This window comes from Temnothorax longispinosus, chromosome 6, assembly GCF_030848805.1.
Source record: "Temnothorax longispinosus isolate EJ_2023e chromosome 6, Tlon_JGU_v1, whole genome shotgun sequence".
In the NCBI taxonomy this organism is placed as follows: Eukaryota; Metazoa; Arthropoda; class Insecta; order Hymenoptera; family Formicidae; genus Temnothorax; species Temnothorax longispinosus.
Window position 1 is genome coordinate 1,338,453 of NC_092363.1, and position 72,089 is coordinate 1,410,541.

Here is a 72,089-nt window from a genome sequence, read left to right on the forward strand (position 1 = left end):
AGATCGCGCAAGTAGCAAAGTTTATTTCAAAGAGCTATCGAGTCACGAGACGAGGGATAATGAAACCGTGTGTTCCAGGAATCGTGTTTATTTATATAACATGCACTTATGAGGGCGGCAGATAAATTTACGAGGCGCCTGAATGAGTAGTTGGTGGCAAAATATCAGGTGTTACCTTCACCGTCACGAGAGCCTATTTCAACGCGATTTATACCGCAGGCGTGGGCGGTTTGATAATTATTCAAGCTGCTTGAGTATTATTTCCTTATTCTGTTGATATACTAATAAATTGTAAGTAAATACTTGATCATTTAAAATCACTTGAACTTTAGTGCTATTGTGATTTAAAGTGGGACTAAAAGTTTCTAATAAAAGAGCGAGTATTGAAAGGCATTTGATACACATTTTTTCTTATCTTGTTCGACAGAATCATTTATCAACGTCGGTCCTGTTATGGAAATATATCGTTTGATATGTCAAGATTACTATTTTTAGAAACTAAAAAAACATAAAGTTAATAAATTAATTTTTTACAAATAATAAATATTAATATATAATTGCACCTCTAATGCAAGTTTTCTAAATTCCTTTATAAGAACAAATATTACAAGTTAGAAATTAATATGTAGGATAATCTCATGCCTGATGAAACTTTATTGCATAGCTCACGACATTCTTTACATATTTCCAAAATGACGCTCTTAGTTTTAAGCTTTAATAACCGGTTCCGAATCAATTCTTCGGCACCTACAGATTCCCCCATCACCCGTGAATCACTCCGAACCATTTAATCCTGATGGTCGATAGCCATGCGTTTCATTTGACGGTCGATGCGATTGGCTCCCTCGGACGCGACGCAATTCATGAAATTGGAAGCCATGCATCTCCATCCACTTATAGATCGCGCATTGCTCTTACATTTTTTAAACCGGACGTCATTGATAATTTCAACGCGGACTCAATAAATGCGGTGGTGTCGGATTAAATGTTTCGTTTTTTTTTTTTAACTTCTGTGCAAACTTGGCTCTTTTATCGATTGCATTTTATCGCCACGTTATTCATCGGCGAAAATTTTTACTCTTACTTCTTCGGGCTCGTGCATCACACATCGTCTACGCGCCAAAATGATACGACTGGCAGCGGATCAATAAGAACGAAGACGAACGAATTTTCCAGAAATACGATGTTTTCATCGTATTTCTGGAAAATTGAGTACTAAGAAGAGAGAGAAGTGGAACCATTTTCGTTTTACACAATGGGAACGAGGTCGCTGCAACTCCCTTAGGAATGCCACGTACGCCGTATAGCGATAAAAGCATTCCGCCAAGTGCGACGATAGATACGGAAATAGGTATAACATTGCCTATTTCTTTTGCCAGCGGCGATAATGAAATAAGTAGACAATCGCCATTTCGGGTAATTAAGTTCTCCGTAGTAGTGTGCCATTTATATTTATATAAGATTTTCATCCGACAAAACTCGAGATTTTTTTCTATCAATAGACAGCCGATCCCACACTATATTGATTCACACTTCACGACCGGTCAATGAATATATTGACATTTATACTTGCACAGAAAAATAATATTATTAATAGGTATTGCCTTCTAAGATTAATTTGTCTTTTTGTCTGGCTTTTCTTTTCTTTCTATTTTCGAGAAGCACCGTGCAATATTGCAGTGACTAAGCGTTTTTAAATTGTCACATTACGCCCTTCTTCCATACGTGTTTTATATAGCATTACTCAGCATAGCGCTGAATGAAATGGGGTCACTTTGAATAGTTAACGCCGAAGACACCACTCTCTCGTACAATTCCTACGGAAAATTTCAGTCTCAAGGATTTGCCCGGCTGGAACTTTATAACATCGAGTTCGTTCAATTCTTAAAGTACTTTTACGAGAAAGACTTTTTTCAATCTTCTCTATTGCGCACACTTAAATTTTCACCATTTCAAACTTGAAGATTTTCTCATCAACATTTACCAAAGTTAAAGAACATAACTCGATACAAATTGTTATTAGCGATAAAGTTGTAACAATGACAATTCAAAAGGTTCTCGCAAAAAAATCTATACCTTTGTTTAAAGAAGAAAAAATATGTATATTAGCGTGTTTAATATTTAACTTTGCTGACATATACACCGATACCTTCGTTATATAATTATTGTAATTTAACTGTTTTGCTGAGATAACAAAGCTACTGTCTCACTCGTTATCTTAACTAACTTAGCGATGTGCATTGCAATTTATTGCCTCCGGTAAACGTTTTGCAACGAACTTTTTTACGTTATTAATAATGTAAATTAATGACATCAAAGTGGAATTATACGCGATCCGCATGTCTGATTTAAAGCAGATTTAATTGACGAGACGTAATTTATATCGCCGTAATTATATTCATTGGCCGCGTTAAATAGGTTTTCCAAAGATAGAATATTGTACAAATATCAACGCAACGTATTTGTGTTGAAACGGTATGACAAGAGTAAAGTCATAATTCTATCATTGAAATTATTCGCGTGCAGTGTTTGCACGATGGAATAAATTTTAGTATGTTATTACGTTATTAATTGTTATTTAAACCGAACGTCGTCAATCTATATTTTAAAGTCGGTTGCTTGTAATCGCCGTACCTATATAATATAGTGAAATTAAATAACAAATTAAGCGCGTCATTTGCATTCATCTTGAAACGCTATCAGAAAAACGTCGTCACGAGGCGCATAAATTTCGCATCGATCTCTTCAGTGCTAGAAAAAGAAATTGCCTTGAAGAAATCGCTCGTTACTTGGAGAGGGAGAGGACGCGTAAGAACACCCTATGCTGCAGTTTGAAACTTCCTAAACGACATTGCCCGCGACATTCATGGCACCGGGAGGTTGCATTTCATTACATTATCAACTCGCTCGTGCAAAAAGCGTCTCTGCGCTCATATATTTTCTCGTCGAGTCGGCCGAAAAATTCAGAGATCGCAGAAATAAATAATCGTCCCTACGGCCGCGTGGAAGAAATTACGGTATACGCGAGCGGCTATACCAAGTCAAGCTGACAGAAATCGTTCCCGTTCGCTAATCTCACGAAGGTCTTATAAGTATTCATTCGTGAAGTTATATAGAGCCGCCGGCACCGCTCCGCCGTGGCAAAGCGGATTGGGAGGGCCGAAGGGTGGTAGTGTGCACCTCGCTCGAGGGCGGCTCGTGCAAGAGGAGCGCAGCAACTAGGTGGTGTTCTAGGTGGCGCAACCGCGACGAGCGAAAAATCGATACCCCATCGTTTGCCGGCGAACGAAACGGGCCGTCTTCCAGTACGCGGCTCGTGTGCACGAGATAAACACGGCCATCACGGATCGGCAATCGGAATGGAGTGACGCGTGAGAAGTGAGGTCAGCCGCCCCCCCTCCCTGATTGTCACCGGTCCGGTCATCAGGAGCAGCATCATGGTACGTCCGTGCGGAACGCTTGATGACTCGATGAACGGGCGCGCGCGACATCGACGGGTGCTGATAATCGCATTAATGATTGCATTCGAATTGCGAACGGCGATGACCCGCGAGGGTTCCGATCACACGTTGGAGATATATACCCCCGCGGAGTCTCTGTCAGCACCTGTGCGACGTCGAAGGCAAATGCATACGAAATTTACCCCCCTGGTGAATTACGATTATACGTCATTCATGTCTCCTTGTATGCGCAGTACGGTTTCGTGAATTACGCCCTCGAGCTCCTGGTCTTGAAGACCTTCGGCAACGAGACGTGGGAGACGATAAAGTAGGTAAAAAATAGATTGCCTGTTTCTGTTGTCTTTCATGTCTTTTTTTTCGCACGGTTTTCTATACACCTGCACGAACCCTCCCTACGGCGTTTTGCTTCCTATCGTCCGTCCGACGGGCAATCAAGTATTGACATAGGTCAGTTACAGGAAGGATAGTTTGTACATTGAGTGGAATAAATTTTATTATGAGCTCTATGTCGATATCTATATTCTATACGATGCCAATATTACATGTCATGTTACATCCACATCAAAGTTGTTGTATTCATCAAAGTTTCTATGCCACGTGGGAGTTTTCTTTCGCTATCTTAATATTGAGAATTATAGAGATATTATTTCTCTTGGACTTCCCCATTCATGTTACATATTACTTCTGATTTATGCTTAAAGCTTTTAAAACAAACAATTTTTAAATTTTTGACTTCTATAAGATATTTTATTTTGCAGAATTAAAAGATTACAAGTTCTCAACTTTTTCATGAACATAAATTTAAAAATGCAAATTACCTTTTTCATTAATTATCGCTCTATTTTAATAATAGTCCATAAACTTGCTGTATTGATTACATTCTAAATGTGCGTGATAAAAATATTCTAGTATATATACGTATTCGCATATATCTCAAAATACAAATTATTTTATGAGCAATATAGGGATCGTTTAAAATTACCTATGAGGGAGTCAATTGTCCGCCCCAAATTAAGTTTGTAATATTACCGGCAAAATTGGGTTGCAAAATGTTACGTAATATCAGGGGTATCATTTGGTTTTATAGCAACATCATAACACAATTAGAAAGTAACGTATAGCACTTGACACATGCTTTTAGAACATAAGCTTCAATAATGTTACTTAAAAGAAAATTGAACTATATATAATTGAGACATAAACTTTAATACGTTTGAAATTAATCAGAAGATGAATATAAAGATTATTATCTATTTTTATAACTAATATTAAAATCTGAATGACTAATATTATTTTAATTATTATTCCTATTATGTAGTTACATATATATATGTATTTATTTATTGTAGTTATTGTTATTATTTTCTTATAAGTATACTCCCTTCTGAAGAACTTTTCTAGGAGATAGTCTAAGTTGTTCCGTGATATGAATATTGGTAAAGCTGTTGCAGAAGCTCTCAAAAGGCGCTGAGGTAAGCTTCAAGTGACACCTGATATCCATATCAAAGAACTAAACTACTCTGAACACTTGACACGTAAATTGAATGACAGCAAGACCGCACGTAAAGTGTTTAACAAATTATCAAGCTTTCAAAATTTTTGTAAAGCGATAAAACACTTTTGGAATTTAAACCTGTTATGAAACAATTATTCAATTTCTATGCTAATATCGAATTTTTGCAAAATGGAGAATTTGGAAATGCCATAAATAACGGTTGAATTTTAAAAATGTCAATTGAATATTATTTTATAATTATTGTAGAATTATTTTCTTTTTATTATCGAATTCTTACAATTGAATTGATGATTTAGAAAAGATGCAGCGGTTAATATGGAAGGACAGTTTCTGGTGCGACAAATTTACGAAGACGAGATTACGTATAATCTGATATCCGCTGCTGTCAATAAGCTTAGTACGTATGCTTACGACAGAATCCGAGATAAGTCCGTCGTGCGGACTTATTTGTAAATACCAGAAAATTTTATTAGACATCTTGTGCTTTAGAACTACCTGCCAACGAAATACTCGAATTATTTGGTCGAACGTTCTTCGAGTTCTGCCAAGATTCCGGTTACGACAAGATTCTTCAAGTTCTCGGAGCAACACCTAGAGATTTTTTGCAGGTAAATCTTGAAGGTTGCCCACATCAATTACACAGATTTCTCTTATATGAATAGTTTATTAGTGCGCTTGGTCATACTGGTTTACCGACACGAAAAGTAGAATCTGTATCTTATATTCAACTCGATCCCGTTTACGCTTTAGAATCGCATTAAGGACAGTTTTAATACTCGTTAAATTGTACGTTTTCCGCGTCTAGTACGAATATCGTTATATACCGCAATTTATCGCTAAACCGTTTGCTAAACCAGTCACAGATAGAACAGGATATACATGGGTAAATATATATGAATAAATTAGAAAGCCTTGATATCGTTAAAATTATATTTATATAATTTTGTATATGTTCTAGAAAAAAGAATAAGTATATAGAATTAAATTAATAATTATTATTGATAAATTAGCATAAATTATTAGTAACATTATAAAAAATAAATATAGATATTACGATTATTTTTTGACACTGAGTAAAATTTCGATTTATATCGCTGAACAGCGATGCGCTGAATTTTATTAACGTATATTCAATTTCTCTTAATTATTCATCCCGTGTAACAGAGAGAACAGCGCGATTAAATATAGCGTGGTTTTTCTACTTCCTGCAGAATTCACATTATTTCGTTTACACGTTGCAGTACAATACTGAGAATTATCATGTCGCATAAAAGTGCTCAAACTTTAATATCAGCTGTTGTACATTTACATTTTATATTACCTACTCTTTAATTTTTTGTTCATTTTAACTGTATAATATTTATTGCCTTGTATTTAATAAAAACGGAAATCTATTCAAATATTACTTACACGGATCATATTATTGTTGTAGCATCGCGAGAATATTTTTATCGGAAATATATACATTTTAAATTCATATTCGATATTGGAAACAAAATACATGTGCGCACATATCGGTTATAGACGTATTATACGTCGGTGTCACGTTGCAGAATTTGGACGCGCTTCACGATCATTTGGGTACGTTATATCCGGGCATGAGGGCACCGTCATTTAGATGTACCGAGAGACCCGAGGATGGAGCGCTTATTTTACATTATTATTCAGATCGACCTGGTTTGGAATACATCGTTATTGGAATTGTTAAGGTATTCTATTTACTGCTGTAAAAATGCGATTCGTTATGCAAGACTCGAGAGATCGAAATCTCGCGGAACAAAATTTAATTATTCTTGAATATTATTTCTGAAAATATATTCAACGCTGAACGCTGTAAAAACTCTCGGCTCCGAAAAGTTTCACGAGAAAGAGCGCAGCGATGATTTTATTTAACGGGAATGTCTTAACGAATTGGATGGAAGTGATGGGAGACATTCCAATTTATTTTTGAAATAGACCGTCGCAAAAAAACTGCACGGCACGGACGTTGACATGCAAATAGTGAAGACCAAAAGCGAATGCGATCATGTGCAATTCCTCATAACTGACACATCAGGGCCAGGAGTCGTATCAAACCCTATGATCGCTGAACTGGAAACATTGTCTGTTGGTGAGTGGTTTATCACTGTTCGTTTCCAATAAAAAATATCAGTATAAAAAAATCATTTGATAGTAAAATCACAAATCACGAAATATTACATGTAAAAAAAAACTGTGAAGATATATGATAAAAAAGAAATAATAGATATATTTAACGAATTGCCGTAGAGCCGAAGGTCAGCCCAACGACGTTCTGTCGAGTTTTTCCGTTCCACCTAATGTTTAATCGGGACCTTACAATCGTTCAAACTGGATGTACCATAACACGTGTTATACCGGATGTTTCCAGCGGTCATTGCAAACTAAGCGACATTCTCTTAACTGTGAGTTGAGGAGCATCAAACTACAATGTGTTCGTTAGAATCTATAACATTTTTCTCTTGTTCGCTTCGTCGTAAATTCATGATTTTGTACTTGGATGTATTTTGTACGTGACACATATTTTTTTTCATTTTGCATCTTGTAGACTAATTAATCATTAGTCGTAGATCCATTTAAAGACGTGCTCTTAAGTGTTACAGCTTAAAAATTTACGATATTACGGATTATGAATAAGAGAAAATTTATTCGATAATATCGCTTCAGCATTTCAGCACTGCGCGAAGTATTGTCTGCGCCCGATATCGATTACTAATTTTCAATAAACCTGCCTAATTGTTCCTTGTCAAAGGAATTGCATTAGTGCATAACGCATTGCGCCTGCCGTTACATGCATGCCCATAAGCATGTGAATGTATATCAAATGCAGCTTATTGTGATGGACACAGAGCGTGTTGACCGAGCTAACCATTTAACATAATTTGCGTTATTGTTCATGCGTACAAAATGTAATGTTGTCAATTAGCTTACCATTATAATCCCGCAATTAAAAAAATCGTAGGCACATTGAGTGGTGCCATTACTGCGAATATTGCGTCACGTAATTTTGTTTAAAACAACCGCAATATCCAATAGATTTTGATATATATTATGTAAATCAATTTAATAAATTATTACATGCAATTGGGTTAATTAACTGTCATTTCGGATCTCCATAGGTCAGACCGCATCTGGAATTAACATTTGAGAATATATTGTCTCATATTAATACAGTATATGTATTGAGAACGAAAAAGGGAGTTATGCGGGTTGCCGCTGCCGAGGAATATTCATACTTACGTTTAAAGGTCAGTAATTTATAAAAATGAATCAAGAATGAGATGGAATCAATAGAGAACTCCTCAAAGTTTTTAATTTTTAACTATTCCAGGGTCAAATGTTGTATATACGTGAGACCGATGTGGTTATCTTTCTATGTTATCCAAGTGTTATGAACCTGGACGATTTAACTAGGTAAGATTTACGTAAGATTCTTTTATCATTATTAATCTTCATTATATAATCTATTTATCGGCTATCGCTCTTTTATTGCGCAATAAATAAGGTAACTATATAACACAGGAAGATAAGGATAGAAAAGTATAGTTTATTAGCATAAACTTCTCTGCGCAACCTCGTTGTAGCAATATAAGACTTAAACTTCTTCTTCCCGCTTTTGCGGAATACGTCTCGATAATCTCGTTTCCCTCGGTCAACTTCGGAATCTTTTGTTCGTCCGTGTTAAGCATAATTGGTAAAAGTTTTGTGTTGACATTACTAAAAGTTTTATATACGTGACGTACCACTTGATACGGCGAGAGGAGATGGTTTTTCGCTACCGCGCGTGACGAACATCTCCGCCGCCGCCGCGCCGTCGCGATATCGCATTATCGCCCCCGTGTTATTCTTTCGGCTTCAGGCGGGGTCTGTACTTGAGCGACGTCCCTCTTCACGACGCCACTCGAGATCTGGTCCTGATGTCGGAACAATTTGAGGCGGATTACAAACTGACGCGCAACTTGGAATTGCTCACCGATAAGCTGCAGCAGACGTATCGCGAACTCGACGGGGAGAAGCAGAAGACCGACAGGTAGGGGATTTCCGCCCACGGCGTTTCCCCGTCATCCGGCGAATCCTTGCCGCCGGGCTTGTTCGTCGTTTATCAGTTAGATAACACGATTATACGCGAGATCTGCGACTTCTTTTCCGCGCCGCGGAGCGCGCTTCGGGAATACCTTCCGATGGAAATTAACGGAAATGGATTTATAACGGGACGCGATACCGCGAGACGGGAGGGACTCTCGACTTCCGCTTGCGTTCGGAGGCGAGCAGAAATCATTCCTGAGATTTCCCGCAATTGAGACTCCCTCGTCGAAACTATCCAAATTTAATTTCTCCCGTCGGCGCCGACTTGCGGAAATTTCTCCGAGAACTGTTCGCGAATGTTAATCCGATTAGGCAAAACTAGCGTGCGCGACGGGAAGTTGCGCGACGCGCGACGTTGAATAAAAGATCATCTGTATTCACTGTAGGTTGCTTTACTCGGTGCTTCCTATTTCGGTGGCGAACGAACTCAGGCATTCACGACCAGTACCGGCGAAAAAGTATGATTGCGTTACTCTTCTGTTCTCCGGGATAGTCGGTTTCGGTGCTTATTGCGCCGCTCACACAGATTCTAACGGCGCTATGAAGATTGTTAACATGCTCAACGAGCTGTACACGGCTTTCGACGTGTTGACTGACCCGAAAAAGAATCCTAACGTTTATAAGGTAAATATCTGCGATAAATTTCATTTTTGCTATTAAGTATGTAGCTTGAAAACAGACTGCTAGATACAATAAATTATCGTACATAATTTTTTATACATAAAAGATATTTATGAATCTTTATAATAAAACGCTTTAAAAAGAGGAAATAAATACGCGGTATCGATAATACTCTCTCGGATATATCTCAGGTTTCCATCATTAATTCTGCTTTTCGATCTAGGTGGAGACCGTGGGTGATAAATATATGGCGGTGAGTGGATTGCCGGAACCCTGTCGTTGTCATGCACGATGCATCGCTCGTCTAGCGTTGGACATGATGGATCTCGCGGCGGATGAAGTGCAGATCGATGGGGAACCCGTGGTACGTACAAGCTGTCCGCACTCAGCTGATGGCTGTACTTTGTTACATGACCATGGAGCGAAACGCTTTGATCTGAGAAGAGTTGACAGTATAAGTCAATTTAAGATTGGACGTTAAACGTTGCACATCACGCTCTAACGGCTACATCGAAAGAATCGCCGTTAAAGGAGTTATCGAGACAGTCCATCCGTCGACTTTTGTAGAAAGTTGAAATCTTCTTCGTACCTTTATATAGTTAGATGTATGTATATATATATATATATATATATATATATATATATATATATCGTGTGCGCGAACCGTCTACAATTTCTCGAGGGACAGATGGCATGTCTCACTACTATTTTTGTACCTTTTTGCAAAGAGAACTAACTTCTTTCTTGTCGAGTGCCATAAAATTCTCACGTTACTTAAATATTTAACAACGGATCACAGTTGGAATTTACTCCGTGCAATTCGCGATTAAATTTTCAAGAGAAAAAGGATTGGTGCAATTTTAATGAATTTAAACTTCAGTGCTGCAGACACGTGATATAGAGAAAAGAAGACAATCATTGCAAGATATTTTACGCTTGTATTAAAAGTGTCCAATCTTTTTATGATTTAAATAATTAATACTCTTTGATAACAAAACGATTATACGTGTCACGGGAAAAAGAGAAAAACATATTCCTTTTTTATACCTCTTAAAAGTAATACTATGTTGATTAATTATTATCTTACAGAAAATTACAATTGGTATACACAGTGGAGAAGTTGTTACCGGTGTAATCGGCCATCGTATGCCTCGTTACTGTTTATTCGGAAATACTGTGAATCTTACGAGTCGAACGGAGACCACCGGCCAACCAGGAAAAATCAATGTTTCGGAAGACGCTTACAGGTAACTTACTTAAAATATTGCTAATATTTAAATATGTATGTACAAATTATTTTATACGATAAAATATATATTCAAAATTCGGTTTCTTATTTTTATAATTATGTTTTATACAAATGTTTCTACCGTACTCTCTCTTTCATTCGGTTCTTCTCAGATTGAAGAAAGTTGCTAATGGATCGCAACTTCGGTTTCCCGAACGTGTACATATTACGTTGTCTCACGACATACTTTCCGTTATTCTTGAATGTTTCTGATACTCGCACTCACGAGTGTACTCGTGTCCCTGACAAAGTATCTCTCTAATTCCCAAGATTCATTAACACAGTGCTATTATAAGGCACTATCACCCGACCTTTTAACCTGAATTTTTCTTAAACCTTAGACCTTAGACTTACTTGAATGTCTCGCGCGATTTCGCTCTCGTACATCAAAAATTCCGCTTAAAGTCCGACATACATTTAGATATAGGATTCACATCTATCAAAGTCTCCGTCATAGTTTCGCTTCACTTTCTCTATATATTTCGCCGAACTTCAATATCGAAGATTCGAACTTATACGGTGACTTTAAAAGACTTCGCCGCGCGCATTTGCTGAATTCTGCAGCCGAATCCGGTAGAAAGCGCATTTTATCGAATCACAGTGAATTTCTAAAACATACCTACATATGAATGTATGATAAAATACTTCTGAAATTCACTGCCGGGACAAAAAGAAACGGTCGATGCCGATCGTTTTATGACCACCGCAAGCGAGATTTTCCATCAATCCTGCAGTAGATCCAGATAACTTCTCAGAGACTCTGGAATCTGCAGTTTCTTGATTCCATGAGGTAGCGCCCAATTGCTATGGAGGGTCTCGCGGATTCGGCAACGGCACAGATGCCGGAGTTCCGCCGGACGAATTCCGCTACGTTCCGGAGGTACTAGATTTTGATTCGTTAGATTGGGATATTGCTCGTACAAAGGTACGCTGAAGATCCCGCTGTGAGCGGCGATGTGATCGGGAGTTCTGACACAGGCGGAGGTGACGGTTCGCAGTAGCAATTTCAGACATGTCAGCAAGTGCTCCGGGTAAACCACTTCCTCCTCGCCGGGATGTGCCTCGAACTCGCTGAGTTTCGTTAGAATGATCTCCATCGGCGATGGGGCCAGGTTGTCGGACTCGACCGACGCGCCGTAGCGCAGCATAATCAACAGGATGTCCGGCGCGCCGTGTTGGATCGCGACCCTCAGAGGCAGAACCTGTCCGTACGACTCCATGGGCACGTCGATGAAACGTCTCTTTATCGGCGAGGACTCGCAACGGTACTCGAGCCGGCCGCTAATCGCGTGATCCAAGAAGTACACCAGTGCCCGGATGTTTTCCTCGCGATCGTCGAAGTCGCACTTCCAGCCGGACAGAAAATGCGTTACGCGCGTACCGAAAATCGCCCCGACCAACAATCGCTCGAACGTCTTCTCGCAATAGAATATGTCGTTTAGCAGTCGGCTGACGATCACGTTGTTGTCGATATTCCAGTCGTAGCAGAGCTTCGCCGCTACGTACAGAACGTTGTGGAATTTGCCGAGCAGGCAGATCGACCCGTTCTCCATCATCGTGATATTGTGATAACGCAGAGCCGAAAAGACGATCCTCTCGCACACATCCTGCTTGTCGAGATTTTCCGCTGGAAGCACCAAGCATCGGGCGTGAATCATAGTCCCATCGGTTGTAAAACGGGCGAGTGAAAAAAGTCATGGAATTTCTCCGCGTGGAACGCGGGCGCGAGACGGAGATGCAAATTATTCTGGAATTCGTGGTGATGCGTTTGTATGCGCGTGGTATTTTTCACCGTTACTGCAACGGCATTGGCGAAACAACGAAGACAAATAGAAAGGATTAGGCACGGTTTAATGTAACGGTAAGATCATAATGGGCGGCGATATCTTTCAGGCGTGTTTCAGGCATTCTCGTAGCGCCGCGAGGACAGATAAGAATTTAGCGGATGCGCGTCGTTAATATCGTGGAAGAGCGTATCGTCTACAGGGAAATTTAGGAATTTTCTGTCGGAGATACACGGATAATAAAATAACGTTGTCATACTAATGGTTATCGATTCCCGACGGCGCGGCGGCGGTCCATTTGTCACTTTACGCTAGTCACGCGTAAATATGCGCATAATATATGAACGCGGATATCATAAATCTCGTTACCTTCTGCACAACTGTTTATCACATCCGTAAAATAATTGACCAACTCGCGACGTTTGTATCGCGAGGCTAAGCAACTGCGTTCCATTTCCGAGAATAGCCTGTCGAAATAACAATCTATCAATACCTCCATGGTTTGCGAGTGACTTTAATTAAAAGGCAACGCAATGTCTAGAGAATTCGACGGTGTACGTAATTTCAATGACGGGTAAATATCGCGTAACGGTCGTCGCAAACGTTCACGTTTTAATGATTATCAGCAGAAGAAACAAGCCAGCGCACGACAGGCCTAATTCGATTAGACGTAAAACACGCATTTTGAAGGCTTCTTCGATGCACCCTTCCTGAGAGCTACATCCATGTTAGAAAAGGCTGCTGCAGGCTTCTCATACTTTATATATGTACAAGAGAGGGGAGTCGAGATTTATTTAAATATAACAAATATTTCGTAAAAAACACAAGGAGTGATGACATATTTCTCGCATATTACTTTTTTTCTTTCAAAAATGGCTATTATATTAGCGTCAAGATTTTCACGAAAGCTTATACAATTTGTTGCAGGTATCTTTGTATGCCCGAAAATCAAGACCCGCAGTTTCTTTTGGAGTACAGAGGTCCTGTCTCCATGAAGGGAAAATCCGAGCCTATGAACGTGTGGTTCCTGTCCAGAGAAAGGGAGCTGACATCGTAAATTATCATTGGCAATGAATTTTATAGTTTCGCAGCAATAATTTCAAGAAATCAGTTTGAGGATTAAGCTAAATGTACCACGAAGTAATAAAATTCGTATATTTATTCAAGAAAAGGTAGCTAATAATGAACGTTTTAGCAATGAATGTATTTTGTTCAAGACACTTTTATGACCGTTTACCATATGTTTAATTATATGTAAAAAAGTTTATAAAGAGTTTAGTGTATCGGAACATCGATGTTCCCCACGATCGTTTTCAAGCGAAGTGTAAAATCGAGCGTCGACACTTCGTCTTCGAGCTCGACCGGCTGTTCCGCAATCATGAGTGTATAAGGCAATCAAATATAATCGTTATTTATTTGGCGACATTACGGCGGTAAAATTTCCTTTCCCGTTTCGCGCGACCCACGTCACCCGACGGGTCATCGATAACCGCTTCCAGCGTGGAGGTCACAGACGCGAAATGTCCTGCCCTCTTAGTTAGGAAAAAAAATGAACAAGAATAACCAGATGGATAGCCCACGCTATACTCGCAGGTAAAAGGTGTAACGGAACTTGTTCTAGTCCCCTTTAAGCCACGTCGCAAGGTCGATCTAATGGATTATACAATACATTCTATTTGGTCTTAGAGGCGTTAGCGATGCGTATTTCTTTATTATGCAACATCTTATATAAAATTTTAAAAGTGTAGTATTAATAAGATATCTTTGTAAATGATTCCATTTATATTCCTATAAAATTACTTAGTTTCTAGTAAATTATGATCATAACTATTGCGTTCTTGAAATTGTTGCTTTTATTAGCATTTGATCACAAGCGTGATAAAAAAAATTGAATTTTTAAAGCTAATACATACAGCTGTATCTTAATATTAACTAATAAATGAATAATTATAACTTAGACATCGGATATTTTATATGCAGATTGAGGTGGAAAGGAGCAATTAATAACTAAGATTACGTTAATTATAATGTCCAACATATTTATACCTAACATATGTTGCAGTATAAAGATGGTTGGATATTATAAATAACATAATCTTAGTTATTAATTGCTTCTTTCCACTAATCTGCATATAAAAAATCCGATGTCTAATCATTGCACAATGTGATCAGTTTTAGTGCGTGACGAGCATGATCTAATGAGTAGGCAGAATGCACCGTTATTATCACCAAATGATATGACGTTCTGAGATGTCCTTAATTTGCGTGCGATTTTCTTAACTTTCTTTAGCTACCTCCGTGTCATGGAAATAATTTTCTCTAACTTCTCTCAAAGCATCTATTAAAACTTACCTGCGTTATATAGATATATGTATAAATCTATACAGATGTAAAAAATTTTACATATCGCACCCCGAGAACAATACTGTCGCAACTCAAAAATTTTCAATTTTCAGGAGAGAGAGAAACAATTCAATTTTTTGAAGACTGCTGTGATTTACTTGTTAATTCACTTATGACACTATTCATCCAGCGATCGTAACTTAATTGGTTAAAAAGAATAACGACACTTCTACTCCCGAATTTTGCACATATATAGAATTTTGCACTATTATAGCATATGGGGAACACCTTAGACATACTTTGTATGGGTTTAATTCAAAATCAAAATTTTGTTTTTGAGTTGTGATAGTAGTTCCTCTCGGGGTGCGATATGTACAACGGAAATTCCTAGAAGATAAAATATTAGACCAACAAGACGCATTTATGCTAAATGATAAAGAAATGAGAGGACTATTGGCTACAGTTCAAGTAGTCGGCAACATTAAATGTTATCGTAAAATCAACCAAGCTTTCAATATTTTTTTAATTCACAACCATCGCCGATTTACCATCGGTGTCTACGCACAATGAATATTGCAACATTGTTAAATTATCGATTATCCGTGAAGAGATGTTTGGTAGATATTTAAGCGTGGACGGCGGGCCGCACTTTCCATTCACACGGCCATTCACTACAGGGTACAGGCGTGCGCGGGTTACGGCGAAAACGGTCCGGCGAAGACGCCGGGAGAGGAGAGGAGGCGCATTTCTGCAACATCGGCGGGTGACGGCGGTGAAATTTCGGCAGGTGCACACCGACGATCGTGCGCGCACGCACACCTACGCGCCGCGAAACGGCTTGTTTCCACGTGAAAGGCGGTGAACGGTAAAGAGTCAGGTATTTAAAATAAGGAACCGGATGATCGATCCGGCGGGTGGCTCGGTAGAGGACGCCACGACCACCACTTAGACCAGGCACTCCAGGCAGGTACCTGTCTGGCGACTACGGGCCGACTCGACGAGAACCCGTTCTCGAGGTTCTCGTCCTTCCACGGTTCTCGCCTTTCTCTCCCCCTCCCCTTCCTTACCGGCTCCGCACACCTTCGTAGACGGTTTTCCCACTCCCCGGCTTTCGCTGTGCCCATGATCCCGGGGCCCGACTTCAGTCCCCACCCGGACCGCGAAACTGCATGAGTGAGTGTCAGCGGCACTCAGTACAGTTACTGACGTTCCGTGCTGTGAACGATCGCCCGTCGTTGATCGTTGTCGCTCGTCATCGGCTTTAACGTTTGGAGTCGAGTGCAATCGAGTTTTACTATGCGCCGCTCTTGATACACATATGCGGTCTGTAAGTGGTGCTAATATCTTCTTCTTCACGGTCCCGGTCGCGATCCGGTCTCCCTCTCCTCTTCATCTCACGGACGATTTTCTCTTTCTCTTTTTGCGTGTGCCAGTCCCGTACGTTCCATCGGTCTCTCTCTCTCTTTCACGCGCGCGGCAGGTAGTCCGGCGATCTCGCATGGCCACAGGTGTGCGCAAGGTGCTAACGTTTTCTCGACGAACGGAGCCGCGGGGCCTCATGTTGCTCGGCCGATCGACCTGATTCGAGCGGCGCGCGGCGCAATTCGTCAGGCTCTCCCGTCTCGATCGTCCTTGCGCGCGATGGACCGAGAACGCGATCGACGAGTCACAGTCGATTGATGGAATTTGGCCAATTTTGCGGAGTGATCGGTGCTTGCCTGTGCACGGAGTTACGCGCAGTCATAGTTGTGAATCTCAGCAATTAATTAACGAATAAAATATATATTTTTTTGCGTAGTAATTGCAGTGCAACGTGATCTACTGCGATCGAATAAAAAATCATTTTAATTTTGCCGAAAGCCTGAAAATCGTGGAAACCTCACCGACACGTAGTAGCACCAATTAAAATTTGCTAAATTAATTCTATATGATTTAATTACGCCATGTGAAGTCTGCGATTCGAAGAGAGTCGGTTAAAGGTATATATTAATTTTTCTAGTTAACTGTTTAAATTGGCAATATCGAAGAAATAATATTAGTTCAATGCTTCAATGTATACCCTATGAGCACGAGTGAGCGAACGTGCTCGCGAACATGTCGATGAAAAGCGCGGTCCGTTCCAACGGCACTCGACTTTGATCGAGTGTTATATTGTACCGAATTGCCAGTTGTTTCAGGACGAACGGTCTACGTTGCGTTTGATGGTGAATTAATATCACTGTAACTCACGATAGATGCACCGTTTAAAACGCACGCGGCCATTTCGGGAAGCAGGTCCCATCCGCGCGATTAAAGTTCTTTAACGACTATTGGATCAATAACGTGTAAATTTATCGTACCCTCGAGAGAACAGTATAAGCGTTATCATTAATACGATTCGACCTCGTAATGAGGAGGAGGCCGCGAAAGGAAAGAGAAAGAGAAACCCGTGAAGAGAGGGGCTTCAACTTAATCCTTGACTTTCCAAATTCCACCGTCAAGGTGAAGCCTATCGAGTGAGCCACCGATGACTTTGTATGCACGTATGGATGAGACCGTCACGATGACCGTGCCGCCGCCACTACCTGCGAAGACACAGGTTCGGGATGCGAGCCAGGCCGCACGGCAGACTGTGTCAATCCGGACCGTTTCCCCTTCCGTCACGCCGCCTTTCGCCACCGGGCCCGGAGCAACGGTATTTGTCGGAGTTAGCGCTCCTACCGCCGATTCCGTGACAACCTGCGGGAGAAGAATCCCGGAAGTGCAATCGGCGAACGGCGGCTGCGAGGAGCGGAGCAACGTCGTCGAGTCGCGGCAGCAACAACGGTGGCAGCAATCGCAGCATCCCGCGCATCATCAGCAGCAGGCCGCGCACATAGTCAAGATCAAGATCAATCCGGATGGCGACAAGAACAGTAGGGTGATATCGACGGTACGGTTGACCCTGGACGAGAACGACCGGAATCGCGAGATCGAAAACAGTACCGCGCGCGAACGTTCGGACGGTGCGGTGGTGGTGAGTGCGACAAACTTGGTGAACGAGCGACGCTGCGCGAGTGCCGGTGTCGGTGAGGGCTGTGTGAGGATCAGTGTCTTCAGCGGCGATCCGCCGACCGATTCCGACAATCAGGAGCGCAACAACAACAACAACAACAACAGCAACGACAGCAACGTCAGCGACAAGCGTGGCCAGGAGGACAACGACAGGAGCGACAACAGAGACATGGTGCATCGCGGTACCGCGGAAACCCTGAACTCCTCCACCCTCGGTGGCGGCCGTTCGAGCGCCTGTTTCTACTACAACTCTTATCATCAGAGCCCGTTGAGCAGCATGGTGATGTCAAGCGGACAATGCTCGCCCAGCGACACTTTGGACAGCGGCACTTGCAGCGATCTCGACGGAACGCCGCCGCCACTGCCAAAGAAGAAGAACTCCAGCACGGTGATACTGTCCAACAGCACGCACAACCGGACTGGTAGCCTGACCAGCAGCGGCGCCGAAGTCGACAGCGACGACAATGAGAGCAACATCAGCTGCGACTCGTTGAACGGTGCCGAGGTGAACGGCGACGCGAGCGAATATCGAATGCACGAAACGTCGAAGGACGTTGAGGAAACGGTAGGCGTAGTTGAGAAATTAGGTCGAATCACGCTAACGGCGAACGGCGTTAATGAAGCGATCGAGGAACCGAGCGGCGTTCATCATCAGGTCTCGATAACGGAACTCGGTTGCGCGCCACGCTCGCCGGTGTCGTCGGCCAGCGTCTCGCCGTCGCCATCCGGAACGTCGTCCCTGTCGAAAGCCTCGTCGACGCCGCGGGTGAGGAGTCCCGATCCCGCGATCGAGCAGAACGGCCAGTCGCCGGTAATTAAAGCGTGCACATACGAGGAGAGGAAGCAACGGGAACAGGAGAGGATAGAGCAGGAGGTCGTCAATGCCGCTCGGAATCGGTCGACCGGTCACAAATATCTGTACGAGGACGACAGGTACTACAATTTCCACGTGAACGAGCTGCGCGATAATAATAAGAACTCGAACGGCGAACACGGGGTGGCCGAGAACGACGAGTGTTTCGCCGGTTACAAAATCCACGAGAAGGAAGCCATACGAAGTGCCAAAGGGACCGTGCGCGGTGTGAAGAACAGAGTACGAGCGGGCATCGCAACATTCCTGCAGTCGCCTACCTCCAAGGTTTGAATCAGGACAGAATAATTTAGCTTCCGATACTCTCGAGATTTAATTTCACAGAGCGCGAATTAGTTAGCGGCTTAATTTTATATTCGTAAGTTCTCACATATGCACGGAACATGGTAAAAAAAAACGGAACGTGACCTATTTTAGGAATATCCCAGAATATCCATTCAACAAAAAGCTAAATTAATAATTTAACTTCAAAGAGTGGAAATTAGTTTACTGCGTATTTGCGAGTTTTCACGCATATACAGAGCGGCAAAAGGAGAAAACACGATTTATTTCCGGGTATACTCCAGTAAAGAGCTAAATTATTTAAATCTAAAGAGTATAATCAATTTACAGAGTAATATCCGTTTTCAAACGTATACATGTATAAATGTATAGAGATTAAAGGAACAGTGCGTAAATTTCCAATGAAGGCTGTCGATGGGAATTAATTTAGAAAATGTTATACTGTATTAATAATGTGCGTGTCAGTGAATATACATGCACGTTAGACCTATCCGTATAAGAAGGTAACTAGCAAATAATAATGTTTTATTTATGGGCTGTGTAACATTCCTCTCCGCGCGTTTGCGGCTCCGCGCACTTAAAATATCGACCAATCGACACGGCAGTAGAGCTGAGCCCCGTAAACGATGAGTCGACTTGTTATGCAAATCAGGCGCTGGCAAGTACCTGAGGTGCGTATTGACGAGTCGGAATCGGTATCGAGCTGCGAGACGGGCGCAAGCCCCGCATCGGTCGGGTTGAGCGCTTAAATCCGTGTGCATCAAGCTGGATGCACTTGATTCGCATGGTCTACAGGTCGGCGCGAAGCGTTAGATTTACAGTTAGATAGCCGTAACGTCCTCCATCGTTCGCCACTTTGAATCAGATGGCATGAATTGGTAACTATATCGCGCGTTCGAATTCGCACATTCCACGCATCGCGCGTCTTGTGTAGGACGTAGTAAACCGTCTTCGTAAAGAAGCAAGTAATTCTTGATAATGATCGATTACGAGACGTATGATTGATATATTGACGTATAATTATTGACATTTTAAAAAAATTGTTGTTCTATAACTGTACAGATAAATGTCTTATTCCACCTGTAAATGAGGTGGAATCGGCAACATTTGCATAATGAATGTTTGTAAAGCTGTTGTTGAAGCGAGACTTGTTGTTGAAGCGAGAAAAGAAAAGAAAAATTAAGTGATTTATTTCCGTCTTTTTCGCATGGCAGTGCGTTGAGATTTTATGACCAATCTGAAGTCACCCTATAGGAACTCTCCTCCTAGCTTTCATACCTCTGTCATAAAATAAATAAAGGCGACGTCAATAGACAGGTTCCTCGACGGGGCTCGCAGGCAGCACAGAAGATCGTGCAGTGAATGATAATCTCCCCGCAATGTCCTTTGACAAATATTTACTATCGTCTTGTTTCTGAACACGTTTATTCGTCGGCGATAATCGGCTTATACCGATACCTGTGGCGTGTATGAGCTTATTTGCTGTCTACCGGTTATTCGATGCATTTCACATTAAATTCCTCTCAGTTCCTATAACGAGAGATCCCTATTAAGATCTCGCGAAATGGATTTATGGCAAGCGGCATAATATATATATATATATATACATTAGTGCATCTTTATCGCGAAGTTTCCGGTGTTGCTATGCGAGCGTCGTGCGTACGCGATGCTCATACCATCGATGCGGAACGGATCGACGTAACGGTAGATTCGATAAAACGATATTACGGCAACGTACCGAGAAACGCGACGTACGCAACGTACTGAGAAACCTCGGCCGCGAAACACAAGCCCGTGTAACGTCCCCCATGTACGTCTTGCCTCTTCCTAGTCTTGCTTGTATTCCTCTTTGTTATCACGCACCCGCGCTATGCCATCCAGCTCCGCTCTCGCTCGTGTGTGCGCGGCCGCGCGGCCTATTTCGCGAAATTACAGAGACCGAGGGTACCTCGGCTTGCACGCAAATGCGCTGGCAACGGCTGAGAAGTAATACCGCACTTCCTCGCGGCTGAATCTCCGCCTTTGAGACTTCCACGCCTCGATTGCACTTTTCACGTGCAGTCCACCGCGAACGTGCGATTATCTCTCCGTTCTCCATGAAAATCGACCCTCGCGACGCAAATGATGACATTTTAATGAGCTGCGTTCTATATCGCACGTCGTGATAACTACTAGCCAGCTAACTCCGGGCACTCTGCCAGAAAAATCCGTCTAGCAATGTTAAATCAATTTTCTGGGAATATCTTATGTCAAACGCTATCTTTTAATGTATCCAATAAAAAAATATTTTCACTTATTTCTATACAGAAAAAACAGAAGTGTTAAATCAATTATTTACTTATATTTTTGTATATAAGCAAGAATCTATAATCTTAAAATAAGATATAAATTTCGAAGATATTAAACGCGAAGAAAACTTGTTTGAAGGTATTTATATAGTTTAATGAAAAAAAAAAGTTGAAATAAAAAGTTGAAATTCTTATAAGAAGATTATAAATTCTTGCTTATACAAGAATATAAGTCTTGATTTAACGCTTCTTTTTTTTCTGTGTAATTTATTGAAAATGTATAAATTGTTCATATAAATCGATATTTAAAACCAACAATGAATGAATGAAAAATTGAATTTTGTGAATAAGGAAAATATAGCCAGTTGCGGGGTGGTGGTTGGTGCGCTTTATGTAGCGTAGCGCATTCTCTGAAATTAGTGACCGAAAGTAACACTTGCACTTTCGGAATGTTCGCTTCAAGCTCGGATAACGATTTGATTGATCACTATGGAAAGCCGCTGTATGCCAATAGATTTTTTTTATGTGATCGATATATCAACCGCGGCGGCAGTCAGGTAACCGCAATTTACGACATCGAAATGTTATGCGTGATTTCGCAGACCGCGCCACTGACCAGTGTAAGAAACTTGATTTCACATAAAAAAAAAAGAAATTAAGTAGGTGTACCAAGACTTCGGCCTGAAATCATAAACATCGCTCCGGGTAAACCACCGTGCAGAGCGTGCCCTACATTCGTCGTTGCTCGCTTCCTCATTGCACACGAAGGCACGCAGATTCTTCACGATACTCGATACATCTTGCCTGTATAGTATCACATAAAGACATCCTAACATTTTTTTATTTTCTGCTACTATTGATTTTGATAGAGACATCTTAATTGATATAACAGAAACAATTTGATATATGTACACACTTCTTTTTTTCTGTATGTGTGTAGAGCTTTAAACATAATTGACGTTTTTAATACAGTTTTATTAGAAGATCACTAATTAATTATTAATTCGATTGTTTTTATAAATATCTTTGATAAATGTGTTATATTATATATTTCGTTATATTAGATTATTATTCGAATACTATATTATTCAAAGTTAATGTATTTTTACGTAATTTGATTATTCTCTTTCATACAAGAAATATTTTTCCAAAAATATATATTTTATATACACATGATATCAACAATCATTTTTACGAAAATGCAACATCATTTATGGCAAGCATGTTTATAGCAGATATTCGCTCTGCGACAATTTTCTTCTATTGCTTAACGCTTTCTCTGCATAATAGAATTCTTGCGGTTGGGACAAACAGTCGGAATTGCAAATGTCGGAATATCATGCGAAATTACTTCCGAGTCTGAGAACGACTTCGTCGTTGTTTACATCATAGGGTGGCGATCTTGAAATCTTGCGAATTTCGATTACGCTTTCACGATAAATGCTGTGACTCTTGATTATTATTAGGCTATTTAGCTAGTTTCAAAAGGAAACAATGTGCAATAAGAAATGACAGCTCTACTTCCGTATAATTAACAGTTCAAAGCAGTTTCTAGTACAGTAAAATGTCTGACATAACCCGGCCGTATCTGAAACTGATGCTACAGCCATTTCTTATAGAACGAAATATACGTAATACTTGTCTCGTCATGTTGGCTGAAATTCGTGAAACGATTTTAATCAGAATTCCTCAATAAATCGAAGAAATGCGCTTCATTTAAATCATTTTAAGTAAACAAATGAAAATAATTGCATATATATTTTCGTTAAAAAATCCATATATCTGCACTTATAATTTATTTTACTTTTGATCCCAAAACAACTTTAAATATCTTGCTCTCATATCAAGCGATATAGGTTTTATTGCCGCGGTATATTATATATTTATTATCTATAATTAATACCTAGTATGAAGAAAATAATCTTTTGCCAAGTCGATATCATAATTGCATATAGAAATGTACACACCTTGCGCATTAATTGCATGTCATTTCAACGAATGATTATATATTATGGAACAGTATATAATTAAAACGTTATACATTTAACGGCCAGATAATCTGTTTAGTGAGTGGAGATATATACGCTTCGCTTAAAACTCCGTATTATGGAGAGTAGCTGGTTTTACTGCCGGCGTATTTAATTAAAGAATCTTCATAAAACCTTAACTGATAGCGCAGCGAAATAATTAAGTTAAATCTGGGAGTATTATTTTCGCGCGGAATTCAATGGAACTTATGATGGCAATTAAATTGGCAATTTAGGCATTAGACCGGGTACAAAAGAAGGAAGTTTATGAATTTTGATAAAACGTAATTGTGTATATTGAAATCGGCTAACGTATCTCATATTTATTAGCTAACTTTAACAAGAAACAAAACTTTCTTCTTCTAGAAAAAAAACTAGTCATTATCTTTCTCTTACTCGCCTACATATTTTATCAGTGCGTAACTAGTTACATAATTACCAGTTTTGTTACACGTAATAACGTATAAAAGCATATTGGACGCATTCAACCGATAATATAGCTTGCCGGAATTTCTCGGAAAATACAATATACTTTCTCATGAAAGTGGAACACAGTAATAAATTAACAGTAATTCGTAAAATGAAAGAATGCATTGCGAATTGTTCTCGAAATTATTATTTTGTTTTTATAACATAGTTAACAAACGTTTCCGTCAAACTCCGATATTACACATCGCCACGTTTGAAATCTCGACGTATCTTGCTCTCCGATCAAACCTATATAGCTTCATTGCTTCGTGCTTTATGCGCGCGGTATCGACGCACGTGTCTACGCATGCTGTTCGCAAGTTAAGCATTACTCTCGTTTAGCATTACTATAAATTTTCATGAAGCTGATTCACACGTGTATGCACGCAACCCAGTTCGGTATCTTAGCGACCGACTGTGTATGAAGAAGGTGAAATGATCGATGATAAACGCGCGGCACAAGTACGACCTACTTCGTCATCTGCCTCCGCGGGCCAACTTTCTTTCTTTCTCATTACGAAAATTATCCCCGCGAAATCATGATCATATTGATTGGGCTTTATCTGTCTCCCGATAACCGCACTGGGCTTCATCGTCGGGGCTGCTTCTCCCATTACGCGAATTGATTTCTGCCGCGCAATATACGTCGATCAAATATATAATTGATACGCTTCGCGAAATTAAATTAATCAATTAATAGATTCCGTCTCGTGTGCTGCCAATGAAATGTTCGGGTCGCATCCCGCTAAACGATAACAGTCTTTCGAAAATCACGCGTCTGCACAATCTTTCTTTATGTAAATATACTTTCGCATTTCTATCATCCGGAAAGTTCTCCAACGACCTAATACGTAAAATGACTTATGTAAGTACACCTGAATTACTAATATATCTCGCATTAGCCTTGCTAATGAAGCGATGCCGACGACACCGGACGGCTTCAAGACGCACGACCTACTTCATCTACCGATTTCCGCTTTTACGAGGCTGCCTGCTATTCCACGTATTCAAGAGAGAGATGGATTTGCCGGTAGCAGATGGCGGGAGGTCGGCTTCATGAATTTCCCGGTTGAAGAAAACGCGCTAGGCATGTCCACGAGACAAATCGGGTGGGAAAAGAGAAAGCGGGTCAAAGAGGCCACCGCGGCGACAACGGCAACAGCAATGAGTAGTTTCAGCCTTCTCTTGGATTCATTTAAGCATCTTCTCTTGTATTTTTTCGCAGTTTTTTCATCATCCATGTGTTGTCCCGTATTCCATTTATACGCTCCTGCTGCCCTGCTCGCCTCCCACGTATGTTTGAACTTTTTACAAAAGCTCTTTCCTCGACCAGTACGTTTATCGAGAAATTCGAAACCGTGCGGCGTGAGCGTGTCCTTTACTTAGCATCTTGTTTTTCAATTAACTAATAATAGGATCTACGCTATTGTCATGAAATTTTATGTGAACAAGATAATGCGGATATTGAATTTACGAGTGCAGGGTTATTATACAAGCAAATACTTGCAACGTACGTATATACAAATAATCTTGTAATAGTTTCATATTTTGAATTAACTTGTAACATAATATCTGTTAAGATCATTAATAATAATTTTGAGGTAGCATATCATGTAAAAAAGTTATTGATGATATAATTAGCTATTGTTGTTAAATAATAGGAAGTATTTCATGTTCATATGTATATATCAATAAATTATTTCACAGATTAGGAGTTTATAAAAATAAATAGAATTTACACAATATACGTAATATAGCTGCGCTTATATAACTATTAATATTGCTGCGTTTTTTTCTTTTTCATATAATATGTGATCTCTATCTTTGAGATTAAATAAAAAAGAGGCACACACAAAACTCACTCACAGTGAGTCGGAACAATAACCACAACCATAATCGTAATCAAGTCCAGTTCAAAACGACGTCTTTTTTTCTCGCAATCTTTAAAGATAACAACAATTTCTACCTAAGAGTAATCTAGAGCAGTACTCTATTCTCATCAACCATATGACTCGAACTACTTTGGATGATTTGCCTCGCGTGTTTTCGTCCAGCGAAGAACAGTAACAATATACAGTAAAATGTTCTTCATCAACGTTACTCGAACGTTCACGAACGTTACTCGATGCCTTATAATTTGTAGCCGATGCACCGTTATCAAATGATGAAAGAGCACAAGTGTGCATTTGCATATAGCGTGCTCGGACGCGTGACACGAGCAGTAACCTAAAATTTGGAGAATCTCCGTTTGATCGAAACCGGTTTTATCAAATCTTTCACGGATACCATAATATTCCAAAAATTGTAAAATTGTAAAATTGGAATCGCATATGCCACTCACATTCAGTACACTCTAGATGGACGTAAACATGTCATATTTTCCCGCAATTTATGTCACCTTGACCCAATATACATTAATATTCCGAAGTTACACATTATTTTCCTCTTGCCAGGAGATGGCATATGTGAGAAATAATGCACTGGGTAATGCACGGTATGTTAAATCGTGAAAAAAAAGAACGTGCCCCGTATCTCTGGCTTAGAAAATTTCTAATCCCGCATTTTTAACCTTTGCATGAAATGTGCGAGCCCGGAGCCGCAATCCATTTTCCATATATTTCCAAGGAATAATTCCCGAACCGCAGCGCGAATGTATACACGGATTCCGCATTTAATTAATTAAGTCACGCGCGCGTGTATAAATCCATGTGTAATTTCTGCCTGAATATATATTCAGGTGCAATATAAATAGCTAGTCTTTTGTCAAGGAAGCACTCCGGAAAATAGCTATTTCTGTGTGTGGGCTGCCTCGCAATTCAATGTCCCAGTGTCAGAAAAGATCTGCGGGAATGCTGTTTTGGATTATCACTTAAATGCTTTCCGCAACATCGGCGCTATACTTACCGCGGCGGTACTCACGATGAGAATGTCGACACGGTAATATGACGCTCCTTTCTAGTCATGAGATCGTTGACATTTCTGCGGCGGACGCGCGGTTGCAATCATGCATAAATAATTGACCGTACTTATGAAAGTGCACTTTCTTCTTCGGATTCACACCTCGTTCTGATGGACGTGCGGCACCCACCAACGCTTGCGAAACGATTATCGCCTCTCGATATACAATCGTAATGCAATTCTATTATCGAAGATGAAAATCGTAAAAAGCTGACTTCTCATCACAATGACGCGCTTTGTTTGATGACGCATAATTAAGCTATGTATCTCAAAATAGAAGCACGTACTAACTGAAGAATCTCGTTTCCATAGTGAGTAATTGAAAAACAGGAAATGGGAGAAGATTCCTTATACGTAGATATATAGTTGAATATATTACACAAAAAAAAAGAAGTGTGTTAAATCAAGACTTACATTCTTGAGCAAAAATCTATAATCTTCTTATAAGAATTTTAACTTTTTTTCTTCATTGAACTATATAAATACCTTCATTCAAACAAATTTTTTTCGTTTAACGCAATTTATATCTCATTTCAAGATTATAGATTCTTGCTTATAAGAATATAAGTCTTAATTTAACACTTCTTTTTTTCTGTGTATTTTGACGGTACATTTGTTTTTAACCGTGTCTCGAGAAATCTTAGTTTCTTCATGAATAATTGAAGAACGGCTTTTAAGATTAATATATTATTTTATTGCATATTATTGTATTATTAATTTAATTCTTTATATAAAAATTATTACACGATTGTTTAAAAATTACAATATTTTTCATAAAGCTCGTTCTATAATTGTTTGAGTAGAATTCACTTGTTATTAAACTACAAGTTAATTAATAAGATTTCAATAATAAAATTATGTAAGAAGTGCGCGAATAGGAAATTGATTCGGAAATTAATACGGAGATTACAAGTATTTCTACATTGAGCATGTAACAGGCAGTGAAAGCTTTCAGTTTCAATTTCAAGGAAATCAAACTTCAACTAGACTTGTCGTGTTCCAATTTGCATTCGCGAATGTCAATTAAGAGATCAAAAGGAATTATATAGCTAACTCTGTTCTATATTTCGATGTGACTTAAAATATAAAATGTAATAGATTACGTGGCTCGGAAGTGAGGGGAATCAAATATAAGAAACTTTTCATCATACTTGCAAAAGAGCTGTTAACTTTATTCTCTGCAGAATATGACTTTTCGTTTGAAAGTAACAAATTTAACATAAATTAAAAAGAAGGTATAAATACTGTGCGAAAAAATACAAACAAGAAAGAATTAAAAAGAAAGGGAATTCTTTTCAGTAAGATGGAAAAAGCATGGCAGATTCTCACAGTGTATACTATTTTATAGGTATTTAAACGAGCTGAAGCGCTTGTTTCGAATGAAATTCTTCGTCACGTGCGATTGTCTACGGCGTGTTTACTTTCGTTTGTATAATTGCTCGATTTTTAATTTCAAATGACGAGACGAGAAACGCGAGCGGCGATACTTATACCAGCTGATATCAGCGTAATGCTTCGCACGATTTACATTTTCGGGATAATCCGCTAATTTTATCGAGCCTCTCGCAACTCACGACTCTGTGGGCCAGTTCGCGACCACAATTACTCGATTTATTGATCGACCGGAACATGTGACGGTATAATACTCTCGCACAAAACCGCACGTAACCTCGCGTATGAATTCGCGATTGACATTTCGTTACATATGAGGTATGAGGTAGGTCAAGCCTGCGAGAAGCGTAGAAATGGCCAATTGCCTGCCAATATCGCGCATGTGATCCGCGGTGCGACAGGAGCGGCATTTCTGATCGGATGTGTTCTTGAGCGAGAGATCCATCGATCGCACGTCCCGCGGGCTTCGGCGGGAAATGCACGTGAAATCACATCACGCTCGTGTAGACTTTAATGAGAGAGGCACTTGGCGGAATGCATTCATCGGACGGCGGCGCATTTGCATCGATTATCCCGACAAAGGTCAGATCTCGTCTGACATCACCGCGCGCGGCGACGCAGATGCAGAATCGCCGCGCACAGCTTCCAAGTGCACACACACACACACACACACACACGTGCGACGAGGGAGGCCGTTCTTTCTTCGGTGCTTGTGTCATGCGAAGCGGGGAGAACGGGGCTAAAATCGCGTTGACGTAATAATACCTACCGAACGCGAAGAACGATAAAAATTTCTTTCTTTATCCGACGCGGAGTCACGTGCGCCGTTACATACATTCTGCCGCGATCGGAGCCGCGTAACTTTTATTATCCGTGCCATCCGCTCGCGAGGCTCGCTATTACGTAATCAAAGTGGAAGGAAAAAGTACGAGACACCCAAGATAGAACGTGGCCTAAAGTCGTACGTTTCAAGCGTGACACACAATTATGTGCGCGTTAAGCACACGCGTGAAAGTGTTTGTCTTTCGCCGACAGGATCATATACCTCAGATACCCGGCGGCGATACGCTTAGGCGGTGCAGGTGCACGAGCGCTTTCTCCTTTTTACACATTTGCCTCGAACGTGTGGTCAATACTCGAACGTTGCGTTATTACTGATCGCGATGTCTCCGCGAGCATGCCAATCGTCTTGTGCAATCGCGCGACCGCACGTGAGAACTTGAGGAGATCGCACCGCGTCTCCGTTGCCTATCGATGAAGCGCACACTCTACATACTAGTTTTGTATCCCTTTCCGTTATATCCCTTTCTCTTCGAGAGCTCGAATCTCATTCTCGTACGAGTGTGCCGTGAAAGTCGTATCGCGCACTTAGAGATCATTATTATAGAAATAGCTGAGTATACATGCAGCGGACTTCCATTACGCGATTACGCTTCCCACTCTAGGAATTGAATCGGTACTAAACCGGCTAATGATTGCGCCGCAATCGTTAGCCGCTCATTGTCGTCATTTATGTCACTGGTGCTGAGCCGCATTGATATGACAGGTAATAAGTATACGGATTAGATGATCGGCTTGAATTCGCCGACATAAAATACGCCTGACAATTACCTGAAAATGTTTACGTTAAACAGCTGAGGATGTTAAATAGATGGGGAAAAATAAACGTCTCGTATCGCATATTTATATCAGTATTTTGACGCCGCCGTGAGACTTCGTTAACTTAATTTCACGCTCGTTTAACCACCCCTCATAATGCGTATTTCTAGTCCGTGATGCAGGTTGCCACGCGTTAACGAGCAGAGTTTATTATCCGGTCTGCATTTATCGGGAAAAAATCTTAACACACCTCGCAGACGGGGTCTGATACTTCGGCCAACAGCGGGAAGATCCAATTGCGCGCGCAAATAAAAACGCTTTCATAAAGCTAATATAATTTTTGTATTTTAAAGTATGTAAACTTTTATATTTTACATTTTATATTTTAAAGTATGTAAACTTTTATACTTTAAATTTTATATTTTAAAGTATATAAACTTTTATATTTATGTAAATTTTTATATTTTAAACTTATAAAGTACGTAAACTTGTCTTTTGTCGTAATTTCAAACTTTTGAAACATTATATAAAGAAGAGGTTTTACATATTAACAGATACAAATAATAATTAACTTACGTTATGCCCTAAAGCGCAGTTTTACGCGTTCTGCCAGCAAAGTGTTAACACACTAAATTCCGGTCAGTGGGCGACCTGTTCTCTCTTAACATTATCCCAGTTACGGAGAAATCGTCTCTTTGGCGCCTCGATTTGTCTGCATTACCAGCTAGAGTTATTCTACCTCAATTAATCGCTAGTTCAAAGCGTACCGTCGTTTCGTATGTAACAGCCAGGTGCAACTTTCATTAAACACTCGTGAAATTATCTTGTATTTGAGTACGCGTACCGAGCTGCCGGCGCTGCCGTTGTATTATATCGCCATGAAATTCAGACTCATTAAATTACCCGTGCTACACGTATATTATAGTTATACGCTTGCATTATATTTTACAGTATATTGACGTTTAATTAATTATATGAGAAACATGTACATGATTGATACAGTTTGAATCAGTTTTAAAGCTAAAATAAAAATGAAAGCTATATACATTTCTCCTCTGTAGAGATTAATTACTTGATAAAGCAGAAAGAGAACTCTGAGAGTTATAGATTATGAAAAGGGTTGATTAATTTACATCCGATCAGTGATCAAAGATGTTAAAAAAAGATACGTATCAAGATTAATATAAGAAAAAAACTAAGGTAAAATTATAAGAGGGAAAGTAGAAAGAGTTTAATAAATTAAAGGAGAAAGTGTACTTATTTTTGCAAAAGAATTTATTTGTTAACAGATATTGTATGTCATTAAAAAATTGAAGTAACAATTTTTTAATAACGTACAAAAGCAATGTTACATATAAATATATATATTTTTTTATATTTATGCACGTTTTGTTGCATAAACTCATGCTATCTTTAATTATTCGACGATTTCATATACTTACTTTTTTAAGTTCGGCAAACAACTTCTCAAGATGCGGCACAAATGTTCTAGACAATCCAATTATAGAAATGATTGATGGTAGCATTAATAGTTTTAACAACTTTCGTTTTCATATACATTCTATTCTAATATACCATACAATGCAATTTTGCAAGCCAGGAACATGCCTTTTATGTTATGCCGCACTGTCCGAAGAGATCTCTATTGGATCGTAAGAATCACGGAGCGCGAATAATGTTGTGTGGGATCATCGCGACGTGCAAAAAGTTATTCACGTCGTATGATCCGCGCCGGCTTCACACGTCCTACAAGAAACCATGATGGAGACTATGATGGATAAATTATTTTCTTGCAAGCGTCCCTTTCTCGTAGGTCATGTAAGGAAAGCTGTGCTTTCTTCAAACTTCACATGTAGACTGAAAAATGTCAAAACGTTAAAACGCCCGTGACTGACGACCAATCATCTTTATAACAAGATAAGATCATAATTACTAGTAGACAAAAATATAATTAAGATGTAGCAATACTTTATATTTGTACTTTGTGATTTAAGCCAAAAGGAGGATAAATAATACAATCTTCTACACTTCTGAACAGAGCACGAAAATAGATGACCTTATCAAATTTTTTCACGTGTGGAAATGAAATCCAGTACTGCGACATTGATAGCCATCAGAGAAAGGACATGTTGAGTCAAGGTCACTACAATTCGTGCCTTCACTTTTTGAAAAGCATTCAATAGGGATTCGAGTTGTACGTGCACGGCAATTACCAATGCAATACGCACGTCACATCGTCCACTTAACATTTTGCTTTGTAAAACGGCATTAATTCTAATAGATGAGGAGTTACTGATATATGTACATATATTTGTGATTTTATGATTCATTATATGTACATAATTTATTTCTTTCTGAGCGGTGATAAGTTCTAATTATAGCTTTAATTTAATATTCGGAATGTACGAGAATCCGCGCGCGCGCGCACCCGCACACACACATGCACACACATGCGCAAAAAGTTTGCTTCCCAGTAGTTTATAGCTTATGATGTGAAGCACGGCACTTTGTTAGGCCATCTGGCTCGCGTGTACGTGGCTGTATTGGCTCTGCCTTTTTTAAGATGATATACAATTATGATCGAAGGCAATTACTATACGTGTCATTTGCGTACAGGGTAACGGGTATCGAACGGGTAGGAACAAGTAGGTTAGCAAAAAATTAGTAATGGTTAGCCGAGATCTTAGCCGTGCATACCTCCACAATGATAATGTGCTTTTATGGTGCTGATCATGCACCTGGTATGACGAGTCTGGTTTCCCCGTTGAAGTACGTTCATTAGCAGTCGTGTCGGGCAAGCACGTGGTGATCTATAATGCTGATCGGACGCGATCGCTCCGCATATGCGCGCATGGAATGGTCATATCGCAGCGAAAATTTTTCACACGCAATGATTAGTGGCGCCAATCGACTAGCGCCAGTAAAAATGCAAGTGTAAACACTTGATACAAACTGGCGCTAGTAATGTGGCGTTTACTGGCGGTTTATTGGCCAAAGCATAAAACCTCAAAATTTGAGGATATATACTTGCTGTCATTTACTATGTCATTTAATTAATAAATGTTAAATATTTTCCATATTATACACCAATAGCATCACTGTGGGAGCTTTCCAGCAAGCGACACAAGTCGACAGAAACGTCGTTCTATCTTTCTTTTTTGGCAATGAGTAACAAAGACAAAACGACACTTGTGTCGCTTGCTGGAAAGCTCTCTGTGTAAACACTTGTGTGCCAGTCGGTTTCTGGCGCCAATAAATGCCAGTCAGTTGGCGCCACTAATCATTGCGTGTTTAAACTCTCCTTCATATCGCAGCGAACGTTACGAACTACTGCAATTCGGTAAATTCACAACCGTATTGATGTTTTCACATAAAGCTATCTCACTGTAAAAACAGTTTGGAAAATTGTAATGACATTTCAGTCACATATATAAAAGTGAGATTTCCAATAAATAAATGTAAAAGGTTTTAATCGCGCTGCAAAAGGACTTTTGTGACGTGATAACAAATATTCTTCTAACAGCACGAGGACATTTTATTTGTTGTACGCTTTTATACCCGCAATAAATGGCAGTTTGCAATTTTTGCGAGAACAATAACATTAATGAAGATAGACAATTATTTTTATATATAGATATACGATATAATTTATTTTATATACTCGTACAAGTTATAGTCAAAATCATAAACAACACGTGATATTAAAATGCATCGATTATTCTATATAATATTTGATAATACTAAATGACGTGAATATTTTCATATTTGCATGACTTTACTAATCGTGCATTGTGAGTGCAAATACCAAAAATGGCAATTAGGTAAAGTGCTTTGTAGATGAAGAATTGTTGTCGGCATTATGCGCGACACTGAATTACCTCGCCACTTTTGCGCGGTGAAAGCTAATTTAACATAATCATTTTCCCTTCCTTTCTCTATCTCGCCTGCCATTTACCGCTATCTCCTTCTCCATCTTCATCTATCTCGAGAGGACTACCTAAACGACATTACATAATTTAGTTGGAAAAGTATATTAGGTATTATACACACGCGCGCGCACAAGAAAGTAGGCAATTCAAAAGGCAGCTAGATTATTGCGAAGATTGCAGCCGTCTCTGATATACAAAAACTTATACGTTATGTCATTTTGAACGTGACATTTTTTTTTACGTGAATGAAGATTTAACTTAATCATTGCGGTTTTTATATGAGTGAAATTCTAATACGCATAGTATTACATTTTTTATTGCAAATATAACTAACTCGACGATATTACATTTTGTGCTGTCATAAATATTAAAAAAATAGTACAATAATAAATAATACAGATGGCAACTTTTCTTGTAAACCGTACAAGCATACTGATGCACATAGTCCAATATAGTTGTGCACGTGCCAATGAAATCGATTGTAAAGAAACAGCCAATGAATGCATGCATTGTTGAACAAGAATCGAAGTTCGAGCGACTTGTGATTGAATCGCCGAACCATAAAGAGAGAAGTCTCTTTATTCCGTACAAAAATTGTCACCCCGTGCTTATTCAAGAATCGATCGCCGATAAAGGGAAAGGTTAAACGTCTCGCGTTTGTCATTAGTTTCGGAACTTTATTAATTCATCAATGTTATTATCATTCTGTCGCTTATGATATCATCGTACGAGTCAACATTTAAAATTATAGGTTAGTAACTAAAGTTACTGCTATCTGCAAAATACGATAGCATTTATTGAAAATGAAGCAATGAGGGAATGAGTTCAGGGAATGAGTTCGAGAAGTCATTAACCATTGGCGGATAGCGCTTTTAATAGGAAGTATCTCGCTTATTAGTACGTATAAAAGTGTCAACAGGATATGAAACTCGTACACAATATCGTTAAGATGAGCGATATTACCTATTTGTAACAGAGAAGCTCAGTTGTCTTCCGGAAATTGATGGGATAACAATATTTGATTGTTTTATGACTCACATTTTATAGCTATTATATGTATGTCGACGAAAAATATATGTACATTGTATATTAATAAATCATATACTGAAATATGTCATAGTGTGAGGTAATAGAAGTAATCATCTTACTATCGTAAAGATCTCAATCTGGGATAGAATTTTAATATTTGGTTTAATCTAACAATAAGAATTGTTTGGAATCTTATTACAACCTCTTTGACAACGTACCACGTCCCATTTCAGGCTTACGTGGAAAGAGAAAAGGGCAAAGTGGTGCTTTACACAACATCGCTGGGCATTGTTAGAGAAACCTTTACCAATTGTATGAAGATGAAGCAAATGTTGTGGACGAACATGGTCAAGTACGACGAAGCAGATTTATTCCGCGACACAGAATTACAGAGCGAACTAAAGGAACGAACCGATTCAGAATTCGTAACATTGCCACAGCTCTTCGTCGATGGACAATATATTGGGGTATGTATGCATTTTTAACTCAAAATTATTGAAAAAGTTGCGAGTAATGGAAGGAAAGTATTAGTATAAAGAAAAATTGAAGAAGTATTCGAAAAAAAATATATGCTTTAATAAAGATATTTGATTAGAAATAATTAACAGACATAATTTAAACAATTCAATCAAACCGGAAATGAAGATAGAACTTGATTTCGATTTAGAAGTGTTAATTGAGGTATAGGAATTAAATATGGAAAGATGTTATCGAAAGTTGGGCAAATAATTTAATAAATCCATTGCATGAAGCTATGAGTCGTAGCTTTGAAAACGTTATGATTTAAAAATACTTATATTTACATTTACAAAATCATAATTGGAACATTAATGCGCATTATATCAGCATTAATTGATCATTTACTGCAGTATTTTCACTAATAAGATGTATGATTTAGATCGAAAATTGTGTTTTGTAATTATATTTTAAAATTAAATATTCGGGACGTAAACGCTTTATACAAAAGATTACATAATAAAACGTGAGCAGCTGGCGTTGCGTTGAACGTTCCGTCATCTGCGTTTGACATTCGTCAACTAAGTTATTTTCTTCTTAGCGGCAGTATCGATCTCGCTGTCTCTCAGCCCTTTCACAGGTAAAATAACTTCTAATAAGAAAAGTTATATTGCGCATACTAGCATTCGTATACTCTATGATCCTTTCGAATCCATCCTCTTACGTTTTATGAAGAATTTGTACAAGGCCGATGACGCATTATGCAACTCGGGATATTCGACATCGAGAAAGTCGGGAGATGAATGACGTGAAATGTCAAAGATAACTGTCGAGCGAAAATTCGATAAATGTACGAACGAAAATTTAATTTTAAATTGCATCTGTTCTGCGGGCATAATGCGAATAAATGAGTCAATAACGGGAACAGTACATTTAAATTTGTCATATAATAGAAATTATTATTTCCGTACTTAATTAATAAAAAAACGAAGCATAAAATCCAACGGTTGGCTATACCATACGAATAATACGAAGAATGACTGAACGAAGAGAAGTAAATGAGAAATATTTTATTTTAAAGAAATTCTATCATAATCTTCGGAACTATACTCTCGCATATATACAATGACAAGATGCGATAGCGAAGATAGCAAAGTATTCTGTTTCAGCATACAATTCTCAGGTGTTCTAGAGTGTCGTGTTACACAGATCTTCTTACGTTGCATCTCCAGTAGAATTGTTATTGAAACATGGAAGAAAATAAAATAGAAAAGTTAGAGATGACAACAAGAAGTTATTTAACGTACAAAATATCGAATTCCTTGTATAATGCATCGGTTCTTCGTCAAAAAATACAAGTTTTCGTAATTTTTTATGTATTAACCGCCGATATATTCTGCTGATTTTAATAAATATTTATTTTGAAAAGAAATATGATTCACATAACTAGATTATAATTTGTAATGATTATTCGTCTAATTAGATACTGGAGTAACAATTGAGAGATTACTTAATCGAGAATAAGCTATTTAGGGAATTAGCTACAACAAATAATCATTACTGCAGCGGTCACTTAAATATTACAGCACTTGGGAACGACCGCGAGCATATGTGTTCCCATTGTATATAGTTCGTAATTGCTCTCATTCACGATGGAGGTAATACAAGTTTGTATCATGTGCGACGTAAGATGCCTTTATATACCTCCATAAAAGAGCATGTCGCTTTTATTGCGATGCGGTAAAGATCTTCGTAATCATGAGCTTCAGCTATATTCGCGTACTTTTTCCGAGGTGATGAAGTCACAGCGATATATTTCGATCAAATTATGAATATACACGATAAAAATGTCAATTGCTCATATCTCGAGTGTGGTTTTAGGATATGTTGAAATAAAATTTTGTACAGCGTGTAAAAGGAGTTTTTATAACAAAAACTTGAAACTGTAAATTATTCAATTAAAGAATTATGCCTGACGAATATATTTGTGAGAGAGCGCTTGAAAAGGACCGGATCCACGGTCGAAACGTAGCGTTTTAAATCAATAAAATTTGGCCAGTTGGGTCGCTCGCAATATCTTTGTTAATAAAGAATTAAACAGAGAGCTTTTGCAAATAAAAATTTATCTATTTGACGTACACAATATTCTTGATTATTTTATTTAAATAATTTTCTTAATTAGAGATAATAATTAGAGATATGTCTGTTTTTTTAATTAAATAGGTATATGAAAATGTTAAGTACTTGTATCAGAGTTTTCTCCTTCAGGAATTCTCCTCGAAAACTTATTAACTTATTATAATATCAGTCCTTCTATAATAAAAAAATATTGGATAAACAGCATGCTTTTAGCTTTAAGAGTCACACACACACGATCATGCTGTTATTTGATTTTTTCTCTCTCTCTCTCTCTCCACCTCCGTCCGTGGTATCCGTTTCTCAAGAGTTACTTCTAGCAACCGATAGTTGAGAGAACAGATATATGCGTAAGTGAAATGTCAAGCTATTTGATCCAAGGCCGCCGGAGAGAACGCGAGGTGCGATTGCCTGCGTTACACCGTCTTACGGTTGCTGGTGTCTAGCACACAAGTGTATGTATAGACGTAAAGCTACCCGAACTGCATTCCAATCCGACCGCGTCATGCAATTATCTCGTACGAAATAACCGATCGGTGCCGAAAATCAACGAAACATCCTTCGAAATGTTCCTGTCGTCGTCCATTTGCCATCAATTTGTAAAATTATCTCGCTTTCTCACTCTTGCCCACATCTTCGTACGACATCTTTTGACAGTTTACACGGCACGTAGTGAAAGGAGTACAATCGCAATAAAACTCCCTATTACGTTACATCAGACACGAGATTACAAGATGCGCACTGACAAGCATCTTTGAAATGTCGCATCGTTTCACTCACTCGTATATTTACAAACGCGTAATACACACATTCTATACCTAATTGTAAATTATTCGCTAAAATACGTGTGTCGTGATACAATTAACTGACTCCCAGGATGTTCAATGGTTGGAAAGATAATCTTTCGGGACGAAAGAGCGAAATTTCCTCCTTGAATAAATCAGCGGCGCGTCAAACTTGTAAACTTGTAAAGTTATCGCGTGCCTTCATTAAAAGCCTCATTAACAGCGGCATGAAAATGTATGATACGGCCATTACCGCGTGGCTGCGCATAGCCGTATTACATACGCGAGGAACACCGGGGGAAGGGAATAAAATTCACAATAAAATTCTTTCGCTATTCTGCCGCATTCCTCGACGACAGACCAAGAATGTTACATCGCCGCGTCTTCCTCGAAACACGCACCGCGATTTCCGTCTCTGTTCGACAGAGAACTTTTGACGTACGCGCATATGCGACATACCGGCGAGAATTTCTGTTTATGGCGTAGTCGTTAGTGTTAGCGACAGACGAAATGAACGAGGCGGAAAGAAAGCGTCGAACAACTCGAACTCAGTTTAAATGTCGTGCTATTAAATGCCTGCGTTTCACAATTTTTTGTTTTTCTCGTTACAGGGTGTCGACACCGTCGAACGACTTAACGAGTCGGGAGAACTGCGCCGCATACTGGAACCTTACCAGGTAAGCTGATTTTGTCGAGCACGATAGAAAATCCTAGCGCATATCCGTAATATCCTCTTTGCCCCCGAGGTGTACTTTAACACGGTTGTGTTAAATTCGCCCGGCGAAAGCGTGGAATTAATAATCTCTCGTCGGAGTTTATCGATTAACATTGCTCTCAACATGCCAAGTGCATTCTTCTTATACGTTGTGACAATTTCAAATCCGCACGACTGCATAAGAAATTACACTAATTTTAATAACTAGAAGCCGTAACGCGCATTATAGTTAATAAACTTGCGTAATGTTTCGTAAACTTGGCGTATCGGCTTAAAACCGTTCGAAGCGTAGAAATGTTGTACATAACTTCCGCCTACATTTTAAATTTAAATTACTCATTGAATTCTTAGTTTCTGACGTCAAATGTACGTAATATTATCGAAGTCTAATTATATACCTTCGTAACAATTAAGACTTGAATTAATTACATCATCATTGGAAAAAATAGCATTCCATAAGTTTATGAAACAACTTTATGTAACAAGACAATATTTTTAGCTTATGTATTTTCAATTCGAAGCTTCCAAGTAAGTAATAAAAATAACTGATATTCAGAACGGGAACGAAAAAGATTCGATATTCTTTCTACCCGGGATTTTTTACGCGTAGAACTATCATCGGGATTTGAATGATTCGCATGGTCGCGTAATACGCCTGCGACGCGGTTATTTCCACGCAGAATCAGCTATCTAAGGTAGACAGGGAGAACAGCGGACTGTGATGAAACGTACAAACAAGACAAGTAGTTGTGAACGCAAGGTTGTACGGTCCTTTCACTTGTATCAAGAGACACGGTAGTGTCTCGCGCCAAGTACACGCGGAGCGAGACCGACCGTGACTCTTTTACGCGACGCGACGGGTTGCGAGTACCCGAGATGTTGAGATCTCGATAACGAGTGAACGGATCAAGTTCTAAGTAGGCTTGATCGATAGCTTGGGGTCCAATTAGGGGGGGGTTTCTCTCATAATCTGAAATACGTGCTTCTCTCTTTCTCTCTCTCTCTCTCTCTCTCTCTCTCTCTCTCTCTCTCTCTCTCGTTCTTTCTCTTTCCGTCTAACCGCCCACCTCTTTTTCCATCGTGATCATAAATTTTGTCGTGCAATTCAGGTTTACCTTGCTGCAACTAAAGGTCGTTTACATCTATGCGGCCATTGTTATTTCTGTGTCGCATACCAATCATATATCTTGCACGTATACACTCTTCGATTCATATCCATATGTAATAATTTTATTTACATAATTTATTTAATTTTATTAATATAAATTAATTTTTTAATACAATATAATTTTGTGTATAATGTATAGCAATAAGATCATAAAAGATTCAAATTAGGGTGTATATGTATCGAAAGTTGACAAAATAAAATATTTTTAAAAACGCAAAGTATTAACAATACAATACAATTTCTTAATTTTGAAACTAAATTTATATTAATACATATTATAAGCAAGTGAAAGGATTAATGATACGTTAATCAATTTATATAGCACAAATTAGTTTCTTTTTTTTTCTATATATATATGTCAGTCTCAAATGCACCGCGCTTAGTGGATATTTAGATACAAGTTTGATATTCACCCATGAGGTAGTCATTATTCCAAACTCGTTACGTACTCTATAAAGTCGATTTACATTTCAGGTATTAGACTCGTTAGTAATAAGTAAAAGTGAAAGTGAAAACTAGTTTCGTAACGTCAAATAAGGTTCGATGGAAGGTCTGTCCAAACATCGTTGTCACTTTATCCAATTTATTGCTAAAATTTATATTATGAGACCATATCAGTGTTTTCAAGTTCAATATGTAAATTTAATATATACTTCATAGAAGACTTTAAAGAAAGATAAAAGAAACCAAAAACTCATCTAATAAAAAATAATGCTCTACAAAATATTTGCCTTGTTTTTTAATATTATATACGCCGAGTAATATTTGTCTGGAATTATAGTTCACAATAGAAGTAACTTTATGACAACTATGATTTGAATTTAAATTTCTCGGGAATAAAGTTCTCTTCGCCACAGCGAAGATAAACTTAAAATTAGTTAAGGATACTTTTAATCTATTTTACCACAAGCTCAGGTCACTTCCATTTTATATAATCGGATTTATATATTAGCAAAAGTCAACGTAATTTGCAAGCATGCGGTAAAGGAAGATACGGTTGCTTCCAATTCAATGAATCAAATCACGGTCGCTATTTGCTGATTTATTTTTCATACGAGCACAAACAGACGAATAGACGTATGATACACTACTCTAATACGCCAGTGAAAAATTTCCCGGCGTGTGGTGCTTCTCTAGAAGCCACTGCGCTAAAATCTGTGCTAACTGCTGCAACGAACAATTAGTTATCATTAGTTTTATAATGCGCTTAATTCAACGTTTGCGTTTCAGTGCAAGGATGCATGCGCCGTTTGTACCTACTGCGGCGGATTCCAGCGGCTGCTATGTCCCATCTGTCACGGCAGCAAGAGATCCGTACATCGTAACGAGTTCACCGTGGAATTCGTCGCCTTAAAGTGCGCCAAGTGTGACATTTTCGGTATGATACGTTGCCCGCATTGCTGAAGGAGGATTCCGCGAGGGGGGGAATCCACGTACATCTGCTCAAATCATTTCTCTTAATCTTAACGACCGTCTACTAACTTATATCTCTATTTAAGGTGCTACGAAGAGTATATTTTATGCTATGCTTTAAGCAAAGGACATACACGAAACGCATACAGACACTAACTAATCGCGTAGCCGCGCTGTCGCATGTTGTAAGATATCGGTTAATAAAACTTTGTGTAAAGTTTTGTAATTTTGTGTATCTCACTGAAACCCTCATCCTTAAATCCGAAAGAGTTGCCTCCGAATTTTCCTATAAAAGTTCCTCCTCGTATGTGCTCATTTCTCTGGAAATAAAGTTTATACTACAATTCCCCACCATTTATTTTGCGTCGTTTGTTCGCATGCAGGGTAATTTCAACAAAGTCGCAGGATTAGTCGTCCTGCAACGAGCATCCCAACGATTGTCATGGTAACTAGAGTAGACCGACTGATCTAGAATAACGAACGTACTTTCACTTTGTCCATGATCTAATTAAAAAGGCACAAAACACAGCTGCCGCGCTGTTGTTTCCTTCGCATTTGACATTGTTAAATATAGCATTAAAGGAAACGTCTTTTAATAATAAAAAAGGATCGCTGCCTGACTTTTCTTAGAATGCTTATTTCCTCACACGTATATAGAAATTAATGACAATAGTGGAACTAACAATACAAGCGATCAAACCTTTAAAGTTTAATATACTCTCACATACATCGTTCTTTCCGTACAATCTTCACTTGTTAGTTTCACTTTATCAGAAGAAATACATGTGAGACAATGAATTCTTTCTAAAAGCATATAAAACAAATAAATTGATTATTTATACTTGCAGATCAGATGCTAAGTGAGACAAAATAGCGTACTTGAAACGCTATTATTTCATTCATTTAGAAAGAAGAATGTAAGATATAAAGATATCCGAAAGCGCGTTTGCACGATGGTAACGTTACTTCTATAGTACGACATTTTGTTCTGTCAAGCGTGCGGAGAAAAGCGTTCTCACGTTTTGAGGGGAAAGAATCAATCGGAACGGCGCGCTTTATGCTCTATCACATTTAATTATTTACAGCCCAATTACACGGTAAAGTAAGTCAAGATGCTTCAAAGAAGTGGAGCAAGGCGGATATTACTGTGAAAATTCGGTATAATCGCCTCTCGTACTTATTCACAAATATTTATTTGTATTAATACAATAATTACGAAGTAATATTAAAGTAAAAGCAACCATTACACGGTTCGCGCGTAATGTCATTTACGTTCATAAGTATTTTTACTTCCTGACATCGAAATCGAAATCACTAGCTCAACTATATAATTATTTTTTATTTGTGATATTAAAATGCAGTTATATCAGCCTATATAGCGTACTTATTCTCTACTTTCTCCAGAGAAACATGCTTATTATGGCAATTTCAGTTTCCCGATAATACACTGTCTCGTAATTCAACGTGAACTACTACGTTAAAAGCGGCCAAACGTGACATCGGATTACTTATCTTTATTTACACGTGCAACAAGTTAAATCGATACCGCCACTGCTGTTCCTGAAGATATCTACATCAAGAAAGTGACTGGTTTGGATCTCATCTCGAGAGTAATTAGAAAAAATGGTAATTCGTTCTGTGCAAAAATGAGTTTTAAATTTTAACGTAAAATTTTTCGAATTAATTTCTTTTTTTTTCACAACTTTAAAACATTTTAAAATGTTACTCTACGGATAAAAATATCGCCTACTTCTTTTACTCGTGGTCGTTGAATTTCCCAGTTTCAAAAAACAGTGTTATTTCAAATCACATTACCGCGAAGAGAAATTTATTTTGTATGAGCATCAAAAATTAAAACCGTGAAAGTAGGTTTGTGTGATATATGTATTTACTGATACTGAGCGCTATTCCATGTACATACCTATATGTGTCGAAGAGACTGTAGTGGAAATGGGTATACAGACAATTTAAATCGATCGCTGTTCGCTAGCTGCATACTCTTTTACATATTCAGAAATTGATGTACATGGGTGCATCTTGTCGTGCGATAAACATATAAAAATATACAAAAGTTACGGAATTTATATTTAAAGCAGGATTACCTCTTATAGTTATAGATATTGTAGTTTAAGTCTTTTCAGCTATAAGATATTTATAATCGACATTTCGGTACGTACAATGGCAATGTTAAAATAGCAATCAGTAAATTTTTGCACAGCGAAAAATTAATATTTGTGTTATATAATTTTCAATATTTTTAAAAGTTTATTTTTTTATGCATATTACAAAGCGTTTATTTTAATTTTATGTTATTACAACAATTTTTTTGATAAAATGCGAATTCATTCCTCGAATTCATTTTTATAGCCATTTATTAGCCATTGTATTAAAATCCATGTAGGTATTACCTGTAATAAAATACGAGTGGCTACGTTAATTATAATGTTATAATAAATCAATAATGACTTTATTTCGATAATGTAATACCTTAATATTACTGCGTAATTGCTGCGTGATTTACGTTATAAAACAATTTGTGTTACAAGGACGTATTGCGAAATAAGATGGATGTTAACATCGTCGACAGATGTCGAATTCAAACTGAGTCCTCTTCGAAACGAATGGAATTGAAGATTGTAAGATAAATGTGTGATGTAATTTGCCAAGTCCTTCAAATCGGTGCATGTTTATTCAGCGTGGGATAATCGAGAATGGATTTGATCTAGAATCCGCAATGAGAAAAGTGGGACACCACGCAAAAAAACAGTTAAGTGAAAATGATAGTTCACGACGTTAGCGTTGAGTATAACGAGTTTCACGTTGAATACATCCAACACGTGCGACTCCTCTACGCAAGGTTTAATAACTTCTGTAACTTCGTAGTAAAAGTGTTAATATGTTTATTACGTTCTAATAACGGTGGAATTTGTAGAGGGTTTAAAACTGCGTACAAATGAGAACGCGGAAGTATAATCGAGCTAAAAGCATGGGTTAGTCCTCTCTTTTCTCTATATGTCATTATGAACAGAATACAAAGTCAATAAGGTTTTAACGAGTTTTGATAATAACATGTCTATCGCAGTGCAGGTTAATTCAACTAGATTCAAGTGGCCCTCAGGAATATTAAATATCTACCACTGTACAAAATTATTCATAACTTCTTATTACACGATTTATTATTTATAGAATAATCATTTATTGTGTTATTATATACCGATGTTATAATAATAATATAATTTATGTTATGGATCATTTTATTACGATTCAAAATATTCAATTCGCTGTTTTAATGTAATATCCGGACGAGATAATGTATTATTTGCATATTACTGCATATTTGCGTCAAATTAGTTATATAATTGGTACAGTATTTCCTTTTTTATTAGCATCTATATGTTTAATATGTTTAATAAATATTACATCATTTAAATGATTTATTTGACTGCTATATACATTTGTTGGTAATGTAGTACGTATGTATGTATTTATTAATCTACGCCTTGTGGCTTAGGATGGTTTCCGGTTTATATCAAATGCACACATATGGTTACATGTTTACACATTTACATAGTAACACAATTGCATAATTTTCATAACATAATCACTTAGTTTATGTATTATTACTGCATAATTTCCCGTGTCTCTTTAGATCTTTCACCCCCACATCCTCTACTAAATTCTCTAATTTATACCCATCAATTGCCAACTTAATATATATTCTCTTTTTGTCCTATCACATCCCTATCCCCTCTTTATTGCACACGTCCCTTCATACATAGCTTCTCGTTCCTTATTATTTCCTCATTTCTTGCTTCTCCCTTCCTTCGTCTCTTCGCTTCTCTTCTCCTCTTTGTAGTAATATAATTTAATATATATAAACGCGAATGTTTACAAGTTTAATGTATAAAACGCAACGTCACGTTTATCCTTAAGACCCAGATCTTTTTCGTATTCTATCGCACAAATCCACAATTTATTCGAGCATGACATCAAGAGCTCGACAGTACGAGCTCTTCTAGTACGAGCCAAGCACGTAACACGAGATATCTACGTAAATATGATTTCGTCCGTCTGTGCAGTGTTACGCGACTTAGAAGGGTGGTTTGGAAGGGCGAAAAGCCTTTTTCAATAAAGCCCACTCAATAAAGCGGAAGAGAGCCCGATGACGCAGGTGTCGCACACTTACAAACGAAGGTACGAGTCGGACGGGGAAGAATATCGGGATGTAAAGGTGGGCCCTGGGCTACTTGAGACACCATCGCGCCGTAGCCACCAAATAATGAGAAGAGCCCCGGGATTTAGAGATTACCAGCGCGAGAGCATTGCTAAGGGTGTGATTTAACGATCGCCTCTTGGCGTGCAACAAGGCACACCGCACCAGTCGTGGAAGGTTTCAAGGGCAAACACGTGTTGCGAAAGCTCCGACGTAGATTTTCGGCGGATGTACATGCGTAGGGATACATTCGAGCTCTATGCGCGTAACGACGATGCGCACATTTCACAGAGTTTATGGAAAAAAGAGCTCGAGGTCAGTGGAAAATAGAACGAAATTCTTTGTTTACGCGCAAAGGGTATCAAAACGCCGATGTTTATTGCAATGACGTCAAAAACAAGCAAAGAGAACATTTTAGGGTATAAAAAAGAGGTTTGAAAAATTTGATAATGTAATATAATAGTATATTTCTGCTTCGTCTATAATTTGAAGAAATATATATGCTTTATTCTTGCTGTTTTATTTATTTTATAAAACATTTCTCTCTTTCCGCTTTCTTTCTTTGTTCTCTATTTCCTTTTGTCCATCTCTCTGGTTTTTTAATCGTGCACAAATGAAATTCATAATATTATATTTAACAAGAGTAATTACGTGTCAGTGGCAACGGCAGGATGACAACAAAACGTACAAATTAACAAACTAAAATAAAAGACCTTGAACGGAAAGAGAGGAAATTGGAGAAGAAACAAGAGAGGAAGAAAGGGCGCGACGAGAAAGTCCCCGCGTGTTGACGGAGCGCAAGAGGGAAGTATTACCCGGCACGAGTAACCAACAGAGACCTTCACCGAGACCGAGGAAGGTCGACATTGCCCCTGTGCCGTGTGCTCGTAGCACCCCGCTCCATATATAGTAGCGGCAGGCAGGAGCACCCTGGATAGTATAATCAGCCGTCACCAGCAATAGCGGCGGCGGCGACGGCGGCAACAGCGGTAGAGGTAGCAGCAACCCCTGCCGCCTATCACGGCATAAAGAGGACACCGTCGCCGCCGCCACCACCACTACTTTTATACATCACCACCACTACTACAATTTCTCTCCTGCTTACTGCCGCTCACCCTGGCCTAGAGAGATAGCCTTGCTCCTGTGTGACGACTTGACGGGGATGAGAAGCGACCGTGGCAACGGGGGATGCACGAGGGTCAAGAAGGGCGAGGCGAGGGGTACGGCGAGGGGGATGGACGCAGGCGCGAACGCAGACGCAATAGGCGGACGAAACGGCGCCGAGCATTCCGGCGACGCCAGACAACGCGGCACAATCGAGACGAGATAATCGCTGTGGGACGGAGCTTTAAACTACCCCCGTGGCTATCCACCTACACAGTCGGTCCGCAGCGTTCGATCGTGCATCGACGATATGGGAGTTGTGAAGACGGCGTCGGAGAGCATCCTCGAGGAGATTGTGGTGCCGAGCGAGGAAGCGAATTATTCGCAACAGGGTTACGCCGGTAAGTGAGTTGATTCTTTTTTTCGTGGTTTTACGTGCAAGAAAAAAGCAGAAGCTCTCTCTCTCTCCCTCTCTCTCTCTAGAGAGAGAGGAATCGCGAGGCCGTATTCGGACGGAATCGGATGGAGCGCAAATGTATCGAGCGCACCCAGTAGTATCAAGTGCCGCGATCAAGGTCGCCCCATCGCGATCGTTCGCTTGCTCCTTCGCGTTCGGTTGCAGACCGGCTTCGGCGCAGGAATTCGTCCTGCTCGCGACGCCGTAGCTTTAAAGGCGATGTGACGAAGCCGCCCACCCGAGAGCGACTGCTAACAGGTGTTTGGAGATACAGATATACCGCTCGCGGTGTTCTCGTGCACCAGCATCGACGGAGAGATCTTGGCCGTTGTAACGTCGGGCCGCACTCGCAGACGGTCGAGCACCAGCTTGAATTCGCGACGATTTGCGTGACCCTAAGGAATGCCAACGACGTCGTTTGAACGCGAAATTTTCGGCGGATCAGTTGTCCCATCAATTAGACTCTAATTAGCAGATTGAATTAATCCACGTCTCACCAGGCCGTAACACACAACAAATTATTAAAAACATATTTTTTCGAGTTTAGAGCTAAACCGGACTAAAAGGTAGACGAAATTTAATTTAAATGTTGAAGATTGACAGAGAGACTGTTACTTCGAAATTTGACGTTGAGTCACACGTCAGCGGTTAATTGCATTACATCGCGTTCTGGTAGTTTACAGCATATCAATTGAACCGTGTAACACGTATATTAAGCTTTCGGCATGTCTCAAAATTAAAGCGATACGCGCCTGATGTATCATCAACACGTTAATGTTATTGGCATCGCGTTGCTAATATCGCGACTTGAGTGTGATAGCGCACGGCATGCCGCGTCCAGTACGAAAAAGCGAGGCTTTAACACTATTTATACTTGCAAGAATCGATAAGTGCCGCGATCAAGTTTTACAAAGAACAAGGCGACTTCGCCTCTGCGTCCCCTCGCTCTGTGACAGTGTCGGCGGAAATTAGCAAAGTACGATAGATAGAAACATCGCCTGTCGATCATTCGGGTGGGTGATGCCTGATCCAGATCTACTTTCAATACGGATATTGCATTGTATTGATTAAAACGAGGTTACAATAAACTGACCCAATTTCTGGCCGGTAGGCGTAAGTTTCGAATCGATTAGACCGCGCGAATTAAAGTCACGTAGAGCATTTACAAGCTAATTGGCCGCATTGTATTTCCTTAATTTTCGAGTTTACTTTCATATGCGGCACGCCCGAAAATAATTTACATTCATCGTGTGATTTCCCGTTTATTTTCGCGGACGAATTATTCATAAAATCGTTCTCGGTCCCGCGGACATAAAGAGTATTTTCACATGTTGTCGAAACATAATAAAATTAAAATAAAACAAGACAAGGTACGTTGCGTGGATGTATCCGTCTGTAAAAACATTTTATGTTGTATTGTAATTCGAAAATTAATCAATCTCGCTGCAGGAACTGAATTGAATTTATTTATTTCATATATCGCTCGTAAAACAATAATACAGGAAGATACATTTTACGAAGGTATTAAGCTTGCTGTGGTGAAAAGTACAAATAATGTGGAATTTTCGCCCTTGGCCCCAAATTACTACCAAGCGGCTCAATAGGAAACTCCACGATCCCAGAAGAAACCACACTTAGGCATGCGCGCTTTCAGGGGAAGCCATAAATTGATAGCGGGGTATTAAAGGATTGAACAGTTCAACGTAATACTTGATACACTATCCGCTATCATTATAACGATATTAATATATTAGCTGCGTAATTAAGCTTCACGTAGCACATACCTTGCGTATAATTTGAGTTATAATGACGTCAATTAACTAATTGTAATGATGTAATTTTAAATGAGCAAAACAAGCTGTCTATGACAATTTTATTTTTAACAACAGAGTACTATTTTGCTCTTATTATGCGAAAATACATTATTACGAACCATTTTCAACGTTAATTAACTAGGCAAATAAAATCTTCTGTCTTACAACCTTTCATCTGTTTGTAGAGCAATTAATATCACAATATAGAAAGGCGCAAATTAAGTGGGTAGAGTTGAGCAAACTGATATTTGCTAGCTGGATCGCACACAAGGATAACAAATCGAAAATTAGATACGACTTGAAGTCCAGGAAATAATTCAGTTGCGAAGCATTACATGATCGATCGCCTATTGCAAGTTTAAAACGTAACATTTCCTTGTGATATCACTATATTAGCGCCATAACTCAAATTATATAAAAGTGTGATAATCAAACAGTCTTATAAAAAAAATAGTGATACATTTTTTTAGTAAGTTTTATAAAGTCAACTTAAAGCGTTGTGTATTGGCAGTAACTTTTGAAGTGATTATAACTTTTGAAATGTGTAAGCTTTCCATAGATATAGTCTACCCGGTCAAGGACTGTAAACTTTACTGAAATCCTTTCAAGAAATCGCACGTGCACAAAATCTAAGCATTTATAAAGCAAAGATTTGTCTTGAAGCTCTAAGCTCTTCTTACGCATTTGCTTTCCAACAATAGTTAATCCGTTTTATTTAATAACTCTTTGTTTCCATAATGCAACTTATACGTGTGTAAAATGTGATTTTGTATCTAAGAGATAAATCCTTTGTAGACGTCACTTCGAACGGTCAGCTTGAAACGCTTGTTGCACAACAGAATAGCATAAGCGCTTGAATCCGAAATCAAATATAAATTGAAGATATAGAACGAGTACCATACTCAATACGATAAAATGAGAGAATTACGAAAAATTATAACAATTTTATTATTTTTTTAATACCAAATATGTAATTTGTAATTTAATTTTGAAAAATACCAATATATGTAAATATGTAATTGAATTTTAATGGAAGTGCGTGCTACGGAACAACTGAACATTGATCTCTATGGAAATATGTAATTTAATTTAAAAAAATACGTAGTAAGAGAGAAGAGATTATTTAAGTACGTCATGTTATATTTAGTACACATTGCACGTGTCTAAAAGACAAAGTCACGTCTGGATGAGCACCGGCATTATTGGGTTAAAAAAATAACGTTCGCATAAAAAAAATCGTCACAGTTAAGTTAACAAAGTTATTATGCATGAAAAGTTGATATTGAATATCAAAGAGGATTTATTGTCTTTTATTCAGATGTCCGGTGGAATTCGTGTGATCTTAGATATATTAAAGTAACAAATGTCAACATATAATAATATAATCGTTAAAATGATTGATAGAATATGATGAACGTTTTGAGATGCAATTGCATTTTCGTCTTTAGCTTGCACTATGTCAAACATTCAGATTAGTAAAAACTTACTATCTGCTTTAAGAATAATTTGATCAATTTGTTAAGCTTTGTCTTCAAATTCATCGGTTATTGATTCAGCGAAATTCAATTCCTCCGTTTCAGAGTCATTAATTCCTTCATACTCGGAGCTCCGTTCAAGAATCGAAATCGCATCTATCTGCCTGCCTACGTCCTGCATTTCACTTTTTTCTATTTTGTCCGTGGTAGATAATTCATCCTGCCTTTTCAGGAATTGCGCTACATCAGCCTCCAATCCTTCCCTCGGAAGGACATCGTTTTGTTGCCGGCCGATAGCATCCAAGAGCATGCTCATTGTTTCCGTATAATCCGGCTCGAACATTCTTCCCTCGGGATTCTTTTTAAATAAATACTCGGCCTGGAACGGAAATATATTTCTACTCAGTCAGTGCGATATTTCAGCGCGCCGTGAGTTTGGAGGTCGAATAACAATAAGTATTTTGATAAATAATTTGATGCATGAAAATATTTTATAATAAATATAAAAAATTAATTAACTTGCAAATAAAGCACAGTACAGCGTCGGTTAATTATGAGATATAAATAAAAGTAATGCGATGCGTGTTTTATTACAGATAGAACTGACTTAAAGTACTTTAACTCACAATTCTTTTTTTAATTGAAATGCGTATATGAAACTTTTTCCGGCTGTTAATTTCTATAATTAACCCGGATGTTTCTACATTCTTCACTCGTACGTGAGAATACGCGAGATAGAATCGACCTCATAATCTGTTTAAAACGGGTCGTGTACCATCATCCCCTATCTACAACCAATATTACGACCCACTTTCACTTTCAATGTCACTCGTCCCACTTCGCTCTGATTTTTACATCAGAATTCTTCTTGTGATTCAACGTAGGACAACCTACGCATCGTTTTACCTTCACACCATTTCAATTCTCCATATATCGCGCGAAAGCTTTGCCGTGGTTTTATTTCTAACTGCAACAATGATTGACACAACAATGCAGCTATCATAAATGCTGCTACATAGTTTCACTGTAAACAATACTTAATGTGGGATCGTTCGATAAGCGGAAATGGCGATCGACATTTATAAAATGTGAAAGTTATTACGCGAGAAACCGTTATATATTATTATTCTGGAATTGTTTATTGTAGAAATATATTAAACGCTGCGCGCACAGGTCCATTATTTTCTATTATTTATAGATATATACCAAACTGATGGTATACAATGAAATTTGACTATGAAATTTGACAATTAATAATGATAGAAATTTAATGATGTTCCCTTTTGCATTGTTTTGGAGTACTGAATTATTATACGCATGAATATCAACACCGATTGCGTGAGGTTTGTCGCTGTTAATAAATTATACTTCTGCGCTAAGCGTCATCTCCGTATTTTACGTGTGCATGAATACCTATGTGGCGCCGGTACAATACGAGCCGATACGAGTGCCACAGAATACTTTAACAAATGAAAATATAACTAATTTCGTAAATGATATCTTACGTTACAAAGATAATCCACACCGCTCGAAAATGTTTTAAGCAAATGAGTTAAAATACAAAATTAATTAAAAAAAGAAAATAAAAGTATATTATATATACTCTGATTTCTTTATATATAACATGCATTTGTATTTTTAATACAATTTTTTCTCTTCGGTAGCATCCACGTGCCATTTTTAATGTGTTTTATCCAATTTTCTTTTATACATCGATGTTGTGAAATAACTTTTTAATAGACGCGTATCTGTTACCTGTTATGATCGCGATGGGTTTAAACTTGAGTTTCACGAGACGAGATTTGTTACGTGAATGGAAAATTGAAATTTCACAACGTACAAAAAGCTTTTGTTCTGTAATTTCTTAAAGTTTCTTATTTTCTTAGAAAATAGCCATCGAAAGTATAAATAATTTTACTAAAGTATTCGCTATTTTAAGATTCACAATTTCATAACTTCTCAGCAAAATTGTCTGTCGCGTTGTAAGACTACGCTAATGTAATTTGTAAAGTTGTAAAATTTTATTACGTCACCCATTTGTATTTATGGCAGCTATGTGAATGTTACATTGCATTGCATTCGTAATTTTAGCACAGTCATGACGTCGCACATCGCGAATTCCACCTCGTTATTAATTTTCCTTTGTAACTTGTTCCGCGCGACCGGCACGCTCTTATGCAAGAGCGTCTAAAGATACTGGCTTATTGTTGCGTTATCGTGTTCTATTACCTCGCAATCTCGTATTCGCTCGCGTCTCGATATTTCCCAAACAACGTTAGAATCCTGATTTGTTTGCACGCGGCCCGCATAGAAATGATCACATTATCTACGTCTAAGAGATATTAGAGTTCGTTTTATCGAATTTGCGCGTACAGGTATATAATGATGGAGGAACATATGGCTCAGAAAATTTAGTTGAGTTAAGACTACGCAAGTCTAATATAATATTTAGAAAGTAATACGTTTACACGTACGATTTTAATGGTCACGTTTTTTTGTAATTGAAATGACACGTAGGACTACTTCGTAGATCGAATAGGATACACAGAGTGAATACGATTGAATCTTTGTCAGTCGAGCGATAATTTAAGGCAAATAAGGAAAATAACAAATCTACTAAAGATGTTAAAAAAGACGTTAAAACTAAAGATGTTATTAAAGATGTAAAAACTTCATATAAAGAAAATGAACAATTTACTATACAAAGATTTTGTTTACTGACATTGCATTGAAAAGATATTGATCATAACACTTTGCTAGACGAGAGATAACAATCCCTTTGAGACTGTGTACGACAGGTAGCTGAACGATCGATCGAAGTGACGAGACGAAGAACCTCGCCCATATTTTATCAAGGGGTTTTGGATCGTAAACGCACACATTTGACTTCTATATGCATTTCTAGATGAGGTTGATAGAAATAATAATAATATAGTCTCGAGTCTCAAAAACGTGGGGAAAGATATTTTCTGGGGCGTGAATTTCGCATATTACCATATGTAAAATTAGCTAATTGGCACTGAAAACTTTGCACTATTTAACTTAAATATTATAATATCACTAACTTTATATAAAATAATTTATAATATCGTCCAGACTTCGTTGCGTTCAGGATACTTTCCTACGGTGACGGCAGTAATGAACAAACTTATTGGTTTGTTCGACTAATGTCCTGAATGTCCAATTCTACCAATACAGATTAACTTTAAACTCGGTTCATTTTACTTTTTATCTTTTTCTAATGATTAGAATTAGAAAAAGATGAAATCATGATTCAATGTTGTACATCAATGGTCCATTTTGGGTGAAATTCTTTTTATCAAACAACCTTCATCCAGTTCATCGGACTGCGAATTTTCGATGTAAAATGTGTTACTGAGATACTCTTGAAATTTGAATATAGTTTAGTACGATGAATACATGATCTTCATAAATTTATAATCCAATAGACAGGAAGATATAGAAGATTGTTTTGAAAGCTTAGACGAGCAGAAGAAATTCAATTTCTTTCATTGTTAAAAGAGATAGCGTTCATAATTATGGATTGTGGCAGTCAGTAAATGTCTCCTTAAAAAAAACAATAACTCCGAACAACGCTTTAAATGTAACCGCACATTGTTGCATATTACCATCGACTCGCTCTGATATAGCAATCCAAGACTGCATTTATTTGAAATGATTGTCTTTTAAATAATGAATTCTGAAGATCGGGCATATTACTATAATAGCATGATATACTAATCTACTGAACCCGCCGCGCTGAGAAATGTCGAAGATAATATGCATTTACTTTATCGACGTTGCATCTCTCTTTCTTGACTTTTTGTCTCTCTCTCTCTCTCTCTCTCTCTCTCTCTCTCTCTTCTCTTTTTTCCTCGTATCTCTTCGTCGTTTTAGTCTCGCTACGATGTTCTATCCATTTATGAAACTATGTATACACAATGAGAACTTTCTATTAACGATTTTAATGAAAAAAAAATCAGTCTAAAAGAAATCATTTTAATGAATTGAAAGTGGGTAAGAACTTTCTCCTATGTAGACGATTTTAAGATTAGGGGAAATGGAAAATTGAAAAAATAAAGATGATGAGATCCGTCATTCGTAAAAAGGTTGCAAAGAGGATTATAATGTTTCGCGTCGACAAAAGTTTCATAATGCAATATCAAGAATATGCACAAGTTGTATGTATATCTTTCAAATAATTTTATATAAAATTGTATGCGAAATTTCATCTGAGAAAGTAGTTCAAGTATATATAAATAATATAATATAATTAAGTAAATGCATAAAATGTAAAATAGTTCATAAAATATATAAAAAAAACAAAATTTAATTTAACAATCTGCAATAGTAGTGTAGATTTTTAATCGTTGAATTGCGTCAAGAATATGCACAATATAATTATTTTTTAAATAATTATATATATAATTCTGTTTACAAAATATTTTATTTAACAAAATATAATAAAAGCATATACCTACATAAAATGAAGTAAATTCATAAAATGTAATAAAATGTAATACTAGTATTGACTTTAAATCGTAGAATTGCGGTTGTATAATGATCTCTGAAGAGATTGATCGTGAATACCAAATTAAAACGACTACTGAAGCCGATAGTGAAAAAAATTGCTTATGCCCTTTGCGTTTCTCCGTAATAGCGGACCGATCAAAACCGACGAAGCTCGAAATCACGAAATTATAGATAGAAGGTCCCGATATGGTCGACGGAGAGCCAAGAGAACGGTCATGCTCCTATTCCCCTCGTGGTTCGATGCTCCGGAGTGGAACGGCGTCTAATCGTGAGCAGCAACCTATCGATTTCCACGGGAACGGGATTCAAAGTGTGAAAGTTGTTCTCGCATTCGCACATGCGAAATGTTCCTTTCGCGGCGATTGCCGAACTATGTCGAAAATCTAACGGAATTACCTAATTTGGCGATGCCTTAGAGTGGACGTTCGCACACCGAACGGGTCCCAACAGAAATTTTATTTGCCGTCTAACGCTCCTGTCTAACGCTTTCACTCCTGTTAATTGCAGTCATTTGCGCGAGTCATCATTTTTTCCTAGCCAAACCATTACTCAAACATAAATCGTCGTTCGAGATTGCTGTTTGACATTTTATTTACATTTATTTAAAATTTTTGAATAATAGAATTTATTCCGCAAAGTTTAATCTCAAATCATTTTTATGCTTATTTAAGCGAGATATATTGTTACATTTGTTCAATAAAATTATAAAATAAATTAATTTTTTAATACCGCGAGATATTTTCCAAACAGTTTAGAGACTGTGATGAAAGAAATAAACTGTGATATAATATCTTTAATATGCCTAGATTTTTAAACTTCATTTTATACGTAAAGAAAAACAATATACATTTGACAATTTTAGAGAGCTTCAAATAAATTAAAATATATATAATTTCATCGATAAACTCTTCATAATACGTAAGGCCATATAACTTTTTTCCTGTTGTTCCGGCATGAATTGATGATTACGGCAAAGCCATCTATCAGCTGCAAAAAATTCGGATACGCGTCATGAAACGTGCAGTATTGTCACGATTTTATACGATTTGCAACGATTTTATACATTTATCAAACAAGTTAATCTTAATTTGTCTTGTATACTCCTGACATTGATATCTTCCCTCTGACGAGGGATAATCGTCAAATGTCACGCCGCGCCGTGATCCCGCGAGTACGAGACAAACTCTGAATTTAATCGAATTAAAAGGGGGTCACTCGACGTAATTACTCCTGAGGTCCTTCAGTAAAACAAACTAAAATTCGTTAAGACCGTCGAAGTTTAGTCTGCCAGAACGCGACGATACTATAATTCATTTGTTGCAGCGTATTGTGCAAGTTTAGCAAATTAATTTCATTGCTTTCTTGTGCAACGTTTCTCGCATTTGCCTTACACAATTTCCATCTCGAACTATTATCTTAACTACCGGTGAAACGGTAATTGCGATGAAAATTTACATACTACTATCTTTTTTTTTGTAATTGAATGTAATATTTTCGCGGTAATGAGACGTTAATAAAAGATAACAAACAATGATATACTCACGAGAAAATCTATTGGATCCTCCGGTCGTAATTTTGCAACTTCTATCAAAGCTTCGGTCAATGTCGGAAAAACGTACTTCATTAGGTAATGTTGTAATGGCTCTGCCAAAATACAAAGCCTTTCTTCTTCCTCTTGTTTCAACTTCTCCATTAAGTTCATCTATAAAAGACAATGCTTTATCCGTTATACAATCCGTATCACTGAATTACATTGTTTATATTGTTGACAATCGAAGAACATCGAATCCAGACAAATTAGTGGTATATTACAACAAAATTTCCATATTACATAAAATAATCATGAATAAGGGAAAGGTCGAGAGCTATGGTTGACATTTCACAAGATAGGTATTTTACAATGACTGACATGAGAATGGAAGTCTTGTTTGGGATCTTAAATAATTTAATATTTGCGTATTATGTAATATGTGAGAAATTTATTTTTTATTCTTCTTCCGCTCTAGCTGGATGATTACTGTCGTGTAATTACGATTTTGCTGCATGTACAAAAGAGCTATCTTATGAGCGGCCAACCGTGATCGATACGCATTTGCATTTGCCGGTAGCTTGAGACACTAATGTATAAAACACGGGTACACAAGCTCCGTATGCAAAAAAGTTCCGTAAACTTCAAACACGACTAATCCTGGTCAGTCGCGTAACTTTACCGGATACGTGATGCATAAAAAACAGATTAATATTGCAAGCTAGTAACTTTAACTCGTCTGGTTCGTTTAATCTCCAAATCCGCTTACGAGTCACTAATTTGCCTTTAAAAGTAATTTCCCAGAATCGGGAAATTTTACACTGTTCCGTAGAACAACGTAATATGCACATTGTAAATCCCTAGCGGAGAAATTAGAAATATTGACCCAGTATAGAAATATTCGTCGATGCAGACATAAATTTCGCCGAGATCAATAGTGTGGTCATTTATGACCAACGGTGCGGTTTGAGATTGAAAGAAAAGCTGAATATCTGCTTCGAATTACGCCCAGCTAAGCATAAACTTGATAACTGCTCTCGTAATTACATTGAATAGATTAAAAGCTCGTTCATGAAAAATGTGCATCTATATTGCAATAGTATAAAAAAGAAAAGAGAAAGTAATTAAATATGCCAACCGCATTATATGAGTTATAATATCCTAATTATTGCAAACGTGAACTTATTTTATGTTCCTTGATTTGAATACATTTTACCTTTAAACAATTGAGGGATAGTTTGGCAATTTCAATAATTAAGTTGATTTTGCATGCAAATTAATGGCTTATATACATCGGAATATTTGATATTAAAACATTAATATAAACAATTTTGGGAGCTAATTTATTACCTATCTCTATGTATCACACTAATTCAATATTTCCTTGCATATATAAATATTTATGCGGAATAAATTAAAATACATTCAGTTGCATAGACATAAAGTTTGACTTTTAAATACAAAAAGAATTTACCAACCCATTCCGTCATTTTCTCTTCGCGCTGCCGTTTACATTCCAAAATTTCTCGCTCCTTTCGTAATTTTTCCGCAATTTCAGCAGCACGTGCTTCTGCTTCGGTGCGTTTTCGTGCAATTTCCATTTCCTCGGCTGTTGGTCCTAGACGAAAAAAAAAGCATTTTACGTTTTATAATCTCTAATAAAAAAAATTATGTTAGAATAACATAATCAATTAAACAATAATAAATTTCATAACGGCTTTCTTAATTACGAAAGCTTTTTTTCCCTCGCTATTATATCAAATAAAATTAACTTAGATATAATTTTATTAATCGGTACAAGAGCCAGTTTCTTCGATATCGGTTCACGCTAATTGAACATAACTGAATGTGTTCTCCCTTTCTCTTTGTAGATCGTAGATATAATTACGATACGAAATAAAGAAAAAACGAACTAAGATTGACCAGCAACGAAAGAATCGACCTTTATAGCTAACGAGAAATACAAGCGTATTAAAAATTAAGGCCGCTGTTCCAGAAATTGTTACTCGATACTTTGAAGGAAGTTTATATCTCGTGATTCAACGGGGCTTTATCAGAGAATAAGTCCTCTTTAATTTCACTGCGAACAATAGAAGGCATCGTCCCGTGACATTTATCTTTTCGTGAGTTTAGAAATGGCAGAAATAATGGGCGTACGCCGCGGTAACAGGACACGCGCAACAATATTGGAAACGGATAGAAGACGTTCCATGTGCATATTGTGAAGTATGGTAAAAGTTGAGATGAGACATAAAATCGCGGGAGAGAGTATGAATTATCGCGCACCGTAATTTCTTGGTTTTCCTAGCTTTTCCAAGCAGCGATAAATCGTAGGAAACATATCCGGACAAGTGTCAGTTTCCACGGAGATGACGAGTGGGTGGATTTCCATCTCGTCGAATAATTGTAGCGGCGTGTTATCGTCCGTATTTCTTTCCCTGGAATATCATCCGTGATGCAATGCATTCGTTGCAAAACTTTTATGTGAATATAAGCTTCCGCATTTTAAAACGGCAAAGTTATTTATATAAACAGGCAAAACTCACACACAGTTTTGCCTGTTTGTTCGGCAAATGCAGAATGTAAATAAACTATACAGATCGCATTAATGATAATTTATATTATTTAAATACGGTTTGTAAAAACAAATTAAGAAAATACAGGCTTTTTTAAATAGACATATGTATAGTATCATAATATTAAAAACATTTTTTTAGTTGAAAATGTATTTAATTGAATTAAAATCGCTCGAGTAATTCCCGTTTTAAGTTGTGCCGTATCGCAAAGTAATTACCACATAATTTTTAATTGGCTTAGTATACTTGATTTTCTCAGTTGTTACATTTTATTGCGGATGCAATCGATCTTTATCCATGCACTTTCCAATCCCATTTGTGTGGGATTGGAAGCTAGCTTCAATATCGATTCCCCCCCCCCCCCATCAAAGTTGTCACGCTATTGATATGAATAAACCACAGTTCTTTTCACGTGCAAAAATACCTTCAAGCCACCGTATGTATTTTTCGTGTATGTAATTAATACCTGTATTCTCTCATACGTCGTAGCATGTGCTCCTCTGTATAATGCGTGTTTTGTATTTCTCTCTCTGGACGATTTATGATTCGTTCCTTCAGAAACTCGTCGCTCGCTTCCAAAACTACAACCAATTCCGGCAGGATCGCCGCGTCATTTCTAACTTCGACATTCTCGTCCACGAATTTCTCTTCGGCTTCCTCTAAACTCTCCTCGCTGATCAGAAATAGACTTCTGGCTTGTTCAAGAGTTTTCGGATGTCCATCCATCACGTATCCGTGATTCAAACAATCCTTCGTATCCAACCGGTTTAGGAACAACCTTCCACATTAATTGATATTTCTACTATTATTTGAACAATATAAAATAAATTATTTGCTGATATCATAATATTAATTAAATCGTTTATAAAGGTAGATAAGTTTTTTATAAATCTCATTAAAATTTATGCTGTAAGTTTTGCAGTCAGAACTTCGCATTATAAATTTTAATCCGTATTTGAATATATGCTATTTCTGGGTAAACAATCCAAGTATTGTTTTCGACTTTTAATTAAATACTTTCTTGCAACATGTTACATCCAGGCTATAAGGTCGATAAAGCAGGGTTGTGACCTGCGACGTAGAATGAAATTTATTCTACGCTGTTACGTTTGCGTCGAAACTTTGTGTACATATACATCTCGTGTAACTTATCCGGCAAGAGAATGATGTTTAAAGAAGTACAGTGCATTTATGAGGGATCGTACGCGAAAAGCCTTGTTTCCCGCTAGTTTTATAGTCTCTAGAAAAATGGTGAAAAAATATACAAGAATCCATATTCATTTATTACGGATTTGCACGCGCATCGCCGATATATCGATCCGAATAGAACGTAAACCATATTATAGGACCTCGTAAACGCGTTTTCGGTTTTCATGCAATTAGCGTTTGTCGGAGAAAGCATAACCCCATGGCTTTTAACTGCTAACTGCACTATTGCGCCATTATACCATTAATCAGATAACGTTACAGCGTCAACGTGATTACAGTACCGCAACGCAGGAAATAAAGCCGGTTAACGATGTGAGGCAGCGCTTTCCAAATATACCCGAGCTTCGTGACGCCGAGCTCGAGAGTAACCGCTCGCTCAAGAGAATTTACAAAAATAGCACATAAATATTTAATAACTTGTTCAAGATGATATCGTCGAGACGGCCATTATTCGCTGCCATGTTAGACCGGATCTCGTCAAGCTGCTCCTGCAACTTTACCGGGCTCACAATAATCTCTTTTTTGTCTTCTGCATCTTCTTCCTTAGCCCCTTTACCCTCGTCGCCAACAGCACTTTCTGCTGCATCTCTCAGGTCATCTTGTGCTGTATCTGCTTTCGCGGCTTCGATGTCGTCGACCTTAGAATTGCGCGATTGCTGACTTTATTGCTAATTGTTATATACGGAATGTGTATTAACAACAATTTTCACTTTTCGTAAATAAATACACGCTCACCAATTTTTGAATTGTATCAGAGATCAATGTTTTCACGTGAACGTAAGGTATTCCATAATGTTTCGCGAGATATCGAGCGACCCGAGTTTTCCCAGATGCTGGTGGACCAAGAACGATTATTTTCACCGGGCGTAGATTTCGTGCTGCTTTATATTCCTCTATGACTGCGTCTACAATGTCTCGGAACGGCATTTCAAAATACCAGCGTATTCGATCGATGACATATACGGGATCGATGTTTAAATCTACTGTCATCTGATCATATATCTGCTGTGAAACTTCCGGCAGTAAAAGGGCCTCTTCCTTCGATACGTTTTTCACCTTACCGGTAGTTAAACCCTGACTGATTTTCTGTCACAAAGATATTAATCAGAGGCTAAAAATACTTTATATATACATCGTAGTACATTAATTTTCAAATCGTTTACTTTATTTTGCAATTTCTTGAAAATTCATTTTACTAAAAATGTACCTTATTGCGTAAAAGAATAATAATACGGAAAGACTATTGAAGAGATTAATGTCTTTGCGTTTTATAAAGACTTAGCAACAAGTACTGAGACTGTTTGCACGCGGTATGCAAATCTTCATAATAAAGGAAATATTCGTAAATTATGGCGAAGAGTTAATATTCGCAATCTTTCAACGGTCTCGCTAAATTCCACTCAAAGTACTTGAATTCTTTTCTCCGCTTACTTGTATAAACCAGTTTATGCAAGTAGGACGAAGAATGTTTCAAAAACTGGTTTGCGCCAGTAAAACGGAATATGAAGCAAATTATTGAAATCAACCCCCATTTCGAGTAATTGAGGTCAATAAACATTTATGCAGAAAAGATAACGCGATGAAGACTGCAATAATAATGTTTTTATATTTGTTTGTACTGTGTCTGTTTTTCTTACTGCAAATGCATATTTAAATAAAAAAACAAGAGCAGGAAATATAAGAAAATATTTATAATACGATATTTATAGTTAATCAATAAGTGAAAGAATTCGTACCTTAACGATCGTATTTTGAGAGATTAATTCTTGCTCCACCGCGACGATATACCGCATCGGAGGCCAATTTTGTAGCACCGACGATACAGTTCTGAAAATCAAATTACTTGTAACGATAAGCGGATTTGGCTAGCCAGACAATTAGAACTCCAGCGTGCTCCAACAAGCTTACGTTAATATCACCCATCAACGCATCAAGATTTATAGAATATTAAACTTTTTCAGGAATAATGAAACATTTTGAAGTCGCGATATCTATTATATTTATATATAATATATGCATGTATGTAATATAAACTATTTTATTATTATTTTTATTGTTGCCATTATTTTTATAATAATATCAATTCTCTTTAAAGAGTATATGTAGAGACATTAATTTATAAAATGTTTATGTTTTCTGATATAAAAAAATGAAATCAATGAGAAAAATAGCATTTGTCAATTAAATTTTTTATTACGATATTGCGATATTAGCAATATTTGGTGATACTAGATTTAATATTAAAGATGATATTAATAAGAAAAAGCTTTATTGCAAATATTACTTTATACTACACAAAGCCTTGAATTTCTTATATAATGTATTTCGAGGCGCATCTGTTTTATTCTTCAAACGTCGAAATGAATACCAATATCGCAATTTCTCGAACTAGATAAATGGGATCTTATATTTTCCTTCTATTATCACACTCACGCGGCCAAGTCGCGAACGTGTAAAAGAGGTATCTTGTTCCGTCCCTCGCCAAATATCGGTAAGAAAGGCGTGTTTTGCCAGGCCATTTTGAACAAATAATGAAGCGGATCTTCTTCTTCGCCGTAGGTGATACCGCAACAAATCACCAGAGTTTTCAATATATTCTTTAAATTAGCGATCTTCTTCACAGCCACAACTTCTCTCTCACACTGAATATGTTCCTTGTAATTTGGATGGGGCTTTCGCTTTCGATAATCTGCTTCCGTGAATGGTAAATCTGGATCTGACGGATTTAACGGCTTCGTGAAAGCCCACGTCATTATGGTGGAAATCAAAATAAAATGTCGTGTTGGCTCCTCTCGTTTGAAGGCTTTTGGTGATTTTTTCTCCGTACTTTCCAGCATGTGAACAATCTCTAAAACCAGAAGAGACTATATTTATTGTCTCGATAAAACCCTAAGTGGCCGTAAGTTTTAGAATCTTTTATTTTTTAATAATGGCTTAGTGCGTCAAGCAACTTCCCTTTATTACTTAAACGATAAGACGAGCTAGGTATAGATATCTCGTTTTATTACTTATTCCCCAACGGAATACAAAATGAAAATTTAAACTATACAGGCATTTAATAATTCCTACTAATTACACGACTTAATTCGAAAAAGGATTGTTTTTAATTAATGCTCAAAATATACGACACTAGTTTTCTATGCTACATTTTTTTAATTAAACATTTTTTATGTAAATATATTTTATTATAATGAAATATCCAATCTCTAATATAATTAATATACTTTAGCATTTTCTTCTCTCTATTTCGCGTTAAATCTGTGGACATCAGGAAGGATAATGAAATTACACCATTCTTGCCTTAATTATTAATTAATTAAAAGGCAAATTTCATTTTCCAACTCTGCGTCTATTTTACAATGCAATTTGCAAGAAACGGAATTTCAAGTTGAATATCGAGAATTTGATTCCATGTTTAATGAAGTATATTGACACATAAAATGCAAAAATCTTTTATTAAAAGTAAAATAATTTATTTTACGAAGATCACATTTCTCTTCTTACAATGTTAAACGAAAATGAAATCAATATATATATTTATATTAAAATGGAAGCAATGTATTTGTATCAACGTACCCTTCAAGACCCAACATGCTTCTTTGATTTGGTCTGGTTCCTGTGTAATGTCATAGATAATGACACTACAAATCATCAACTCAGATAAAAGAAGGCCTTGGTCGTTCGAGTTAATCACCGTTACGTCCTCTGGGCATGAGTACTGTCGGACAGCGATGAAAATCAAATAGTATTATGTGCTAACAAATTTATCACACTTTTGTCTCGCAGACTTCTTCGCTTCTTGCACTTGTCTTCGTCTTATTTTATTCCTGATTCTCGTACCAAGACGCGTAATGGCATGTGAACGCACGAATATAAAAGCGTTAACATATACATTAATCAACAATGTGCATACAACTCATATCTACTATTAACAATTTCAGGTCAGATGCGTTAAAAATGCGCATATAAAAAACCCATGCACTTGCGAGAGAAATATCCGATAAAGGCAAACTTTAATTTCGAAATACCGAGAAACCACCGTTATCGAACTTGATGATCGAAACTTGAAATTTAAAAGAACTTGAAGATATTACCTCGCGATCCAGAACTGTACCGATCACTTCGTATTTTCTTGGAACTTCTGCACTCTTGTCCGGCCACTTTCTTTTCTGTCTCTCATTTCCTTCTGCATACTCATCACCTTCGTCCTCGAATTCATCTTCTTCGTCCGGCGGAGCGTCTGGTGGTGTACTCAGTTGATCGATATAGATAGTATCCGATAGTACCTGAACATTATTAATAAGCTCAATTTTAGCACAATACATTAATTATATAAGTGTCATTCGTTAATAATTTAATTTAAAAATTACATTTAAAATTACCTCTAAAACCTATTTGTATATTTTATTTATGTATAAATATATGCGCATTATTTTTTTTCTTCTAGCTTATTCAATATTATTTTCTTCTAGATTAATATCTTGTTACAAAAAATATTTATAAACAGAAAAAGTATCTCATAGGCTAATCACAAATTCTACGACCTACTTTCAAAGATTCTATAATAGAAAAAGAAAAGTATTACCGTCGCGTATTTAATGAGAAATATGAATAAAAGAATATTATGCAATTCTACTGAGTTGGTTTAAAGTCCGCTTTATACAACATGCCTTTGAAAAGTTTTTTGTGCGCATCAGCGTACATCTTTTATTTAGAACCATTATTCTGAACCATCTGACGATCCAATTTGTCGATGTATATTGATGTAATGTTAGTTTTACAAACTGAACCGCAAACCCAAATATTTGTTTTATAAGCTACGCTACAATGGTTAAAGATAACAAATCAACTATGAGCTATGAGAAACCCTCGAGGGCAAATGCAAAAGTAATAACGATCATTTTTCATGCAATTTTTATTTTACTTTGTGGAAAGCAATATAAAGCGGTTAGTTCATGCAGCGTTACGGTTACCTTATCGGTATGATTAAAAAGGAAACGTTGAAAGATTTTTTAAATTATTCTTTTTTATTGATTATTGCGCACTAGTATGGTTAACACAATGCATCAGGTGGTGTTCGAATCAAAGGTTTCCATATTCATAAGTTTCTGATTGCCATAGCTTTCAACGTCAAATATCTACTTTTCATCATGTTTTGGAAAGCATTTTATCGTGATACTCGCATATTTCGGAAAATACAATTAATTCAAAGCGAGATGATACAATACATTGTATGTATGAATAATTAAATGCTTTTCAAAATAGCTAAAAATATCTTTGTTCCAATACTTAACTTAATATGCTTTTTACTTATTTTTTTAATAATCTATTTAATATCATTTTTGTTAACAATTGAATTTTTAAAACAACAATATTATCATTTTAATATTGGTCCTACATACATAAAATGTATATTTCTTCCACACTTGTACGAATTTATATTACCAAAAAGCAGTGACACAAATATATAACGAAACAGAATTATGGTTTTAAAATTAAAATAATATGAAAAAAATACAGACAAAAAAATAAGTATTATTTTTATAATTTTTACCTAAAACATTTTCTAATATATCTGCGTATTTAATAGATTAGTATAAAAGATTTGTTATTTTTCCATCAAGCTTTGTATTAAACTTAGAATCAAAGATCTTTGTAAAAACAAGATTGAAAATTTTCTTTTAAAAATATTATATTAAAGTTTGTAGCGGCAATTTTTCTTTAACTTTGGTGAAAATTTGTTCCCAATTTTATATACAAATATTGAGATAATATTTTGTATATACATATACAATATTATACGATAAATAAATAAATATATATATATATATAATAAATCATCAAATACTATACATCAGTTAATATCTTTCCGTGATAACTGTCAATATGATTGATGAAAATACGCCAAGGCTTAAAATGCGGTTTCACATTTTCAGTTGACAAATCACAATCCTTTTGTCGTTTTCCAGTCATCTCAAAGTCTAACAGATTGTTCAAAATGTCCGCAGCGTTTGTTAGTTTAGTTGTTGATATATTTTGTTTGTTATCCATATTTGCCAAATAAATACACGTGGCATATAACTATTACATCACAAATATACGATATTTTGATATGCGAAGTTATGTGAGCTGCGGGATACGTTTTGCTATCGACATTTCTGGACATGTTATCGAATTGCTGGATTTGCAACTTCAATATGATAAAAAATCTGTTATGTCTATCTATCTATATATCTCATCTCTATCTAATATAAATAAGTATATGTATAACAATATATAGCGTGTTAGAAATTTTAGCAGTTATGTTATCGTACATTATAATAAAACTAAATAACATAACTGTTATTATAATAATTAATTAAACATTATTGATATTTTCTTAATATATACATATATGTAGAGAAAAATACATTTTTTAATGCTTAGTTTCTAATTGTATCGTAAATTTTCTCTTTTTTTTCTAGATGATTTAATTAAAAATCGAAAAATAGATGAAGAGAAAAGATAAGAAAACGTGGGATATCTTATATATATCTATATTATGTAACTATTAAATAACGAAATACTTAAGTAGAGTTATTAATATTCATATATACTGTTTATTAAATAATTACTAATTATTAATTTCAAAGTATGTTAAATTAATTCAAACATTGTACATATACTTTATTATTAATGAGGTTAATACATATGACATGAAGGTTATACGTTCGAGGATTACGTTAGGGAGATGTACAAGGGAAATGTGGAGGTTGTGTCGATTCCTTGATACGAAACAAACGTGCGCGCATTTCAATTCTAGAACAACCCCTCTGAGAAAAGTTATTCGAAAACTGAAATTATAAGTAGCAGAGATAAAGTACATATCTACTACTCTTACGTTGAACTTGGGCCATTAAATAAAACGAGTTTATTTTAAATAATTTACAATTCAGGAAATAAAATCTGGGACAGAATTCTATTTATAATATTAATAATTTAGAAAATATAATCAGGAAATAAGTAATTCAGAAAATATATAAAATCAGAAAATAAATAATTCAGGAAATAAAATCTGGAACAAAATTCTATTTCTACTATTATAAATAATAATGTCATAATATAATTACATTTGGATATATCTATGTATTTATTTTGATGCGTACACAATGTTCTCTATATATTACATATATGGTACATGAAATTATAAACAATATCCTCTCTCAAACACAATCATGATTCATAAATTATATATATATATATATATATATATATATATATATATAATATGTGTGTGTATAAAAGTAATAAATAAGCAAGCAGCTAGCAAATAGATTATATTCTGGTATAAAGAAATACATGAATAAATATCAAACAATACAAAATTTCAGAGATAATAAATTTCAACGACGACGGATTTTTCACAAAACGATAGGGGAAAAGACAAGGAGGGTTGGTGGAGTCTAAAGAAACGAAGGTCAGAGAGGGTCGAGAAGGAAGAGGTCAAGGCCGCCAGTATTCAACGAAACGAAACCTATGTTCGAAGTAATGTTTTTTTAGGCCGTAACAAATATTTGTTATAACATACACTCGTTATAACATACATTAATACTGAATCGATATAAAACAGAAGTCCTTAGAATGATCAAAATGTATTTATGTATAATGGGATTAATGATGAAAGCACCTGAATACGGTATGTAAATTCCTTGGCCTTGTAAGGAGCATCCTAATATAGCATCCGAAGGACTATTCGAGCTCTTCGTGCAAAGAAAAGGGTCAGGGATAGCGAACGTCATACGCAACATTTTAGCGCAATAAATGAAAAAAGTTATTGGCATGTTTTGACAGGATGACAAGTGCGTGTATCGGTTACAGATGGAAATTTGATTGGACAACAGGTTGGAGAAATAGGATAGGTTGTTTTCAATTATTGCTTACCCGTTGCTATATCAGCCTTAAAAACCGAATTTCAGATCGTAAGATTGATTGATTTGATATTACAAGGGTAATATTTCAATAATTTCCCATATTGCGAAACAATGCTTGCGATATTTACAAATATTTTCGATTAATTGTGCTTCGATAATAAATATGCTAATAAAATATAAATATTTCGGTGCATTCTCAAATTAATGTTATATAATTTGTTTTAAATAAATAATCAAGATATAATTTAAGATTGAAAATATATTGGAATAACTTTAACATTCACATGCGTTGTTTTGATCTAATTTTGTTCTCTTTATTTAACGATCGTGAGAAGAATCGTAAATACAAGCGTCATTTATTTGCGTCATTCATGTACGTGTTATCCGGGGAAAGTTATTAATGAGAAAAATCTCTCGAGAAATGTCGAGGAAATAAAACTTAGTTATTATTGACGACAAATATCAGAAGTCTTGCGATGGCAGCGACCCCGTAATTCACTAAACCTCGATCATCAATCATTTGACCATATACATTACTGCGACGTCTGCGACTCGGCATGACACCTACGAAAAAGTATCTCGTAAATCGTACTCTTGAAAACTTCACATATTTGTCACGCAAGTATAAGCTTTTAGTTCGCGACACATAAATACATATACAACGTGAAGAAAGCACACTGGAAGCATGTGTATTTTATAATTTATGATGACATTCGATTTCAATGTCGTTTTCAATCTCTCTGTCGATGGTACAGGCCTTTATTTAAAAAAAAAGAGGAAACAATAAAAAGATATTTTTTTTATGTATATGCAGCTGTAGAGCAGTAAAATGTGAAAGCCGGAACCGAAAAACATTTACAGAGTTGGATTACAGAGTTGGAAAAGTTCAAATTAAATCACAAAGTGCAGAAAGACTTCCTTGTGATATTGCAATCAATTGTAAGTCCGCGTCGGCTTTGAGTTCAAGGGCGCGCGCACACGCACACACATTTTATGCCTCTCTTATAAACATTGTTATTTACGTGGAAAAAACTGTTACACTCGTGACGCGATTTTACATGCGTATTGAATAGAGCGCGACGCGGGCAAAAGTTAACTCGACGCGAGATATCTGCTATCATAATAACAAATGAAAACTTTACAACGCAACAGTAAACTACCTACGCGCACTCTTGTTCGCCGCATGATTCTATTTCATTTGCTCGTTGCAAGTGGCAACAAGCAGCAAAAAACCCGCATACACGGTTTTGTTTGCTGGTTTTGTTCTATTGTTTTCAAAGATAAAAGGCACAGTACGCACCATTCTCTTTTTTAAACAGCCATGATTGCACACACGAAAAAGGGCAAAAAGGGGGAAAAACGGTAATATGTGCTCTGTCTCGTACATGCGCAATTTAGTCAATTATCAAAGGTTCTGTGTGACCAATCGCGCATCGATTTCCTATTACTTCCCGCATAGTATGTGTAATAACATTTCCAACAGTTCTCGACAGTGAGTCATTTCTAAAAAATAATCTCTGATATCGCTTTTCGTCGATAACAGCAGATATGATATGATTATGATACGTCTAAAAAGATATTTTTAGGTCAAAATACTTGAGAAATTCTTCTTTTTTTTTGCCATTTAAGAAATAAAAAAATAAAATTCTCACAAAAATTTATTTCTAAAATCGTAAGCAAAGAATAAATTAAAAATACTGATCAAAGCAGATATGATATTATGCGTTTAAAAAGAAAATCTTATCAGGTAAATTATATTCTTTTTTCTTACCTGTTGAGAAATCAAAGGTAAAATTCTCACAAAAATTAATCTTCTAAAATCATAAGCAAAGAATAAGTTAAGACTACCGATTGTGCACACGCAGAAATATCTTTTACAATAAACTCCCTTTAGTCAATTCCCGAGCGTGGTTTGATCTCAGAGTTGAGTATGAAATATGCCGGAGGAAAATGCATCATATATTATACTTATATGCAGTTGATAACTTGCTCCACTACGTTAAAGCAAAAAGCAAAGATATTTCTGTCATTAGCAAGACACGCATTGTTCTCGATATAAACGAGAACGGAAAGCTCGAAACGTTGGCGTACGTCTCTTCATTTGCCTCAAACCAAGGATACCATTCTCTTTGTCGTGAGATGCGCACGCTGACGTATTCTTCGCATACACACACACACACGAATGCGATTTATTTGTACGGCCTTTCTCATCTGCATTTTCTTCTTTCTATGTTGCATAAATTTAATGAAAGTTATGCTTTCTCTTCGGATACTCCATCTACTTTACGAACAACAATTTGAAATTATATGATTTCCAATCTAATTAGTAGTAGTTTATACGTACAATATGATTTTCATTATCCTTCATTAAATTACATGGTCCAATAGACGATATAACGTAACGTTTCATAGCGATATGAATTCCGATGTGAATATTTTATTCGATCCTTTCACTATGTTACGGTTCACCTACGCAGCTTACAATTAGCATTCCGCTTAATGGACAAACTTAAATAAAAGTTTTTCATAAATTTCAAGAAGCAAGATAAGAATATAATAAAAAATTTCTTTATTATATTACATACACGGAAAGAACGGTTTTGCTGAAGTATCTGAAAATTTAACTATACACACGGAGAGAATTTTCTCTTAAAATTTACCCTAAAATCATGGTAGTTGTGGGACAACATGTACCACCAAGAATTTTATGCGAGCTATATTCTGATTAATATCTACCATAAATAAAAAATATTAATATCTATTACATAAAAATATAAAATATATTTGATTAATTTTACTAAAATATATCTAGGAAATTTCAATAATTTTTCAAAATTTACCAATCTGCTTGGTAATTTTTATCACGTTTATTGTAAAATGTCTTTTGTATATTTTAAAAATTCCTTGCTAAGTTGTCCCAAGTTTGTAGTGAATTTAAGGGTAAAATATAACAAAAAATTCTCTCCGTGTAGATACAGATCTAAAAATAATTTTGTTGCATCATCAAAATAATTGTAGTAGGTCGTTGAAGTATGATGAAAATGCTATAAAAAATTGTGACATTTTAGCAATCAATTTGAGTGTTCTACATAATTATTTTGATGGTTCAACAAAATTATTTTCAGATCTGTATATCTAGCTAAATTTTTAGATACTCCAGCAAAACCGTTCTTTCCGTGTATATATATCTGCTTATTCGCTTACAATAACTTTATTACACGTATCTATACGTGTAATTGTATTTGTGCCTTATTTTTATACCTTACGATCCCAATGCCTATTCGCTTCCATCGAGTTACGGTAACGAGGTTTTGTTTTTTCCAGAGGAATGGAGCGAGAATTTCCCCTATCAGCTTTTGATAGCGGGAGGGGTGGCCCTAGTTGGCCTGGTTCTTCTGGCGGCGGTGAGCTTCCAATGCTCTTCCACTTGGCGATGGTTGATGAGCATGACTCGACATGAGAATACCGAGAATACAGAGACTGATCAGCTTCAGCAAAATGCGATTCGCATCAGCCATTCTCTCCCGGACCTCCAATCAGAGCCGATTACCCATGAATACGTTCAAGAGCAGAAAGAGAATAAAAAGGTATTGTTGACAAATTC

The 72,089-nt window shown here is 37.0% G+C and overlaps 5 protein-coding genes across 6 annotated transcripts in view; 3 read left to right on the forward strand and 2 right to left on the reverse strand.

The window, feature by feature from the left end:
• Positions 1-3,258: 3,258 nt before the first annotated feature.
• Gycbeta100b (guanylate cyclase soluble subunit beta-1-like) lies at positions 3,259-14,197 on the forward strand. The gene is made up of 14 exons (XM_071782420.1): positions 3,259-3,440; positions 3,695-3,768; positions 5,274-5,374; positions 5,467-5,585; positions 6,531-6,686; positions 6,934-7,087; positions 7,246-7,400; positions 8,115-8,243; positions 8,327-8,409; positions 8,855-9,025; positions 9,468-9,705; positions 9,926-10,066; positions 10,792-10,949; positions 13,702-14,197. Exons 1-14 carry the CDS (start codon positions 3,438-3,440, stop codon positions 13,829-13,831), a joined length of 1,812 nt encoding a protein of 603 aa, XP_071638521.1. The 5' UTR covers positions 3,259-3,437; the 3' UTR covers positions 13,832-14,197.
• On the reverse strand, positions 10,956-13,695 carry Stops (SOCS domain-containing protein stops). The gene is made up of 2 exons (XM_071782421.1): positions 13,144-13,695; positions 10,956-12,617 (listed from the first exon to the last, which is right to left on the reverse strand). Exons 1-2 carry the CDS (start codon positions 13,271-13,273, stop codon positions 11,713-11,715), a joined length of 1,035 nt encoding a protein of 344 aa, XP_071638522.1. The 5' UTR covers positions 13,274-13,695; the 3' UTR covers positions 10,956-11,712.
• Positions 14,198-16,451: 2,254 nt separating the features above from the next.
• Positions 16,452-41,892, forward strand: LOC139815481 (uncharacterized). The gene is made up of 4 exons (XM_071782418.1): positions 16,452-19,288; positions 35,227-35,460; positions 38,982-39,047; positions 41,484-41,892. The coding sequence occupies exons 1-4, from the start codon at positions 17,624-17,626 to the stop codon at positions 41,655-41,657; spliced, it is 2,139 nt and encodes a 712-aa protein (XP_071638519.1). The 5' UTR covers positions 16,452-17,623; the 3' UTR covers positions 41,658-41,892.
• A 5,258-nt stretch (positions 41,893-47,150) lies between these two features.
• LOC139814594 (synaptotagmin-10) overlaps positions 47,151-72,089 on the forward strand; it is a 30,442-nt gene continuing 5,503 nt past the window's right edge. Inside the window, exons 1-2 of the mRNA XM_071780973.1 lie at positions 47,151-47,384; positions 71,810-72,072. Of these exons, the coding sequence (XP_071637074.1) occupies positions 47,294-47,384; positions 71,810-72,072 (354 nt within the window). The 5' untranslated portion in view covers positions 47,151-47,293. The remainder of the gene's footprint in view (positions 47,385-71,809; positions 72,073-72,089) is intronic.
• On the reverse strand, positions 48,885-65,021 carry LOC139815117 (adenylate kinase 7). 2 transcript variants are annotated; one of them, XM_071781772.1, is made up of 11 exons: positions 64,670-65,021; positions 64,152-64,293; positions 63,009-63,423; positions 62,312-62,402; positions 61,311-61,661; positions 60,993-61,213; positions 59,833-60,144; positions 59,077-59,228; positions 58,269-58,408; positions 56,806-56,964; positions 48,885-51,108 (listed from the first exon to the last, which is right to left on the reverse strand). In XM_071781772.1, the coding sequence occupies exons 1-11, from the start codon at positions 64,898-64,900 to the stop codon at positions 50,773-50,775; spliced, it is 2,550 nt and encodes an 849-aa protein (XP_071637873.1). In that variant the 5' UTR covers positions 64,901-65,021; the 3' UTR covers positions 48,885-50,772. The 2 variants fall into 2 exon arrangements, with proteins under 2 accessions (XP_071637873.1, XP_071637874.1); XM_071781773.1 differs by lacking the exon at positions 48,885-51,108 and adding an exon at positions 56,071-56,249 and having other exon boundaries at positions 64,670-65,020.

Coding starts and splice junctions, on each gene's coding strand:
- Stops (XM_071782421.1), bottom strand. CDS start 13,273: ATGGAGGTATTGATAGATTGTTATTTCGACAGGCTATTCTCGGAAATG. Junction 12,618..13,143: donor GATAAACAGTTGTGCAGAAG/GTAACGAGATTT, acceptor TGGTGCTTCCAG/CGGAAAATCTCGACAAGCAG.
- LOC139815117 (XM_071781772.1), bottom strand. CDS start 64,900: ATGTATTGTGCTAAAATTGAGCTTATTAATAATGTTCAGGTACTATCG. Junction 61,662..62,311: donor CTCAAAATACGATCGTTAAG/GTACGAATTCTT, acceptor TCTTTGTGACAG/AAAATCAGTCAGGGTTTAAC. Junction 51,109..56,805: donor AGGATCCAATAGATTTTCTC/GTGAGTATATCA, acceptor TTTCCGTTCCAG/GCCGAGTATTTATTTAAAAA.
- LOC139815481 (XM_071782418.1), top strand. CDS start 17,624: ATGACTTTGTATGCACGTATGGATGAGACCGTCACGATGACCGTGCCG. Junction 19,289..35,226: donor TGCAGTCGCCTACCTCCAAG/GTTTGAATCAGG, acceptor GTCCCATTTCAG/GCTTACGTGGAAAGAGAAAA. Junction 39,048..41,483: donor GCATACTGGAACCTTACCAG/GTAAGCTGATTT, acceptor TTTGCGTTTCAG/TGCAAGGATGCATGCGCCGT.
- Gycbeta100b (XM_071782420.1), top strand. Junction 6,687..6,933: donor TCGTTATTGGAATTGTTAAG/GTATTCTATTTA, acceptor TTTTTGAAATAG/ACCGTCGCAAAAAAACTGCA. Junction 8,244..8,326: donor ATTCATACTTACGTTTAAAG/GTCAGTAATTTA, acceptor TAACTATTCCAG/GGTCAAATGTTGTATATACG.